At 38.2% G+C, this 59,949-nt stretch overlaps 3 protein-coding genes across 6 annotated transcripts; all 3 read left to right on the top strand.

Annotated features, from left to right (window-relative positions):
* Nucleotides 1-611: 611 nt before the first annotated feature.
* Nucleotides 612-6,957, top strand: xiap (X-linked inhibitor of apoptosis). 2 transcript variants are annotated; one of them, XM_084429541.1, is made up of 7 exons: nucleotides 612-783; nucleotides 2,946-3,727; nucleotides 4,057-4,156; nucleotides 4,979-5,057; nucleotides 5,564-5,600; nucleotides 5,691-5,876; nucleotides 6,159-6,957. In XM_084429541.1, the coding sequence occupies exons 2-7, from the start codon at nucleotides 2,965-2,967 to the stop codon at nucleotides 6,347-6,349; spliced, it is 1,356 nt and encodes a 451-aa protein (XP_084285667.1). In that variant the 5' UTR covers nucleotides 612-783; nucleotides 2,946-2,964; the 3' UTR covers nucleotides 6,350-6,957. The 2 variants fall into 2 exon arrangements, with proteins under 2 accessions (XP_084285667.1, XP_084285668.1); XM_084429542.1 differs by having other exon boundaries at nucleotides 644-783; nucleotides 5,694-5,876.
* A 906-nt stretch (nucleotides 6,958-7,863) lies between these two features.
* stag2b (STAG2 cohesin complex component b) lies at nucleotides 7,864-37,389 on the top strand. 2 transcript variants are annotated; one of them, XM_084431271.1, is made up of 34 exons: nucleotides 7,864-8,054; nucleotides 20,259-20,391; nucleotides 20,504-20,582; nucleotides 21,740-21,883; nucleotides 22,076-22,172; nucleotides 23,028-23,104; nucleotides 23,230-23,434; nucleotides 23,520-23,671; nucleotides 25,355-25,428; nucleotides 25,556-25,679; nucleotides 25,900-25,998; nucleotides 26,192-26,271; nucleotides 27,225-27,332; nucleotides 27,512-27,623; nucleotides 27,935-28,052; nucleotides 28,134-28,237; nucleotides 28,344-28,436; nucleotides 28,521-28,610; nucleotides 28,702-28,905; nucleotides 29,622-29,692; nucleotides 29,945-30,032; nucleotides 30,847-30,927; nucleotides 31,020-31,112; nucleotides 31,190-31,364; nucleotides 31,743-31,882; nucleotides 31,974-32,075; nucleotides 32,159-32,307; nucleotides 32,393-32,521; nucleotides 32,627-32,832; nucleotides 34,639-34,870; nucleotides 35,012-35,125; nucleotides 35,248-35,374; nucleotides 36,847-36,924; nucleotides 37,202-37,389. In XM_084431271.1, exons 2-34 carry the CDS (start codon nucleotides 20,348-20,350, stop codon nucleotides 37,223-37,225), a joined length of 3,813 nt encoding a protein of 1,270 aa, XP_084287397.1. In that variant the 5' UTR covers nucleotides 7,864-8,054; nucleotides 20,259-20,347; the 3' UTR covers nucleotides 37,226-37,389. The 2 variants fall into 2 exon arrangements, with proteins under 2 accessions (XP_084287397.1, XP_084287396.1); XM_084431270.1 differs by lacking the exon at nucleotides 37,202-37,389 and having other exon boundaries at nucleotides 36,847-37,120.
* A 3,894-nt stretch (nucleotides 37,390-41,283) lies between these two features.
* Nucleotides 41,284-58,549, top strand: hmmr (hyaluronan-mediated motility receptor (RHAMM)). Of its 2 annotated transcripts, none has more exons than XM_084430917.1 (20): nucleotides 41,284-41,501; nucleotides 41,989-42,087; nucleotides 42,985-43,061; nucleotides 43,873-43,950; nucleotides 44,068-44,256; nucleotides 45,432-45,518; nucleotides 45,608-45,719; nucleotides 46,254-46,319; nucleotides 46,400-46,473; nucleotides 46,608-46,678; nucleotides 46,765-47,132; nucleotides 47,250-47,398; nucleotides 50,089-50,303; nucleotides 50,383-50,499; nucleotides 51,015-51,173; nucleotides 55,412-55,789; nucleotides 55,905-55,977; nucleotides 56,473-56,649; nucleotides 56,733-56,883; nucleotides 57,971-58,549. In XM_084430917.1, exons 1-20 carry the CDS (start codon nucleotides 41,456-41,458, stop codon nucleotides 57,988-57,990), a joined length of 2,706 nt encoding a protein of 901 aa, XP_084287043.1. In that variant the 5' UTR covers nucleotides 41,284-41,455; the 3' UTR covers nucleotides 57,991-58,549. The 2 variants fall into 2 exon arrangements, with proteins under 2 accessions (XP_084287043.1, XP_084287044.1); XM_084430918.1 differs by having other exon boundaries at nucleotides 41,331-41,501; nucleotides 42,988-43,061.
* Nucleotides 58,550-59,949: the final 1,400 nt, after the last annotated feature.

The following is a 59,949-nucleotide window of genomic DNA, read 5'->3' as shown; positions in this document are numbered from 1 at the left end:
CTTTATGAAACAGAATCCACCGACAATAAGTCTGATTAACCAAAATAAGCCTGGCTTGTATTCTAATCTTGTTTTATGGAACAACCCTCAGCTCAATTACTAATAAACATGGAAGCTTGTTTTCGCCACGGAATAAAAAAATAAAATAAAAAGCAAAAAACGTAATTGCGAATTTTAATCTTACAATGCAGATTTTTACAATTCTGAATTTCCTTACAATAATAAAAAAAAATGTCTCGATAACTCTAAATTGCGAGATATAAAGATATAAACGAGATATAAACTCGCAATTATTTATTTTTTATATATTTTTTTTATTCCGTGGCGGAAACAATCTGTCATCATGTATATATTAGGCTATATGTAGGCGTAATTGCAAAGTGAAAAACGTTGTGGTTGGTTTTCTCGTAACACGATGCAAAAGTCCCTGGAAGTTGATGCAGAGAGCAAAATCAAAAAAGATCACCTCAAAATTCCCACCGTTGCCACCGTCTACTTTCATTTCATGACGTCTAGCTCATGAATATTTAACTTGATCTTTAGACGTCAAGCTTCGCTCCTTTTACAGCCAATCAGCTATACGAACGTCATATTACTGAATTAATATTCATGAGCCAGGTCTCTGTGTTTTACAGTCTATGGTTGTTACCATTAACATATTCCGCCCTCTGCGTATCCTAATATTTATTTAGCTGCTTCGTCCAAGGGCAGAACGGAGTGCAGCTTGCTGTTTTTGAAGTACTGAAGTTGATGACCCCTGAATAACGTGTTTCCCGACCGAAGGTAAGCAGACGTCAAGGTTTATGGCACAGCAGAATGTTAGCTAATGCTAACGCTAGTACGTTGTACTTAATCTTAACAGCCTGATTGTCATTTTAAGGTCAAAGTCCCACTGTGCTCTCTCTCTCTCTCTGATCCGCCCTCCTTTTGAATGTTTTGTCTCTCTTGATCGGGCTGCTGCTGTTGTTCGCAAAAGGAGAAAAGTGAAAGACAAAAGTCACTGAAAATCGTGAACTGTCAAAGCGAAACCGTGTAACCCTGCCTTATGGTGCGCCATGCGGTACACAACGCATGCATATCTTTGATTTTATTGAGTCTTGTTTTATAGGGTCATTGTGTTAAGGTTTAAGACGGTTGTTGTGTTTTGGGAACAGTTTGTTGTTGGTCATTAGCTGGTGCAAGTTCGTAGACTATCCTGGAGCAGCTACCATCTGGTCATACCAGTTAATGGTGGTCTAGCTGGTTTTTGGAATTTTAGTGACCATATATATATATGTTACCATAATATATATATATATATATATATATATATATATATATATATATATATATATATATATATATATATATATGTATGTATGTGTGTGTGTGTGTGTGTCTAATATGGTCACTCACAGGTGTGTGAGTTATGTTATACATTATAAATGTCTAATTATAAATTTCCTCTTTGTGTGAAATTAGCTGGACAGGTTGAGCTGTGTGAAGACTCTTCTCTATAATTACATCATGTAGATTGCATTTATAATATATTGTTATACTACATTGTATTCCAGTGCATAACTTCTTATCTTTTACATTAGATATAGATGTTGTTTCAATTTTTTTTAAGTGTCATTTTCTTGCAGTTTAAAAGCACAGCTATAAAATGGCATTAGCAGAAAAAACATTTCTGCAAGTTTCTTGGAATTTTTGGGCAGGACGTCTTTTGACTCTAGGAGTGGTACGTTATGATGCATAGAAAGGTGTGATCATGTTGCTAATTGTCATACACATACCACGAGGTGATTAGATACCGGCCCAGCCATTCCCCTTGTTAAAAATAAAAATAAAAATAAAAAGTTATATAAGATGTTTGAATCATAATGTACAACTATATGATGTAATGATGATGGCCACGTTATGTCCATGTCACTCAGTGTAGTGTGGCTTGAGGAAGAAGTGAGAAGTGTAATATTTGAAGCCCTACACATGCTAGAGGCGCGGTGCACATGTGACTGACAACGCCTCAGTCTCTTAAAGTGACAGCAACTCTGAATAACTCCCCGTGGTTATGTATTTGAGTTATTAAAAAAATTACTTTAGCTTACTTTTTGCATCCCTAGTACTCCAATCGTATAGGTCAGCTGCAGCTATAGACATCCGTTCAGGATCTGTTAGTGAACTACATGTGGATATGAATCATGCACAAACAATGTACCGGTAGATGCAACACGCAGGCGGTTTCATAAAAGCTATGGAATGTTCTGCTTAGCACATCATGTTCACACTGTCCCAGTGACTCAATTTGATATCGCACAGTTGTCATGGAAATGACACATGACCTCTTTGGCAACAGATAAGTGTTCCTGAAACGCTTATTGCTCAAACTTGCCTTATTGACCTGAGCAAAAACGCATTTATTTAGCATAGTTTAGCATTGTTTAATACTTCACCGTTGTTTTTTCTTCTGTACCTGCTTGTGCTCATGATATACTTACACAATACCGGTTTGGAATAATTAAACTTTTTTTTTTTTTTTTTGGACGAAGTCTCACCAAGGCTACAATTATTTGATTAAATATGTAAATTATTTATTTATTATGATTACTCCAGTCTATTTTCAATGCGCTGCTTAATATGTTGTGCTAAACCATGCTACACTACAATTCAAAAGTTGCCAAAAAAAAACTTTTATTCAACAAAAAGGCATTACATTTATTCATTTAAGCAATTATAATGTAAAAAACAAAACAAAAAAACATTTCAAATAAATGCTGTTACTTGAACTTTCTATTCATCAAATAATAATATTTTAAGTTCATATAACATTTACAATTTTACTGGGTTTACTATATTTTTTGATCAAATAAATGCAGCCTTGCTGTCAAGAAACTTCTTTCAAAAACATTAAACAACTCTATTATTCCAAACTGTTGACTGTATATATTTATTTTTTATGTTGACAGACTTTTTGTTACCGCTACTATGGCACACTCAAGTCAAGATGGCGACTATGAAGCTGATGGTGAAGTTGGATGGTCCTCCATTGGTGATCGTCTGAATTCCTTCCAGAACTTCCCACGTTCTGAAGAAATTTCAGCGGAGCGACTGGCCCGTGCAGGCTTTTATTTCACAGGCGAGGCGGACAAGGTGCGCTGTTTTAGCTGCCATGCGACGGTGGAGGACTGGAACAGAGGGGATACCCCATTGAAGAGACATCAGCAAGCATCTCCCGGCTGCCAGTTCCTTAGCTGTGCTCACGGCTTGAGAACCTCCAACCTCGTCCAGAGCCCTGCTTACGACGAAGTGGCCGAAGCCAGAGAGTTCCTCCTCCGCACGGGATCGGTGGTGGATCAGACCACTGTGCCACACATGAAGAGTGAGGAAGCTCGGCTGAATACTTTCAGTGACTGGCCTGCAGACGCCCCAGTTCAGCCCGATGACCTGGCGGGAGCTGGGATGTATTACTGTGGGACAAGTGACAAAGTGCAGTGCTTCTGTTGTGGGGGGATTCTGGCAGGATGGGAGCAAGGTGACGATGCCTGGAATGAACATGCAAAGCACTACCCAAACTGCTTCTTCATCTTGGGCCATGATGCAGGCAATGTGCCGCTGACAACACCTAGACCCAGGCTGAATGGCCGTATAGCCTCCGTGGAGACTTTTGAGGGACGTCTTGATAGCTTCAATGGCAGACAACACCCCATAGATCCTGAGAGGCTGGCCAGAGCTGGTTTCTACAGCACAGGTAACTTACTGTTATGTTTCTCCATGTAAAAATGCATATTCAGTTCATTTATTAATTAAATCTCTTAAATAGTCTTTAGAAAAATGAGCATTGTTTGATATACTTGGAGAATAGAGTGCTGCTGTGATGTATTTTTGTAGGCCAACTCAATAGCGTCACCCTGGCTCCCTTGACAAAAACCCTTTAGGTTTTTCCTATTGGCTTTTGGATTATTGCAGAAAATAATCTCTGTGACCAACAAAAATGTATGATGTTTGCACATTTTGGTCATCCCTGCAGCACTCTATTTGAACACAATGAACAAACTGTCCTGGTGTTTTGTCATATAGGAGAACAAGACCGTGTGATCTGCTTTAGATGTGGAGGAGGAGTGAAGGACTGGATGCCCGAGGAAGACCCTTGGGAGGAGCATGCCAAGCACTATCCAGGGTGAATTACTTTTTCATATATTGAGACTTTGAGGTATGTTTGCAAAAATGCAAAAAGAGGTATTTAACTTAATGTCCAGGCTGCTCTTTTGCACAAAATTAAAGTAGTTAGTAACTGGTTCTGTCAAGCTCCAAGAGCAACCAGAAAAGTAGGAATGCACCTATATTAAATCTGGCTGAAAATTGTCCTATGGCCGAATAAATATAATATAATAATTCTATACTTTTTTTATAGTAAGTAAATATATTTAATTGATTTTTGGAAAACCATTAAAATATGAAATCAATCATTTAAATGCAAATTTAGGTGTCACAACATTATATAATGTACAGTATGAAAATGGATATCTTTTTTGAGATTAGCTAAAGATTACGTTTTAACAGTGTTATTAAATTGTTAAAATTAACTTTTAGTGTGCATTATATGATGGCTATGGCATAAGTGTATTTAATATCAAGCAAAACCACTAAATTATAATCTCTAATATTGTCTGAATGTTTTACAATTAGGTTCCATTTGTTAACTACAATTAACTACATTGGTTAACATGAGCTAACAATGAACAGTTGTATTTTTATTAACCAACATTAATAATGAGCAATACATTTGTTACATTTATTTACTGATCTTTGTTAATGTCCATTAATGGTGTAACTAGTATGACCTTATTGTAAATGTTACCATCTCTTCTGATATTTTAAATCTAAAAACACATTTGAAAAAATCTATAATCTTTATCTGCATATTTTAGATAAAGATCATGTGAGGTAAACATTGAAGAATGTGTTTTCTAAATGTAAAATTGTTATAATCGACCCCCAGCTGCAGTTTCCTTCTGGCAGAGAAAGGAGGAGAATATGTCAGCAATATACAACTGAGACATCCGAATGGAGTCCATTCAGTGAGTAATCTTTTACACAACCACTTGTCCTTCAGTTGAATGTGTTGAATTGATAGAATTCCTAATGAACGTTCTTTAAAAATACCCTTTGATTCTGCTGTAAATAGTATGCACTGTATATGTAGTCGGTAGCACTTTATTTTACAGTCCTGTTCCACGTGTACACAGTATACTGTGTACTAATTATATCAATTACAATAACTGGGTTATAACTAGGTACTAACCCTGCATTTATCCCTAAACCTAACCTTAACCCATGTAGTTACCTAATATTATAAGTGCTTCCTTGGCTAACTACACTGTAAGTACACAAACTGTAAAATAAAGGGTTACACTTCATTATAAGGTGTCATTGTTACAGTATAATTATACATTTAAGAACTGAGTAATATTAATTAACTACATGTACTTACTATAGTAAATATGTAACAAGAACCGTGTAAAATAAAGTGTTACCAAATAAAGTGTAACCATGTAGTCTTACATATTATTATTTGGACTTACAGAGGCCAAGTCAGAATGGCGTTACAAGTCATGAGCAAGGTAAGGGTTTTTAAGCTCAATTTATGTACAAATCCAATGAATAAGCACTGTCTACACCAGACGTTTATTTGATTTGCACTTTGTCTGCAGCAGCACAGAAAGTCCTGCAGTCAGAGATTGCACAAAAGGCTGTAGATATGGGTTTTGACCCCATCAAAGTGGAGAGCACCATTCTCCAGAAGTTACGTCAGAACAATGAGGGCTATGCTTCAGTGGAGGCTCTTATTCAAGACATCCGCGCACAGGAGAGCGCCAGTGACGTGCCTAAGAAAGTCGGCAAGTGCTTTGTTTTGTATGCAAGGGACTCTATATATATGCTTCACGTTCTTGCATAAGTCTTTAACCTGCAAATACGATGCAACTGTTGAAACATAAAATTGTTTAATCATAGTCTTAAAAATAACATGCCAAACTGTGCAGATTGACAACTTTTGAAAATCATATAATAAAATAAGCAGAGAACCATTAATTGTTGTTGTTATTTATTTATTTATTTTATTCCTCCACTCTATTACTGTTGTTTTAACATTGTGTTTGTTTCTTACATCATTTCTGCAGAGGACCCCATGATGAAACTTGAGAAACTCCAGAGGGAGAAACTCTGTAAAGTCTGCATGGACAGTGACATTAGCATAGTCTTTATTCCCTGTGGACACCTGGTCACTTGTCAACAATGTTCAGAATCCCTGGACAAGTGTCCCATCTGCTGTGCCACCATCACGCAGAAGATAAAGACCTACAATGCCTAAAAGACAAAGAAACCAGCACTCCAATTGAAACGGGCAGAATATAATCATTCCTAAAATTGTACATAGATGTGTCAAATTTGATTCAAGCTGTGTGTGTGTGTGTGTGTGTGTGTGTGTGTGTGTGTGTGTGTGTGTGTGTATATATCTGTAGATGTACTAAACTCTGATAAAATTATATTGTTTTATTTTTTCATTAAGACGTGAAAAGAACACACTGTACATTTTATGTTTGCTTTTGATCAAGGCAGGGACACACTACATAATTTAACATGTAATATATTGCAGGGAAAGACATCTTTATTATATATCTCTTCATACCCTCATATAGCCTAGCTGCTTCACTCAAATACTCAAACTCAGATTGATATTAAACACCATAGTGCCTTTATGTAGACTACTTTTTAATCAACATTTTCATTCTGTTTATTCATTTGGCATAATCATGTAATAAGAAAAATGTATCTTATCTTTGCTCTTTTATTATCAAATAATGATTGTTTAAGAATTTTAATCATGTTCAAGGTTTTTTTTTTCTTCCGATACCTTTCTGTGATCATAATTCTTTTATTATGCTTGGCAATGATAATAAAGTGAAATTCACAACAGAACTTTTTTTTTCTCTGTTTCATCTGTCACTTTTAAAATTGATAAACTGGAAATGTGAGGCTAAAAGCTGTTACGCTCACAGCAGTAGAACACAATTTACTTGATTAGATATCAAAATGTAATTTCCATAGGGATCATCATTTCATCCTGCTTGACAATGAATATAATTCATTTTATACATTTAATTATGTTGCTATATATATCATATAAGTGCTTCTGCAAACTGTAGTGGTCTATAGCTGTAAGATTAGGTTTTTTTAAATGGTTAGAAAACATTCATGTAAATGTATTTGTGCTATGATAGCATGTGCACTATAATACTTTAATTGATGTTAATTTTATTTTTATAATTATGTTTTTGACAAATCTACAGATATATATGAATAGGACAAAGTGTCATTTTAAAATCAAATTCTAGTCCCATAACAATAAAAAAGTTAAAGGGGTAGTAGTTCACCCAAAAATGAAAATGGTCATTACTTACCCTCAAGTTGTTCCAAACTTGTATGAATTTCTTTCTTCTGTTGAACACAAAAGAAGATATTTTGAGGAATGTTGGTAACCAGACAGTTGACGGCACCCACTGACTTCCATAGTAGGAAAAAAAATAAAAATACTATGGAGGTCAATGGGTGCAGTCAAACATTCTTTCAAATATGTTTGTGTTCAACAGAATAAAGAAATTTATACAGGTTTAAAATAACATGAGGGTGAGTAAATGATGACAGAACTTTCGTTTTTGGATGAACTATCCCTTTAATTTCTGACACTAGCGTCTACTGTACTGAGCATTTGCGTTTATATACTGTCTATGAGCATTTGCACCTAAGGGCCTCGACCACTAAAGGGCCTCGAGCTCACTGCAATCTCTCCACTGAGCACCAGGTGGCAGCTCTACACCAGCAGTTTCTCTCTGAATGATCGGAACAACAAACCGAACGGAGCAAGCGGGGTAAGAGCGTGTCCAAAACCGCCTCTGACCGCCACTTTCAAACTACATCCATGAAATAGCCGCGAACGCGCACTTTAAAGCCACTGGAGTCCATCTAGCTCTTCAAGAAGTCCTTATAAACAACCCGGAATCGACCCTGAGGATTGGGTAAGTGGTAAAATGGCGGAGAGATTTATAGAAATTAGTGGCTTTAGGGTTATTTGGATGATGTGTTAGCCGAGCTAGCCTGATAAGCGAGGGACAGGATCCGAAACGAGCCGCCGTGCTTCCGTCGCCGTATTTAATTAATAAAAACCACCTCGCACGGCTCCTTGGGAATTTAAACAAGCGTACTTGGCTTCACGAATGAATGTATTTTACGTATAATGTGGCCTTTCAATGGTAAACAGTTAGCTAGCGGGCTAACCTTACCCTGCACAGTCAGGAACACAAATTGAGAGGCAAGATGGAGGACGAGGACGCGATGTTTTCCCCCCTCTTTCCGATATGAAAAAAAAGCTGATGTCGCAGCTAGTATGCTAATTTCATCACGTTGTCAATATTAAACACACTCGCTGTCCATTTTTATGCGTTTTATGTACGCATGTGGTAGATGCGCGTGCATAATGACTGGAAACGAGCGGAGCCAAAATGGAGAATCCCGAAAACAGCTGTGCTGGATCGACTTCAAGATGGAGATTTCCCCCCTTCTGATCGTGTTTTTAGTCGTTCCGTGAAATTATTGTTCGATTTCGCGACTGTAGTCTACATTTGCGCTCACAAGCTCGTCATTTAACGTTGAAAATAGTGGCGTTGTGCGTAAGACTCTGCGAGTAATGAAGTAATATCGTGGTAAGAAGTACGTTGAGGAGGAGTTTGCGAGCGTCCGCCTGATCTCAGCAGTCAGCACTCAACTTCACATACTAGCTCCATACATTAGTAGATCACATTATTTCTGACTTCTGTAAACCAGTGGGTCTTGACCCAAAACTGGTCTGTCTTCTGTTTTGATAGGGTGCTAGGTTATAAAATAAAATAAGCTAATAGCGCTTATGTACGACAGCAAAATAAATTTGCCGATCAACTTTCAAAAAGGGGAAAGACACTTCCCATATCTTTTGTTGTTGACGTCAGAGGCCGTGTGTCCAATCAAACTTTACGGTATTTTGGCGCAAATTCATCTGTCACTTGGTAAAATGGCTAATACTAATACACTTTATGCAACATGCGTTAAGATGAATAGGAAAACTGACAAAAACATATGCATTGTTGTTTGCGTGCAGGATCTGTGCGGTTTTTTGCTATAACATTCCTATGCTTGATTTTAAGGATGTTGGCTTGGTGTCCTGTATGAAAACCAGTTGTTTTAGATGAGCTATATGCTCGGCATATGCTGAAAAAGAAAGGCGGGGACATATCTAGACTCAATTTTTGTACTGCATTGAGCCCAACTTTACAGTTGTGTATTTGAGATATTTACACAGCTGATTCGTCCACATATTGGTAGCGAACAGGAACCGGAAAGCATGGGATGAAATAATGGTGCAGTATTAGTTTTGGGCTAAGCTGTCACTGTCATCCGTTTGTGTATAAGCACAATGGCTGTGGATGGAAACGTCGTTTGGCGCCACTTTTCCTTCGAATGTATTGTCGATGAGATGATGATGCTATCGCTTTTGAATTCCCGCCTTCTCGACGATCGTTCTGTAAAGACGTGCAGATATGCTGCTTATTGTTACTTGCTGGGTATTACATAACAGTTATCTCACGTTCTCGGCACACGCTTTGCCCTGTATTTGGTACAGAGAGGAACGTCTTATTGGCCACTTTTCTGTGATAATGTACTCGGTTATTGTGCTATTTAAAGCTTATTTAATTCTCACACATAAGTTACATTGGAGTAACTTACTAAAAGTCACTCCTCTTTATCATGCACATATATGACCGAAATCAAAGTGTTGCGGCCATGTAATGATCATAGTATAACGTTACTTGCTCTACTTTCAGAATAATAGATGAACGTACATTAAACAAATAAAATGATCCGTTTGAAATAATGGGCAGTGTCGGAAAATGCGTCATTTTTACAGCGGTTACCGGGTTCCTTCCTTCCCTGATCATGTTTACGTCCACAAATGTTACTGTCGACCTCTGATTGGATGTGGTGAAAAGGAGGGCGGACGTGTTATTTCCTTATTTGGGCACAGAGGTAGACTGAAGCTCTGGCTCTCGGAGATGTTTCCTGTAACGATGGAATCTGGATAGCCAATCAGCAAGCAGCGCGATATGACAGACTCGGCGAGCCACGCCCTCTTGTTGTCATTCTGATCCGCGGGCACATCTGAAGCGCACAGCTCAGAACAGCCTGTGTCACTTTCATGGCACTGTAAAATCTTGACACTTTTGCTATTGTTTTGGTGTACTGGTAATTTTCCTCATGTCATTTTCCTTTTATTTCAACAATGTTGTCTGAAGAATTGAATGCCTTTAGGTAAGGCCAAACCTGCTGAATCTTTTATGAAAATACTTTTTGTTGTGACAATACAGATGCCATCTGCTCTTCACACAAGAGGTGCAGTGAAGTACTCAGTAATGTCTCTAACGTAATACTGTTCTATGATGATTTTCTATAGTTTTTGTGGTATGAATTTAGTTCAGTGTAAGCAGCTGTCATGTTTTTTTCCTTTTTGTCCTCTGAGCAAGGAGAAATGAGAGGTGTAACTCATACTCCTAACTATTTTAGGATATCTGCTACCGGATATTAAATAAATCCTTTTTGACAACTTCATTGTAAATACAGTAGTCAACATTTGAAGTGGATCAAAACCTTTCATCAAAGTTATACATGAATTTTGAATAATAATACCCATTCCTGTCTTAGGACAACTTTAATTAACTTTTTTCATCCACTTCAAATGTTGACTACTGTGTTAATCACGTTTTCTTAAAACAACCAAGAAAGGTTTTTATGTTCAGAATATTTAGATATTTAGAATAGTAATACATTTTCTTGTTGTAATACAAGGAAAAGTAATAGTATGGAGCGCAACAGTCGGGTTCCTGGAAGTAAAAACTCAGTTCAGTTATTCCATAGTAAAATAAATTCTTAATGATAACATAATCCTTTAAAGACAACAATACTGTGTTAGCTACGAGGTTGTTTATCGATGGTATTTGCTTCTGTTGAAGATGTCAGACTGCATTATTTCAACTTAGTTTTAAAATAATCATGTTTAACATTGTAATTCGTGGTGAAAACTAATTACCCATGATGATGTACAGAAAATTCCACCGATCAGAGAATCAAAACAAGCAAAACGCTCCAAAAGATCTAGTTAGCTCTGCCCACACTCTCATGATGCACCACAAATGACATAGGCTAATCCTAATAAAAAATAAATAAAAATTTTCATGTCTTCAAGCCATGCAGTGGATTAGGTAGGCTAGCCGTTTATTTCGAAACGCAATCAACCAAGTGTCCAAAAAAACCTCCAAACAAGTGATTTTACTGAACATAAGAACTACTTACTTGAGTAAACACCATAATAAAAGTACATAGAATAAACAATAAGATCCTGGTTGATGAGTGATGCTCTTCCAGCGCTGTTTCAGCTGTGTGCTTCTATTCTATGGCGCATGGTAGGGCTGGGCGATATGACGAAATATATCGTCTGGACGATAGAAAATGTCTATCGTTTTATATAAGGCTCTATCGTTTACGCCACGATAAGGCGTTTTACGGCAGAATTAACCTCACGGCATGCCCATGCACGCTGCAATACATAAACAAACATGGAGGAAGACGGTAGTAGACGCGGTTCAGACCAGGGTAAGTTAATTCTCAACTAGATGACCAGCCAACCCAACCCGTTAGTAGCTCCACAACAGCGCGCATCTGTGCATTCATTCATTCACACACACACACACACACACACACACACACACAGAGAGAGAGAGAGAGAAACGCGATTCATATTTAAACAGTCTTTTTGCGTGTACAGACACTATTGCGATTAGAACAAAGCAAATATAGAACTGACCTATTCCTCAACCGGATCCGTTGCTCCTCGAAATGAAAACGAGGTGAACCTGAAAGTGAACATATCCAACTGATTGGTGTTCACATGTTTGCGTGGATCGCCTCAGATTATTTGCGTTTGAATAGCGCGCGCTCTCCGTAATTAAGATCAAAGTCAACAGAATATTTTGAATCTCTTTTGCACTTATAAGAAAAAAACCTATCGCGCCGGCGCGATTGTCGAACCCAGGGGGTTAAAAATTGATTTTCGCCAAAAATCCTCTTTGGCTCCGCGGCTGCCATGGTAAACAACGTTAAAGCCTACCGGTGACTGAAGTCTCACGTCACGTGCGAGTCAAGAGCGAAGTGATTGACATGACCATGGACACGACCAGGCTACCGTAGCTATGGCTTGGATTCGTTAGCAAACATTGCCCCCCTGTGGTATTTGCATGTTACTATCACAAGCATAATGTTGTGGCCTGCCCAGAAAAACGTTGGTTCTAATAATTATTTACCTCCGCCAACAGCTAGACCGGCCAATGTTAGAGACCCGGCCGGTAATGGAATACAGGCCAATATTAGAGGATTTACGGTAGACTATTCATGAACTGAATTAACAGAAAAATTGCTATATCGTTATGTATATCGTTATCGGGATATCAAATGAGCTATATCGGGATATGAAATTTTGGCCATATCGCCCAGCCCTAGCGCATGGTAATCAAGACCTGTCAGTCTTGAGTGATAAAACCAATCCAAGCATGCTCCAGCTGTAAAACCTTGTCCGATTGGTCTCTACACACCGGCCATACCCGAGATCCAGTTTCCATAGGTTGAACTTTCAAATAATGTTGGAAACAGCTGCATCATGATCACGATACCGTGATCGTATCCCAGAAGTCATATACCTTTAGCCAAGCAGCATGTCATGTCACTCCGTGATCTACGCATTGTTGTCTTATGGTGTGTTTGGGCTCGTTCGAGACCGCCTGCTCAAAAAAATAATATATGCAGTCTACTATAGGCCTATGTCACGAAAAAACTGAAGACCGGAAGTACGTCTTTTAGTAGGGATACGGCTCTTCCGGTTAGCTTTTTACAATGGCGGAGTCCGATAGATACCGCTGGACCAAATCTCTCCGCAACCTGCCTGAAGTCACATATGACGATGTGGTTCGGATGGTAAATGAAAACTCTCAAGTGGAAAAGCGTGAAAGCTGAGGTATGGCTGTCTACGTCCTGACGCAGAGCAACCCGGTACACTACAATAACAGCGGCGGGCCGTTCGCCAGTAAGGTAAACGTTTCTATGGTAACAGCGAGTTGGACCAATCAGCAGACGTTGCTGCTATGCTTAGGATTGTGGGTAGTGTAGTTTTTTTTCATAAGATCGCGGCTAAAACATGTTTTTCTTAAAACAAGGTTGATTTCATACGAACTTATAGCTTCTACAGGAGCAAAACCTTCGTTTCACAACCTCATAGCACGTGGTCAGTCTACCTCGGATGGTTTAGACATTATGGCTGATAATCTAAATCCTTATTGAGAAATACTGTTGACCGAAAGTTCTGAATCCCTACTCCGCGTTCTGGAAGCAGGAAGTGTGACATAGGCCTATTAGAGGTGCACCGATTGCAATTTTCTCTGCCGATAATTTTCGGCAATTTCCGATATTTTTTGTTTAGTTTTTTTGTGTCTGACCTGCTGATACCGATTTGAACCTAATCCAAACAAAAATCTACTTTTCTTCAATGTAAAATTTTATTTTCATAATATGCAACATAAAAAAACAACAGCACAAATAAATGCAATAGATTAAAGAGAGATATGAAATAAACACGGCTTTAAGTGTTTCGGGTGGATTTAACAGTAGGTTATTATTCCGGTAAGAAATACTACATAAATTCAAGTTAAATGTAAAATAACACTGGATAGTCTTCAGTGTAAAAATTAAATACAGATTAATGTTATTCAGTCGAGAGCAGAGAGTGATTTTCTTTGTCTTTTGTTATTTTATTAACATAACAGACAGCAGCAGGAATGTTAGGCTGCTATCACTATAAGAGTTTATGCACGGATCCAATATACTGTTACACAACTTGCGTTATCTTTCTCAACTATTTACTTTCCATAACTAACTGTGTTTAACTTAATACTCGCCAAGATGGGCATTTTGACTTAATTTTGTGTGTGTATGATTGTTTATGGCAGTAAGCCACTCATTTTGGTTTTTGCAAATCACAAGCTGTTTGAGAGGAGGCTTTATGTGCCCGCCACTTGTACAGATCAGTGGTGCGTGCTTTTGCAGTGAGCGTGAAACCTGCGGGAATTAGTAAAATTATGCGCAATACAAGCACTATTGAACCAGCCGAATGAGACAAGTGAGTGAGAGGAGGTGTGTGTGTGTGTGTGTGTGTGTGTGTTTCACTTCGCCATTCGGAGAGAAGAGAGCGAGAACGCGCAGCTGACATTATTGCCTGTGCCGCTGGCAACAAAACGGACCGGGGCAAGCTTGTGGAAAATCGGCTGATTCCGGTCCCTGGCTGGTCTGTCGGCGCATCACTATCTACTTTGGTTTACTAATGTTATGCAAAGTTACAAACAAAAGCGGTGTGTAAAATCATCATGCATACGGTGTACATGTGCGTCGGTGGCGCTTTTTCATATAAATTCTTGGTATAGGCTAGTTTGGTCTCTAACTGAAACAAATGTGCTTGTTTTCTGCTAGTTGAGAACTTTCAATAATGCATGACACAAGTCTATCTGTTATATACTAGGGGTGGGAATCACAGGGTACGATACAATACACAATACATGGCTCAAGACACCGATAATATCACGATACAGCAATTCTGCGATAATCAATATATTGCTAGACAAGGCTGAGTGCAGGTTTTCTCTTTATTCAAGTGCAAACTGTTAGAAAACAGCACACTTTTTTTTCTGTCTGTAAATTAAATGTAACATTTAAATTATATGGTATAAGCATAAAATGTTTCATTTACTCAAAAAGCTTAAACTTTTCTTTGTGTGTAAACTGAAACAGTTACCTGCTTATCAACTTGTTTTATTTAAACCTGGGAACATCTCAGTGTTTACCAGCTTCCTTAAAATAAACCTGAGAATAGTGTTGTTAAAGGTACCGACTTGGGTATTTTAAAATAAAAAAAATGTGATGATACCACTATTTCCCCCTAGCATTTTTATCACTGTTGAGCGGATTCTTAAACACCTCTGATTGGCCATTGTGCTCACGCATTCAACATGTCTGTAATTGGCTACAATGATCAACGCTTATGCTTCACAGAGCGCTTACACATGTACACAGACACTAGAGCGTTTGAAAGCAGGTTTCTATCAGTGGATATATTAGGGATCTGCTGATAGACACCTGCTTCACGTGTGTATCCGTGTAAGCGCTCGGTGAAGAGTAGGGTTGGGTACCGTTTGGTGTTTTTTTTAATTGTTTTTGTTTTTTTTAATACCGGTGGCAAATTGATACTTTTAAAACGGTGCCTGAACCGATACTTTATAAAAAAAAAAAAAAAAAAAATCTTAAAATTGAATATATAAAAATGTTAGAGTAAATATATAAATATAAGTAGTCTAAATACAAGACAAAAAATGTACATAACAAATTCACAATAAAACCTAAGCCACCTAACCCAAATACAATAATTTAACACTAAATAACACTACAGTACTAATAACAGCAAAGTAGTCTGTTTTCGGTATGTTACAAACCAGCTTTACATTTCAGCAATTCTTTTCACATGTTTTGCCTTCTCTGGCCAAATCCGACACCTCCATGTCCTGCACAAGGTTAGCATTATTTTAGAACGCATCACCTTAAATGCCGTGACGCGAAACCCCTCGTGGAAGAAGAATGCTGTCATGTTTACAACTGTGACAATGAGCTCCTATCAGGATCCACTGAATGCTGGATTTCAAAAGTACGTGAAGTTCGCGGCTCTATTGTTGCAGTAAACCTGCACAATGTTCTTGAATGAATAATTTATTAGGTTTACGCTGGTCTATATGGACATCAACTTTACATTTTCACACTAAACATGATGCGGAACAAATAACGGACTGTGATTGGTTGCTTTATGTCTGTCAGTCAGTCCTTGGCTGATATTTTTATTCTTAAAATACATGTAAGTGAATGTGTTTAGTAATTCACGTGTGCATCCGTGCAAGCGCTCGGTGAAGAGTGTCAATTTACAACGTGTGTCCCCATAAATGGTATAAAAGCCGAAGTGCGTCCTGACTTTGGACTTAAACGTGGTTGGAGCATCTATTAAATGACTTGCACTGCTGTTCGCAATCCCGTTTAAAACCTCTTTTTCTTAGGCTAGTTACCTTATGTTCACGTTTCCTTCATTCGTGTGTTGAGCACCACTCGAGGAGCCATGTAGTAGCGACGCTGGGAGCAGGGAAATCTATTTTAGAGCTCCTTATTTTATTAAATAAAATACAGATATTTGGCGCCAGCGTATCACTTCTCGAATCGCACGGAGAAGGACAGCGATATATTGCCCTCTCGATATTTTTGTCCCACCCCTATGATTATGTACTATGATTTAAAGATCACATTTTCATGTTTTCACACTATGATAAGAGAGCACTTCTAATAGTTCAGCCATTTAAAAAGCATTAAGTGATCATATTCGCCGTATACATATTCAGTGTAAAGCCGCTCGATGGTGTTTTTTGCCCCCAATGGCTCCTTCCAGGCAGCTAACCCTAACCTCAACCTTAAACCTACCCATCCCCTCGCTGCCTGGAAGGCGCCGTTGGGGGCTAAAAACACCAAACACCTGTAAAGCCAAGCTTCTAAGCTTTAAAACGACACCTATTTTGTGTTAGTTAAGCAAGTGGTTAAGCAAGTAACATTATACCTTCGGATTTAAGAGGTTAAGGTTAACGATTAATCAATTAATTGATTGTTAATTTAAACAGCAATCCAATATTGGAGTTTGTGTAATTGACATCCCTATTCCAGAATCAATGCTGCTGAAAAATTGGGTAGGAACTGTTGTGCTCTATTTAACAGAATTCATATTAGTATTTCCTTTAGTTGGAGGTAAAACTTAATGTAACTATAAGCTGACCCCAACGCATCATACCCCAAAACTTTTTTTTTGGCATGAATAAAATGTTCATGTGCTCCTTTCAAGGGCAGGCAGTTGGATATATATATATATATATATATGTGTGTGTGTGTGTGTGTGTATGAAGAGTTCAGATGCAAAAGCCTCTAAGTGCCATCTGAAATTTTCTTCTAGAATGATCATTTTTATCAAGCTCGTCTATTTAAGTTCAGTAATTTCACTTAAATGGCAATGAAAATTACCTATGAATTGTCATTTAAGTGAAATTACTGAACTTAAATATACAAGCTTGATAAAAATGATCATTCTAGAAGAAAATTTCAGATGGCACTTAGAGGCTTTTGCATCTGAACTCTTCATATATATTCACATGACCAAAATGATAGATTAAGGGGGTAGCAGTGCTTCAAGAGATTTATCATTTGTCTGTGAATGATAATGACTGTTCATTTCATGCTTTCTTAAAGGTTCAGTTTAAAGTTGGAATGTGTAGGACGTCTCCTATCCCAGCTGAAGAAGCAAATATATTTAAGCTGTATGTAGGTTCAGTTGCCCTCGAAGTTAAAAAAGTACAGTGGCTTTGAAACATCTCAACCAAAGGTGTGAGTTTACTTTAGGGTGTGACTTTGTTTGTTTGAGCTGTGGCGGATGAACAGGAGTGTGTAGCAAACCTGAGCTCATTCTCATTCTAATGATTTTTGTTCACTGAAATGATCTCATGACCATTTCTCTGATACCCTCTGCCTTTGACTAGCAATAGCAAATCTTATTCTTGGCTGTGATGTAAACCAAAGGCTGTTGGCTATTTACAAGTGTGCCATTCAGTATGTCTCGGCCCAACGTCCCGTTTCAATAGGAAACAGCCATTTCATGAGGTCTTTTAAGGATAATTATGGTAGTCTTTCTTGCTTATGGCTTATTACAGTGTGTTGTGTACAAGAACAGGTGGTTTTGACAAGCATGTTTCACTACAGAGCTGTGATGCCCTTATGGGCTGATATTGTCACTCACATTGCTCTGATATCTCTCTCCTTTGCTGCTGTATCACATAACATGTTTATTGTCATTTTATGTGATAACTAACTAACTGGTTTTAGCAATGTTGTTACAAAACAGTGTGACTCTATTCTGTGTAACATAAAATACATTTTAAAAAATGTCGTTAACCAAACAATTTGAGTCCATTGACTTCCGTTGTATGGACAAAAAACACGAGACATTTTGAAGAATATCCTCTTTTATACAGAATAAAGAAAGTCATACAGGTTTGTTAAAAGGACATTTTTCACTGTAACATCATTGTCAGAAAAGGTGTTCTGTGTCATGTGCTAGTCTGAATCCCTTATGTGGGAAATATGCGTGTTTAAAGCTTGTAAAAATTACAAACTTATGATTTTAAACTGAAGTTGTGATGTTGAAAAAATAATGAAAGGGAAAATATGCTGCTTTATGCATTTTTCTAATTATTATTAGTACTGTGTTATATTTCTTTTTAAAGAGGCGCACAGCAGCCTGTCCTGCAGCTTTCACTCAGTCGTGTTCTTCACACTGTCTGAGAGAGGCTGTCTGAGCGATCAGCTCAGGAGTCACAGATGGTGCTGTATTGCCCCCGTGTGGCTATAATATAACTGCATTTATTCTGCCTAGCTGTAGTGACAGACTGAAGATGTAGACATTGTAAAAGGACCAAACAGTAATTGTTACGAGTGTTTTTGGAGCCTTTTTAATTTTAGCAGACAATTTACATCTGCTCCCTTTCACGTTTAAATGGTGCTTAAAACATTTGAACATTTTGTGTTCTTTTAGGCAAAACTTGTTTGCCCGTATCGGTAATCTTTTACTATTGAGGTTAAACATGTGGCTTGCTGTCTGCAGTGGAGGGGCTTGAGGAAGTGGCTTCAACTCCAGCTCTGAAGAGTTGAAAAATGTTCAAATTTAGGTAAAACGCAGCTCTCCATGCTTCACTTTTTATCCACCTGTCCAATCACAGTGGAGGAGGGGCGGGACAAACACCACACCAAACCAACCAATCGTCACATCCTAATTGTACAACAACGAAGTTAATCTTGTTGGTATAACTGCATTTTTATATTCAGTAATTGCTGATAAACCAAACTATCTGCAAAAGCAGATACTGGCGACACAGATATTCCATATCAAACAACCAAAGCATTTCAGATGGTAAAAAACACTGCGCTTCCAAAGCGTTCTGAAGCGCCCCCAGCTGGGCGTTTTCAGAAGAGCGCCTGGCAATTTCAGCTGGCTAAAACGCTTTGGTGGAATACATTTTGTTTGGCATATGGCCAATTAGTCTCTTTTGCGTTTATGCAATATACTGGAGCCAAACCAGAAAATTCCACAGTGTCCTTGGACACATCATTTATGTAGTTGTAACTCATGGGCGGGGTTTATGCGAATTGTGAATGAGCATCCTATTTACAAATTATTGGAATTAATTAACATACGCACCTTTAACTATCAAATCTAAGATTTGTGAATCCAGATGAGAGTTTTTGAGAAGATCTGTTTTCCACAAATTAAAATCACTAAGGATTTACTTGTATATTTACAAAAGTTTCGTGAATGAGGCCCGATAATTACACGGCTTGACCAATCACAATTCAGTAACAGCTATACACAAGTGTGTCAAAGTTTTTAATTTTGTGATTGGTTTCCACTTCTTTTTTGATGAAACCTTGCAGACAGGATTTTGTGCCAACACTGTACGGTACACAGTGACATTCAGTTCATATTTAAATGCGGCTCCTGTGGCTTGAGAACATGAAAAAACAGAGACGCGATGCAGTTGGTCACTGACGCATATATAAATATAAACCAATAATTAAAAATAATTTCAAAAATAGAGTTGATTTATAATACTGAGCAAGGATTAATAGATTACAGATGTAGGTGTGCTTGTTTAGTCTAAACACATAGACCTTACTAATGTTTTTCTCAAATTTTACTAGAAAAGATTGTAGGATTTTTATCATATGGTAATGTAAACCACTTTGCATAATATTTCCTGTTGGTTTGGTTTTCCCTTTTTTTTTTTTTTGGTATTTGAATGGTATTTATGCAACGTTTGTATTTTTGTAACTCTGTTTTTGCCATGAAGATAGCCTCAGATGCTGACATGGCATTAAAGACTTATTATTATTATTACTACTACTACTACTACTACTACTACTACTACTACTACGACTAATGCTTTTCTCCCAATTTGTCTATGTTTTAGGTTTATGAGACAAAAGTACCCACTGTTGCCCTGTGTGTATAAAGACAAAGCCCTTGACAAGTTGAAGTGGACCAGAAGATGTTAAAGAAATGATAGCCGCACCGGAATTACACACCGAGTTTCATTTCGCTCAGTGAGTACACAAACACACGAGTAACGAATACACATGATGTGTATGCGTGCGCTAACATATTCTCCCTCACTTATGCTATATTTATGCTATATTGATCTGTTTGTGTGAACAGGGACACTGACACCCGATTCTCATCAGACACTGATTTCGATGATCCTGATGGGAGGAATGTCATCATTGGGAAAGGCAAGGTATATGTGGACCCTGACATTTTTGATTATCAAGAATCTTTACAAGATTTAAGGTTCCTTTACTCCTTTTCCACTGAAATAGTTCTGGAGCTAATAATTGGCCAAACTTAAGATTCTGACTTCTAAACTAAATGACGACTTAACCACGTTTCTATGTAACCTGCCAATAAACAAATAGTGCCCTATGATTTTCGCAATGCAGAAAACACGGATGGAATCGTGGGATCCAGTCGTAAAAACAGAATTTACTGTATAATGTGGAATTTCACGGAATTTGTAAAATTTTTGATGAATAAATAAAAAGCAGGTCAGTACACTTAAATCAAATTGTGATATAGACTAATGTCTGTGAATATTAAACCGCAAAAAGACTATTTAAATACGAATCCGCTCTGAGACTCACTTCACGAGCATTTTACGGTTTCATTTGAGAAAAACTATCGTTTTTTTTATATTTATGATAACCTAAAAGTTAGGTTTAACTTGACAGATATATTACTGTTGTACAGTAGAATTTAGATGCGTCTCAATGTAATAATAATAATACTAACATTAATAATAATAAATTATCAAAACTTATCAAACCTAATTTTAACAGTTTAAAGCTCCGTCGTGCAGTATGTTGTTTGACAAAGTTTGCATAATTTCATATTATTAAAAGATCAGTTAAATAATGTTTTATGTTTTCATTTGATTACCAGAAAATATACAAAACAGAATTTGTGTGGGGAAAAATTCATATATATATATATTAATTTTATTAGTAAAACTGATGTTTTTTATGAATTAAATCAATTAGACATGCTTTTTGATTATTAAAATTTAATTAAAACAATTTTTTACGGAATGTTCGAGGAAAAAAAAAGCATATTTCGTAGGGTCCTAAACTTGAAATTGTTGTTAAATTGTATACCTTTCATGATTTAAATTAATTAGACATTCTTTTTATCACTAAAAATGATTTAACAATTAGAATGGAGCCCAAAAAAATCCATCAGTCAAATTATTTAAATGTATAAAATTCATTGCAAACAATTCGCACGTGATATTTGCAATTTAGGAACTGTATTTGCTGTGGACGTCATCCAGTCCTCTAGCTGCTATGAAGAGTTTGATCCAGTTCTTTACAGTTGACCTGTAATGTCACTCTGCTTCAGGCGAAGAAAGGAAAGAAGGGCCCCGGAGAGAAGGGGAAAGGAGCGGGGAAAGGAGCTGGACGCATGAATGGCCACCACCAGGAAAACGGCATGGAAAATGTCATGCTTTTTGAAGTGGTCAGGCTGGGGAAGAGTGCCATGCAGGTCAGTGAGCATATTACCGGATTTTACACTGCCCTCTGTCACGCTCTGGCATTCACATCTTAAATTCCCTCATGTGGGTTTGTGGCTTCTGGAGGGATTTGAGTGTTGGCAGGAGAATATGCAGACAGATGTACCACTGTGTAGTCGAGCAGATTTTGACCTTTGCGAGATTTCTGCTCTCCTGTTTTGCAGTCGGTCGTTGATGACTGGATTGAGTCCTATAAACACGACAGAGACGTCGCACTTCTAGACTTGATCAATTTCTTCATCCAGTGCTCTGGCTGCAAAGGTTTGAATGTCATTTCTCATGTGATCTGGTTTGAGCTCGGAGATGGTAAATGTTGTGTGACAGCAGAATCAGGATAGTTCAGTCATCATTTACTCGCCATCATTTTGTTCTGAACGGCATTACTTTTTTCATGGAACAGAATGTTCTTGCTAATCTCTTCCATATAATGAAAGTGAATGGGCACAGGGGCTATTAAGCTCCAAAAAGGACATAAAACATCATAAAAGTAGTACTATATTCCAAGCTGTATTAAACCGCATGATAAAGACTTGTATGAGGGAAAGACCAAAATGTAAGCCTTGGTCATTAAAAACATGTCCTTGAAAATTTAGTTTGACAGTAATGGGCAGTTCATATAAAGGCCAATATCTATAACATTAACTACAACTATGAAGTTTTAATAATTGTTCTAATTCTATGAAAAACGGTCCACACCACATCTATAACCATAACAAAGAGGAACGATATCAGAACGATTTTTTAATGAACAATAAAAAGATTGACATCCTATCAGAATCATTTCAAGCAGCAGACGACAAAACTGCTGCATTCGCTTGGAATGGAGATGAATATAGTTAGACAGCCAAATCCTGGTTGAATCTAAGCCCTTTCTGTGAAACCGGGTTTTGGTGTGAACATCCTTGAGTTTCATTATGTGGAAAAAAGAAGCTTGGACATTCTGCTAAATATAAGTAATTAATAGTGACCTTTTCTTTTAGCTGTACTTTTTTTTTGCAGTTTTCTTCGTAAAAATTCCAACTTTAAGTCCTGACCTGAGCCAAGTATAAATTTAAGCTCATATAAATTGTTTCATAATGTTATTACCTTTACAAAAAATACTTAACTGTTTTGCAGGTGTTGTCACTGGTGAGATGTTCCGCAACATGCAGAACTCTGAGATCATTAGGAAGATGACAGAAGAGTTTGATGAGGTAAACTTCACTCTCCAACCCTGAACATGACTCTTATCAAAAACTTGTTGCCTCACCCACTACATACTGCGTTTTATGAGTTATTTTGTGCCCACACTAACCATCGAGAGTTGATGTTATTGCAGGACAGCGGCGATTACCCGCTCACAATGGCCGGGCCGCAGTGGAAGAAGTTCAAGTCTAGTTTCTGCGAGTTTATCGGCGTGTTGGTGCGGCAGTGTCAGTACAGCATCATCTATGACGAATACATGATGGACACGGTCATCTCGCTGCTCACTGGCCTCTCAGACTCTCAAGTCCGCGCTTTCAGACACACCAGCACACTGGCAGGTCAGTATCTCTGCTACTCGATCTGAACCTTTTGTTATGATTGGTCCAAACTAGTATCAAGATGCTATGTTTTTCTTCCCCATAGCTATGAAGCTGATGACGGCCCTCGTGAATGTAGCACTGAACCTCAGCATTAACATGGACAACACTCAGCGGCAATACGAAGCAGAGAGGAACAAGATGATTGGCAAGAGGGCCAATGACAGACTAGAGCTTCTGCTTCAGAAACGCAAGGAGGTGAGTGTCCTCCGGAGCCGGGACAGGGATGCTGCACGCATCGAAATAAATTCAGCATGTTGTCATTGTCTTAGAGCAACCATAAAAGCTGAAAGTGAAAAGGGCAGAGCGAGTAAATGAAGCCTTCTGAGGCACAGTAGAACAGGAGATTTGTTTCACTCTTCCCTGTGGAGACTCACTTCCCTTTGCGTGAGGCTGCCAGGTCACTGCAGTGTTTGCTGCTTTCCTTCCCGACACCTACGCCTCTGTTGGCCAACAGCCTTAAAAACACATGACCAACCAAACACTCAGCACATTTCATCCGTACTCTTTCCCTCTACTTTAAGGCTGAGTAAACATGGATAAAGTAATTAAAAAAGGATCCTATTCTAATGAGAACACTGTGTTATTGTGGGCTGTCAGGTTAACTGCAGCTCTGTCAGCACCCGTGGGGTTAGAACTCTCCTGAATGGCCATGAGTATTGAAGCTGTGTTTAACTGGTGCTGTAAATTAACTGGGTTATGTAATAACAGCCCCTGCTGTTATGCCATCTGCGTTTGTGAGTGTGAGGTTTTATTGATGTCTTGATAGTATTGTGTTAAACCACGTGGATACACACAAAACGTGAGTTTTAGTTTAGAGCAATATTCTGGTTTAAGCTCTGTTGACAGCATCTGTGGCATGCTTTCGATTTATATACAGTATGTATAGAAAAACACTTACAGGTGAAGTCATTGGAGAGCAACCATACATCAATCACCCCCATAGATTGTAGTTGCAGATGGTTTGTTTTTACGAACTAAGATTAGAATCAAAATTGATTTCTGTACTAACAGATAGCAGTTAACAAATAGACCTTTTTGACTCTTAGGCCACAAGAATGTTCAAAGATCACCTCCCCAAGGAGGATAGTAGGTTTTTTCTAGTACATCAGCTGTAATGGTAGTACCCCCCCACCCCCAACTTTTTTTAATTTACGGAAACTAGGAGTGTCCATCGATCAAAATGAATACTAAGATAATTATAAATATTAGGTAAATAATTTCATTTTAATTATAATTAATTAAGTTTCAGATTTCCAGAAGTTTTAACAGCTGAATTGATTTCTTCTAGGATCCCACTCTTTTTAACCAATAACTGAATAAGGGTTAACTTTTTTTACTTTTTTTGTCCTCTTTAAAATAAAATAAAAACATTTTCTGCCCACTAATATCTTTCAGAACTTGGCTTTTTTTTATATATATAAAAAATACCCATGCCGTTTTAAATTGGGCTACCTCATATATCCAGGTTTTCCTAGGCCTTGGGTTCTTAAAAAATGTGAATTAAAATATGAAATTCACGTTTAGTTGTTTTGTCTTATCTTGAGGCCCTGTTGAAGGAAGCAGCCTGTTTCTTAAAAGAACATCAGAGATGGATATCAGATTACAATCACATACGGCCATATATAATAAAATCACATATTGGGGAGCCCATAACCCTGAAAAGAGAGAGATGTCAGTGTTATTCCAAATTGCAGAGACTGTGATAAAAAGAAAATGCAAGAGGGAGTCAAGAGAACAGACTGTGATGTTAAAGAAGCTCAAATATAAGATACTATTTATTTCACACACATACACACAAACCTTTGACTAGTAATACAGGTTACTGCCTGTAGCAACGATTGAATGATGAACTTTTTTTTTTCTTTTTTTTCTTTACAGTTACAAGAAAATCAAGATGAAATTGAGAACATGATGAATGCCATTTTCAAGGGAGTCTTTGTTCACCGATATCGGTATGCACACTCATAAGCGTTGATTTTCTTCTAGCACAAACTCTCATCATCAATTACCACTCAGTAATTCTCTGATATGTTCCTGTGGGTGTCTGTGGGCTTAAGTGCTTCTGTTATCCCTCCTCAGTGATGCAATAGCAGAGATCCGGGCAATCTGCATCGAGGAGATCGGCGTGTGGATGAAAATGTACAGTGATGCATTTCTTAACGACAGCTATCTTAAGTATGTGGGCTGGACCATGCACGACAAGGTGGGAATTCAATCATTTTTCTCTCCCTTTTCATTTAATCCCCAAATATAGTGTCAGATGGAGTTAGTCACGACACATTCCTAGAGTTGGAACTAAATTGTGTCTCTCTCTCTCTCTCTCTCTCTCTCTCTCTCTCTCTCTCTCTCTCTCTCTCTCTCTCTCTCTCTCTCTCTCTCTCTCTCTCTCTCTCTCTCTCTCTCTCTCTCTCTCTCTCTCTCAGCAAGGTGAGGTACGTCTGAAGTGTCTCACAGCTCTACAGGGGCTGTACTATAACCGCGAGCTCAATGCCAAACTGGAGCTCTTCACCAGCCGCTTCAAGGTGAGAGAACCATCTGGGGAAGCTTCATCCAAAATAGAGCAAACACAGAAAGGAAAATACTCCTCTCTGAAATTGAGAATTTAAACAAATGATTTTTATGTATCTTTTCAATATTTGCAAATAAAACAATGTGCTTTTTCACTATTGAGTGTTTGAAGTCAGTATGACGGGGTTATCTGTTTGTCTTCATCAGGACCGCATCGTATCTATGACACTGGACAAGGAGTATGATGTTGCAGTGCAAGCTATAAAACTGCTCACGCTGGTGTTACAGTACGTGTAAAACCCTGAATACACTTTCTACTTGTCCACCTTATCTTTCAACGCGGAAGTAAGGTGTTTTTTTGTGAATGTGCGAGACTTCTGATGCATTAGCCGCTGTAAGTAAATAACAAGAATAATATATCAAAGTGTAGTGAACTGTAAAACTGTTTGCGCTACAAACCAGCGTGTTTATAATTAAGACACTACATTAAAATAATATGGTAAGAAATACCAGTTTGCAATATCAAGCAGCATAACAAGCTGTTTTGTACAGTTAAAAATAACTGGAAGCGGACCTGAGTTTCTTTTGATATAAGTTGGTGATTTCAATTAGGGTTAGTGGTTTGTGGTTTAGTGTTACAAAATATTGTCAGAACATTTTAAACATTACATTTAACATGTAAACGTAACATTTGCATAAGTCTTTTATTTTTTGTAATGTTACAAAAGATTTCTACTTTTACTTCTATCTGTTTTGAACTTTCTATAAATCAATGAATCAAAAAAAAAAAAAAAAGCATCACAAAAATTAAGCAGCACAACTGTTTTCCACATTGATGATTAAAAAGGAGATGTTTCTTGAGTAATGATGCTGAAAATTCAGCTTTGCCATCACAGGAATAAATGATATATTAAAATATTGAAAATAATAAACGTTTTTTCAAATTGTAATAATAATTCACAGTATTGCCTTTTTACTCTGTTTTTGATCAATGCATCCTTGACCAATGCATATGAGACTTCTTTAAAATAGAACATCTTACGTACCAACCCCAGACCTTTGAATGGTAGTGTGGTATAATTAACAAACAAATGACACTTATGACCTAGTGCTCTTAATGAAGTGTTCAGTCAAATTATTCACTGAATGAGTGGTTATTGAACCAACATTTGACTGATTTCCTGAAACACTGCTGGCAGAACTAGCTGTGCTCAAATGCTGTTGTTGTTTGGTATTGCAGTAGCAGTGATGAGGTTCTGACTGCAGAAGACTGTGAGAGTGTGTACCACCTTGTGTATTCAGCCCACCGCCCCGTCGCTGTGGCAGCAGGAGAGTTCCTCTTTAAAAAGTGAGTTTTATTCATGGTTCTTTAAGATCTCATGAAGTTGTACATGCAGTAAACCTAGTCTTTGACCTGCTGAAAGTCATACGACAAAACTATATCTAGAGAAAAGACGAGAATGAACGAACGGACGTGGTGGTTAGACAATATTAGATTGAGGTGAACATTTTCATCTTTGTTTGCAGACTGTTCAGTCATCGAGACCCTGAAGATGACAGCATGCCCAAGAGACGAGGCAGACAAAGCATGAATGCCAACCTCATCAAAACCGCTGTCTTTTTCTTCCTGGAGAGTGAGGTGAGGTAACATCAACAACATCTTTGTAAATGATGTGACATTAGTTCTGTTAAAGGGTGCTATTTCTGTGCGACTAATGTCACTTAACAGAATTGCAAAAATTATGACTTTTTAAACAAGTTTCTCAAACTCTCTACACATCATGTTGAGTTTTTCAGTTTTCTTCTATTCTAGACAGTTTAAGTGAAATACAATTCAGTAATGAAGCATGATAGTCTTTCTTATGAGTCTAATATGGCAGCTCTATATAATTATATTCTAATTGCACACACAAACTGAGATTTTATAGCGTGTTATGTTTTGATCCTTAGCTTCACGAGCATGCAGCCTACCTAGTGGACAGTATGTGGGACTGTGCAGCAGAGATCCTGAAGGACTGGGAGTGCATGATCAGTCTGCTGCTGGATGAGCCACTGCCTGGAGAGGAAGGTCTGACTCGGTGACACACCAGCAGAACTTTTACTCACTCCAAAGGGAGTGAGAGATTAATTACCTTTGTGTGTTTTCCAGCTCTGTCGGACAGACAGGAGACAGCTCTGATAGAGATCATGCTGTGCACCATCCGTCAGGCTGCAGAGTGCCATCCTCCTGTGGGCAGGGGCACAGGCAAGAGGGTAAGACCTGATGCCACACGCATCGAGCAGCCCTTGAAGACATATCCCTGCTTTCACACGTTACCTGTTACACGCTGTTCTCAATTCTCACTTGGTCTGGTTTCAGGTTCTGACAGCGAAGGAGAAGAAGACTCAGCTTGATGACCGGACGAGAATGACGGAGCTCTTCGCTATAGCACTGCCAGCTTTACTTGCAAAGGTTAAAGTCCATTAAAAGTCAAAGGCAACATGAAATGGTATTTAAAGAGGCTCAACTGATATATATATTTTTTCTTTCTCACAGTACTCCGTAGATGCAGAGAAAGTGACAAATCTGCTGCAACTGGCCCAGTTTTTTGATCTGGAAATCTACACCACAGGGCGTTTGGAAAAGGTCTGAACCGCATGTCGTTTAAACAGAATAAATGCAGACTGATTGTGTAGAATGTGAATGAAAGCTGTGTTTGTTTGTTTTTTTCTCGCAGCACCTGGATTCATTGTTAAGACAAATCAGAGAGATTGTGGAGAAGCACACGGACACAGATGTGCTTGAGGCTTGCTCCAAAACCTACCACTCCCTGTGCAACGAGGAGTTCACCATCTTTAACCGGGTGGATATCGCCCGTAGCCAGCTCTTGGATGAGCAAGTGGACAAGTTTAACAAGCTTCTGGAGGACTTCCTGCAGGAGGTGAGGACAGCGGGTGGCTCAGGGTGGAGATTCAGGAGCACTTTGATGTTCTGTGTTTGCATAGGAACAAAAGTTTGGATTGAGTATTTGTGCTCTGCTTCTACTGCAACACTGTGTTGCCTGTTTTTCTGGAGGTCTCTTTGGGGATGGTCTGGCCTCCATTTCCAACATGACAATTTAATTAGTGAGGTGCACTAGTTTATTTAGATTTTTTCACTAATTGTTCATATTTTTAGCAGTTGTGCTCTAAAGTGGTGTAGTATGTGTTGCATCTCAAAATGTCTGAGTAATAGTTAGTAAAATCTATATAATTGTTAGATTTTACTCACCAGTGATTGAGTTACAGGCTAAGAATACTTTTAGCACAGATACATTTGACTGTGTGTTGTATATGTATGTGTGTGTGTGTATACTGTATATATAATATGTTAAAATATTTCAAATTCAATTTATAAAAATATCCACATCCAGCTGGAATTTTTTTTTTTGGTGATCACTTCAGCCCTAAGAAATGTAGCTGATCAGAGTTTGGTGCATGTGACATAAAATAGCCTTCAGGGCTTCCTTAAGACAGAGCAATGAACTAGTCAGTTACAGAAACGTATATTTTACACATCCCTAGGCTAGTACTCCATCCAAACCAGTCATTGAGTCCTCTGAATGCAGAAGCTCAGAAAGTTGCAGTCTGTCTCATGAGCAGCTTGTTTCCTTCACAGGGTGAAGACCCAGATGAAGATGATGCTTACCAAGTTCTGTCCACACTGAAGAGGATCACAGCTTTCCATAAGTAAGGCTTTCCTGTATCATCATATAGTGTTTCTCTTTACCAGATTATCACTTATGGCAGGGATTTTTCAAACCTGTCCTGGAGCACCCCCACCTAATTCATATGCAAGACCTGAAATGTCAGATAAGGGAGACATACAAAATGTGCAGTACTGGGGGTGCTGCAGGACAGGTTTGAACACCCCTGCTTAATGGGCAAATGCTGTCATTTATTTACTTTTCTAAACCCCTTTCATCTCTATGTATGTTATAGTGCTCATGATCTCTCAAAATGGGACCTTTTCACCAGCAACTACAAGTTACTGAACACTGGTATTGAAAATGGTGACATGCCTGAGCAGGTATTCATTTTTAGGCTGCATATAGGGTGAATGCAGAACTATTGTAGTAGTGCCTGACTGGGCTAGACTTAAAGGGATAGTTCACCCAAAAATGATACTCGCCTTCAAGTTGTTCCAACCCTGTTTTAGTTTCTTTCTTCTGTTGATCACAAAATAAGATATTTTAAAGAATTTTGGTAATCAGACAGTTGACAGTAGCAATTGACTTCCATGGTAGGAAAAAAAAATACTATAGAAGTCAATGGGTGCATTCTTTAAAATATCTTTTATTTTTTGTTCAACATAAGAAAGAAATTCATACAGGTTTGGAACAACTTGAGGGTAAGTAAAATTATGCAGTTTTTGGGTAAACTATCCCTTTAACTTTTTTTTGTTATTGCATCTATAGTGTAGAATTGTGACTTTATTTTAATTGTGCCTCGTAATATGTAAACTCTTACAATTGAGACTTCATATCTCACAATTGCAACCTTTTCTCTTAATTGCAATTTTATATCACACAATTGAGGTTTCACAAATGTGACAAATTTATGTAAATGTGACTTTTTTTTCCTCACAATTCAAACTGTTTCTCTGAATTGCAACTTGCAATCTCACAGTGTGATTTTATTTCTTATTTTAAACTTTTTCTCACAGTTACCTGTTACATATATATATATATATATATATACTGTTGTTTTTTTTTCTGTTTTTTTTCTTTCTTTTTTAAAATAAATAAACAGGCTTCCATAGAAATACTACCTTGAAATCAGTTGAAACTTTGCTTTTGCCTCATGATTGTCGGTTAACGTTAATGTCTCCCTGGACTTCTCAGATTGTCATTCACGCACTGCAGTGCACACATTACGTCATTCTTTGGAGCTTAGCCAAGGTCTCTGAGGGCACTTCTAAAAAGGTAGCTCCTATTCATATGATGTGTATGCATTCATTCTTCCCGCTTGTGTACTGTGGTTTGTTGGAAGTCAACAATGCATTTGGTCTCTGTAGGAGGACATGTTGATTCTGAGGAAGCAGATGAGGGCGTTTTGTCTAATGTGCCAGCGTTACCTAAGCAGCGTCAACACTGCCGTCAAAGAGCAGGTCTGTATGAAAGGTCACAAGAAGCATTATCCCTCATGCCACAACCAGGCTGTACCTGACAGTATGTTCTCCCTCAGACCTTCACCATCCTCTGTGACCTGCTGCTGATCTTCAGCCATCAGATCATCTCTGGGGGGAGGGAAGCTCTCGAGCCCCTAGTATACACGTCTGAGATGTCCCTGCAGTCAGATCTTCTCAATTTCATCCTGGACCATGTCTTCATTGACCAGGATGAAGACAGCAACAGCACAGGTCTATCACTGCAAATAGCGTAACGACTTTCAGTTAGAGCTAACAGGCTTTGCTGAATGGATTTAGCGCCCCTGGCTGTTTAATGTTAAACGCTTAACACTAAGACAACACAAAGGAAATTGGCTTTAGAAGCGTTTAATTGATTTAAAGATTAGAGACTCTAGCAACACTTAATCCTGCTGTGCACTGAGCTTTAGCTGAAGTAGAATGACTAGTTTAAAATGAGAGTTGTTTGGACAAATCAACTTGCATTCCTTTTTTGTTTTCAGGAGTCAGGTTTTAAAGTGACCACTAGAGGACAGCGGTTTTCCCTGTAGTTTAAGCTGCTCAGTCACATTCATGAGCATTATTTGAAAGTCTGTCTTTATTTTTGATCAGATGGGCAGCAGGATGATGAAGCTGGAAAAATCGAAGCTTTGCACAAGAGGCGGAACCTGCTGGCCGCATACTGCAAACTCATTATCTACAATGTAGTTGAGATAAACACTGGTGCCGATATTTTTAAGCAATACATGAGGGTGAGTCTTTTTGTTTGTTAAATATGCATTTTCAGTTCATGAATTCCCTTTAATGGTCACTAAAACACATTTTTTTCTGTTTCCTGTTCAGTATTACAATGACTATGGTGACATCATCAAGGAAACCATGAGCAAGACGAGACAGATTGACAAAATCCAATGTGCAAAGACGCTCATTCTGAGCTTACAGCAGGTCAGTGGCAATGTTTTGTATCTTCCATCAAACTGGGTTTTGTTTGCCGGTTGTTCACGTCTTTTTCCTTCTGCTTTGTTCAGCTCTTCAATGAGATGCTGTCAGATCTGGGACCCAGCTTCGACCGTTCATCCTCATCTTTCTGTGGCATTAAAGAGCTCGCTCGGCGCTTCTCTCTGACTTTTGGTCTAGATCAGCTCAAGACTAGAGAGGCTATCGCCATGTTACACAAGTAAGAGTCCATTCAGTTCCTCTTGGGTGAGAAAAACCTTTTGTGTGGAGTTACATCACATGTTTATGTTGCTCTCTGTCTAAAGGGACGGTATTGAGTTTGCCTTCAAAGAGTCCAATCCTCAGGGTGAGGGACATCCTCCCCTCAACCTGGCTTTTCTGGACATTCTCAGCGAGTTCTCATCCAAACTCATGCGTCAGGACAAGCGGACTGTGTAAGCAACCATTTATTAACCTCAGCATATGCAGGTGCATAACATTCATTAGCTGTTGGAGCTAATGTTGGCTCTCTCTCTCTCTCTCTCTCTTTTCCCCAAAAGGCACATGTATTTGGAGCGCTTCATGACATTTCAGATGGCCCTGCAGAGAGAAGACTGCTGGCTGCCCCTCATCTCTTACAGAAACTCACTGCAGGCGGGGGGTGATGATGACACTATGTCTGTGGTCAGTGGCATCAGTAGCCGAGGCTCCTCCGTCAGAAGTAAAAAAGCTAAGCCTGCTACCGGCAAGAGGAAATTACCGGAAGGTAAAACAGTTTGAATTCAAGAAATCAGACAAATAATGTATTTAATGTGATTTAATAATCGTATGCAGGACTTATCCAATCATTGAGTCCAATTTAACCCACCCCTGCAAGCTCATGTTCATCTGCCTTCATTTTTGAGTGCACATCTCAACATCCAATCAACAGAAATAATGGTGCGTTCAAATCATGTCGAAAAGATCATATTTTTGAGTTGAACACACATGAACTCCACCACAAAGTAGGGCTGTCGCGATAACCGCAAAATTGTAAAACCGCGCTACTGAGAAGCCAACCGCAGAGGAATGCAAGTAACCGTAGCAACCGCGATATTCGCATGTTTTCTTTTTTCCCTTCTTGTTTGGAACTTTGTGCATGTGTATTGAATGTTAAATAAGTTAATAATGATAACAAGACTGGTGATTTGTGATTATCATGGTGATTTGTACAGAGGCTTCATTGATTTGCACTTAAGACTTAACAGACAGTGAATGAGAGAGATCGACTGAGCGTGTGCGATTACCTGCGTCTGTCTTTGAGGTCAAGTCATATGCGTGAAAAGCTTTCCGTGTCCAAGGAAAGCGAAATATTTGTTGTGTCATCCTCTTAACGTTGGCATCAGCGACAGCGCTGGTCAGCATCCCACAGCGCGAGGAAGCCGCGGGAAAAAAGCAGCGAGTCACGCATTGAATCAATGCCATTTAAGCGTCAGCTTCAGTGTTACCCATGCGACGCATTGCTGGTCAGCTCAGCTTTGAAAAGTGGAGCTTAACAACTTGTTTCATTACTATCTTTTAAAGAATCAGCGTTTTTGAACGTGTTCATTGAATGAACGGTTAAATGATTCACTCAAAGACAGTCCATTGCCGTAACAATGTAATGCGCGCTGATTGACAGCCTTTCAATGCGCAGAGACGCTGTTTAGTTTCGGTTACATTGGTTACTGAAAATGTAGGCTACTTGTTTTTGTGCATGCTGACCACATGGTAAAACCTATTTATATAGCAACAAATAAATATAAATATATCTAAATAAATAAATAAATGGCGATAATACCGCATATTTAGCCACTCAAAATTACCGCAAGGGAAATTCCTTCACCGCGACAGCCCTACCACAAAGGCGTAATTACGAGTGGGAAGTTGGGATTTTATTTAAGCCCTGATGTTTATGAGTTGGGGGCGTGTCGGTGAGAAACGTGGCTCAAGTTTTATGTAGTTAATTAAGGGAAGGTACACCGCCATCTTGCTCTTATGAAATGAACTTGAGCGCACCTGACGTCGTAAACACGACTTCCCAACTCAGAAATACCAACTTCCCAGGAGGACTTGAACGCACCATTAGTCCTTTGCCTACATTTTTTCTTTTTATATTATCCATTACACACTGATATATGTAACAATACGGAAGAAAAGACCTGTTGCTACTTCAGTTTCATCACAACTTTAATGATTGTCCTTCTGCGAAGACGTCAGATGACGCAAACTCTGAATCAGCATGCGCCAATGCTACATTTTATTTAAATGTCATAATCATTTGTTAACAAACAAGTATTCATTACTTCAATGAGCTCATTGTTACTGCCTTAAATTATTACATTGTTTAAATTAATACATTTTTAGCTAACTGTGATTTTGTATATGTACATTTCTGAAATACATAACTGAGACAGTTACCTCTGATAAGAGATCACTCTAGATTGTAATGTGGACTCATGCATTTTCTGTAAAGCTGCTTTGAAACGATGTGTATTGTGAAAAGCGCTATACAAATAAATGTGAATTGAATTGAATTGCTGTCTGTGTGCAGAGGAGAGCAGCAGCAGCAGCAGTGAGGTGTGGATGAACCGTGAGCAGAGCATGCAGATGCCCGTCATGATGCCGTCACCCCACCTCACCTCCACCGTCATGAGAGAACCCAAACGCCTGCGTCCTGAGGAGAGCTACATGGGGGTGTACTCCATGACCCCTGATCAGCAACAGCAGCACACACACCCTCAGACTCCTCAGCCACAGCACCACCAATCACCCATGGACTACAAGTAAGAGCATCGTGACATGGCATCATGTGTCTGTCATGACACTCTCAGTACAGCTATTTTCAGTCATGAAACGTGTTTGCTGCTTAGCGTCTAGTTTGGGATTGAAGGGATATAGTGAGGTGTGCTGATACTGTTTTACAGCACACAAGTCACCTGGATGCTAGCACAGAGACAGCAGCAAGAGGAGGTTGCCAGACAGCAGCAGGAGAGAGCTATGAACTACGCCAAATTAAGGAGCAACCTTCAGCATGCCATGTAAGATAAATCACTCTCAAAATTTAACTTTACACTGCTTTTTTTAAAACACAAGTCCAGCGGTCAAATGCCATTTAAATGCACACAAAAACATTGTGTTGTTGGTTTGCAAATGCTTGCAGTCGTCGAGGAACTGGCCTGATGGAGGATGATGAAGAACCCATTGTGGAAGATGTGATGATGTCATCAGAAGGCCGGATTGAGGATCTCAATGAAGGCATGGACTTTGACACCATGGATATTGATCTGGTAATAAGCTTAAGCTAAATTCCAATTGTATTTATGATTTTGGTCTCTAGGACTAGGTTTTTTGTCTAAATTATTACATAGTAATTGAGGTCGATAAAGATTTTGAATGTTTCTGAAAGAAGTATCTTGCCCAGTCACAGCAGTAATATCGTGAAATAGTATTACTATTTAAAATAACTGTTTTATATTTTATGATGTAAGTTATTCCTGTGATGGTGGCAAAGCTGAATTTCCAGCAGCCATTACTCCACTCTTCAGTGTCACATACATGATCCTTCAGAAATCACAGGGTTTCTGTTGTTCTTAAAGTCTTTAAAAGTCTTAATTCACCCTTCTGCAAATGAAGGCCTTAGAAGGGTCTTAAATCAGAACAGAAAGTCTTAAATTCATATAGTGACATTAAATGTTGCATGTGCTGCATACGAATATAATATTGAATATATTCCTCAGTATTTTTCTATTTTGTTTTCCCATACAATTATCTGAACATCCTAAAATCAAAATACATTTACTTGCATACATGTTTACAAAATGTCAAGTTTTGTTTATGGACTTAAGTTTATGCTTCAAACAAGAACAAATATGTGTCAATGAAGTATTAAAACTAGTTTTTCCTTTGAATTAAGTTGATTTTTTTTAACTAAGCCCACTGGCAGATATTTGTAATCATAGATAAACATAAAATAATTCTGAAAACAGACATCTTATGTCATTTTGTTTCTCCAGTAAATGCATCTTGATTTAAGAATCTTTAGACTATTGCAATCATGGAAAACCAGATAAAAATACTGAGGAAGAACATAGCTTTTTTTGCAGTGTGATCAGAAGGAAAAGGAAAAGTTATTTGCATATTATTGTGGTTGGGAGAAGAGATATTGAAGTAATTAAAATGTAATGGAGATCTTTTTGCAAGTTGTTTTTTCAAACTCTGAAGTGTTTTGCTAATACAACTCATTGTGTTTCTCCCTAGACGTTTACTTATGAAAACATATTAGCGTATTGTGTTCCATTCAGTTTATTCCTTACATTTTCTTTACTTGGTCTTAAAAAGGTTTTGAAAAAAGAAACCTTGAATCATTCTAATATGCTAATTTGGTGCTCAAGAAACAATTCTTATAATTATCAAAAACCATTAAAAACAGTTGTGCTGCTTAATGTTGTTGTTTTTTTTTCACAATTCTTTAATGAATGTTCAAAAGAACAGCGTTTATTTGAACTAGAAATCATTTGTAAGATTATAAATGTCTTTAATGTCACTTGTGGTCAATTTAATGCAAAAAAGTATTAATTTCTTTCAAAACAAAATTGTTACCGAGACCAAACTTTTGAACTTGTTGTTTATGTGTTCAGTGTGTGTATGTGATAGATGTAATACACATTAAATAACTATTAACGTCACATTTAATAGCTAAATAAATGCCGCTTCTTTTTGCACATCTTATCCTTATCGTCTGCTCTTTCGTATCTTGCAGCCCCCATCGAAGAATCGACGAGAGCGTTCGGAACTGAAGCCTGACTTTTTCGACCCCGCCTCCATCATGGATGAGTCTGTAAGAAGCACTCATTTCCTGGGTTATGATGCTTTTCAGCGGTAATGGGGGACTCGTTCACTCCGACACTAAGGACGTGAAAGAGAGATCACCACTAGATGGCACTAGCAGGAGTGATTTCAGATAGTTTGAATTGCCCTTGTGCAAAAAGACAGAGAGGGGGAGAGCATCTCGCTATTATAAATACTAATCAGACCCATCTGGACTGGTGATTTGAATGAAACGTTTGTTTGGTAACTCTAAACACTGACCTGAATTTGAACATTTTCTCTTGTAGGTCCTGGGAGTGCCCATGTTTTAAGATTATAATTGGAGGAGTGTGAAGAGAAGAGACATTTTGTGTGAATTCACATTGATTCTCTAAAGAGAATTAAATTCAATGGAGTGATTGGCATCCAAATCAGCTTGTACCATTGACACTTACTAAAACACAGAAAGGATAAAGGAGCAATTCAAAGTCTCTGCAATCATTGTGTGGGCTTTCCCTGATCGTGCAAACCGTGACCGTAGATACTGAACGCCATGGAATCTCGGACTGTCCTTAGCCATACATGAGTATATGAGATATAAATATATATATAAATATATATATAAAAATATTTCACAGTTGAACGTCATCATGTTTAAAGAAACATATGTGAGATCTCTTAGAGTTGTGGTATTTCTTGAAGCCAGGGGTGAATGCATCTTTTTTAACTTAAAGACAACTTTGTTATGTATAGCCCTTTTGTAATAGTGAGTAATCTGGTGTAAAGTAGTAATTTATAAGCAGGTTTTTGCTCATCATAGTGAGTATTGATATATTTTATTCTTCTTATCTAATATGTGAAATGGAGGAAAAACCTCCAGGTCTTTATATCTAGAATTTAGTTTCCTTTTATTCCACCTTCAAAAATCATGACATAACACAAACCCTAAATCAGAACACTCTGAGCTGATTTATTACTGCCTTTGGTGCATGTGTGAAGTATGGGGCAATTTCAGTGACGTGATCAGTGATTGGTATATGTATGTTAAATACCTCAACCATTCAGTGGCCCTGTTGCTCTCTTTGCCCCGACAAAACTGTTTTTATGTGCCAACTGCTCTAGTAAATCAGGCACTTAGAATCACAGTCAGTCTGTGAAGATGCACAGAAAGGACTTTAATTCTTCCGCAGAGTCACAAGGCTTATCCAAAGATCAGATCTGCTCGCATGTCCCTCTAAAATCAAGCAACGAAGAGGAAATCTCTCCAGTAGTGCCATTGTGTTGTCTCTAATAAAACAGAACTTAGTGTAGTATGTCTGGTGGAGATATTCTTCTCCCTGATTAGAGCTATGTAGACATCTACATTTAAATAAAGTTATATATAAATATATAAATTGGTGCTGATTTTATAATTGTGCTTTTTTTATTTTTAAAACTCCAACTTAGAGTTAAAATGTTTTGAAATGTATAAGAACATGTCTAAACATGGAAGTGTGTAGCCATGCAGCAAGTGAAAGTTTGAGATTTTATTTGATTTTTTCCTCCTTTTTGTGTGTTTGTGTGTATTTGAGTTTTTTTTTTTTTTTTTTTTTTTTTTTTTTCTTCAGTCTTAAGAGGTTTTTTAGGTTTCACCTTTTTCCTAATTGTAAATTAGTTTGGTTGCAATTCATGGACAGAACTATTTTATTCAGCTCTGATTTTGTTTTTCCCCAAAATGAAATATTCAAAGTGTAACAATAACGTCCTATGAGATCCTAAATGTTACAGCATTGCGTTCGGCAGCTCTACACAGCTTAACTAATACATTAATACATGAACTTATATTGCAGACATGTGCATTTTGTCTGGGGTATACTTTTTAATCATTCCATGCCTTGGCCTTAAAATGTCCTTGTTTTAAAAAGGAAAAGTGGTTGTCAAACATAAATCTTCCATGGTGAAACTTCTATGTGAGGTACAATGGATTCCTTTCGTATCAGAAAAGGATCAGTACATTTCTGAAATGGCATGAGTGTAATTATTTAAAAGGTGTGCAGACAGATTTTGAATTTATGAAAGTAAATGCCCTTCGGCTTAAACTGTCTTCTGTTCCTCACCACTACATTCATTGAACTGCTGAATAGATTGTGTAAATATACATGCATTTAAACGTAAAGCTTAATTTTCTAGTGCTTTTTTCTGTTAACATTTTAAACATATTATTATCACTTCTCCCTGTTCAGAGATATAAACTCATACATAACCGTTTCCCTGTCCTCTGTTATCCACTGTAATGTTTCTGATTTGTATCTGTCTGGAGACAGTAAGTTTTTGAATAAAAGTAAACAAATCTTTCTCGTGTATTTGTGTGATTTTACATTATTCTTTTTTTTTGCCCGATGCTTACAAATGAGCAAAGTCACACGCAAATATCCTGTTTGCCACCGTATGTTTTGAAATTCATTCTCTAAGCAGGGGCGTTTCTAGATTTTAAACACATCAGGGGCTGAGCCTGAAACATCAGGGGCTGGGGATGAGTAATAAGATGACATGATTCGATACTGAGAATAATGTATATTGTAGGCCTATATGCAGGGGGGGGGCACTGGTTCAAAAATTCAGCCCTGGCAATGTAAACACACCAGCCCACATTACCACACAGACATGCGCATTCAAATGTGAGGTAGTTAGGGGGGTTTGGGGACATGGTCCCCCGAGAAAATCTGGATTTCTCGGCCCTACATATGATATGTGCATTTTAAGGTGTTTGAAGGCCAAACAATTGGATAACAATAGCTTTAAAAGCATGTCAGTGGGCAGTAGCATAAATTATTTGTCAAGCAGATAACAGATTCTTAAACATGAGAATGAGGATAAATGTTGAAATGAATTATACACACTACAAAATGGAAACGCAGAATGTTTCTGCTTATTGTTGACAATACACAATCACATATTCCAAACAGGAATGGCCTTAAATGAAAAATCTTTCAAGGATTATTTTGCATAGATGTTACATTTCAATTAAACACCAGTGCAATCTTTTTGTGTCCAGAGGCAAATGAGCATTTTATATATTAGCAATAAAGATTGGTTTCAGCAACTTGTTTCTTTCTTGAGGTAATCAATGTTTTTGGCACTAATCAGTTCAATTAAAGTTCAATTGTTTACTCATAAAGACACTTGTCGCCACCTACTGGCTTAATGATGCAAGTTGCGCAAACACAGACAAGCAGAGTGATACAAACGGTGAAAAGGCTGATGCTGGTGAAATATTCGAACACATTCGAGAACCATACAAATATATATATATATATATATATATACACTTATACATTTTATAAATATATATTTATACTTATGAATTTTGCTTATAGTTTCTGTAATTAGCAAAGAACATCTGTGTTAAATAGGAATACATTGTAATAATGTTAATCAAGCTGACTAAATCACATGACTGCGCAGCAGTTCACACTTCACACTCACAATAAAAATACTGATTAGATACTGATTGGGGGGAAAAAATTGGGTTGCTTATATTTAAAAGAATGTCATGAACGATAATTTAGGCTAGATGTATTTTTCACATTTTTGGTCACAATTTTTTTTTTTTTATGACACGAGTCAATTTTGATGACTTTGCAATATTGATAAAATGTTATAATGAAAAATGAGTAGGGCTAAAATGTGTAACATTTATGTAGCCTACAAAGGAATACAAAAGCCCCGACATAGAGTTTTTTATTTCATAGAGCACATTGAAATAAGGCAACTTATGATTTCGAGTGGGTTACATAGGCTATATTGTCCGGTTTCATATTTGTCAGTCAACTTTTCAAAATACATCCAGGGCTTAAGTCCCGGCAAAATCGGCTGACTGTCTCTAAGTATGTTTTTTAATACACATACCTTGTACTTTAGTTAAGAAAGACACTTATACTTACAAAAGTTGACCATTGCATCTATGAATATTTACCACAGTTACTACAGCTGTTAATCCAATAAAAACTTTAGCCATCAGGAGGAGACACAAAAAGGAGACTCACGTCAGAGATAATTTAGCTGTAAGTATCTGACTCTAAATCGCATGCACGTGCAGTTTTTTGTTTGTCTGTTTTTAATGCTTTTTTGAACATTCAGTTTACAGTGAAGAACAATACAATTTTAACACAAGTATTAAAAATTACAGAAATATAAAGAATAGTTAAAGAAAACACTTCACCAACACCACAGCTCAAAACAAAAACAACTAGACTAACTAAAAACAAGAGAATGAAAAGAAAGAAAGGGAGGGCATTACTTAAAAGAAATGCACTCTTTGAATTTCGGGAGAACGCTATGTTACCAGATGTGACGTAAAGCACGATGTCGTTACTGATTGGTTTACATTTGTGTTCGTCGCATATTCTTTAATTTCATTGGTTAATATCGTTTCGCAGGATCTTTTGGGCGGGGTTACCATTTCAAAATTTCAGCGGGTGTAAACGAGTTGTTGTTGACGGACGGAAGTTTTATCTTTAAAGTTTAAACAATTTAAGTACGTTTTTCAACAGTCTTTGGGTTTTCGACCACTCTTATCGGTCATGTCTTTCTCAAGAGCTCCATTAAAGAGATTTAACGAGAATGTTGGTAAGTTGCATACGTCTGTTCCATTATTCTACGATGTGAGTGAAGTTGAATGCAGTTAGCAGCTATGTGCTTTAAATAGTTTAATTATTAATACATATGATTCAGGTTTTAATGAAAGTAAAGTTACCTGGTTAGTTCTCACTTTCATGCTCAGCTTTATAATTTAATACCGTTTTCTTTGTTAAGCGTCTGTTTTCTTGCAGCTGCGATCGATCTATTTTGCCAGCCTATCAAAACAAAGTTTATTTATCAAATGCACAACAGTAACGTACGTCATGAGGCAATAACTGTAAGGCGTGCATTGTTATTTCTAAGCTAAAAATAATAAATAGACATAACAAAATGAAGACTTAAAGATATGAAAATGAATGCTGAATATGTTTGTTCAGCTGTTTGGAATACATGTCAGCTAACGTTACCTCAATGATTATGAGAAGTTTATATTCATAAACTTTGATTATTAATCTTTTGTATTTTGTATCCTTAGGTTGTGCTCCTCCACCTGGTACATATGACGTGAAGTCTGGTGAGCTGAAGGGAGCTGTTTCATTTCATAAAGCAGAGCGCTTCAGAACAGCTTCCAAAAGTGAGAGCAGATTTTCTTGAACCACCATTTAAGATAACATTTTCCATCTGAACCTTAAAGGAATAGTTCACCCAAAAAGGAAAATTCTGTCATCATTTACTCACGCTCATGTCGTTTCAAACCCGTAAGACTTTTGATCATCTTCGGAACACAAATGAAGATCTTTTTGATGAGATCTTTCTGCCTCTCCATAGACAACTATGCAACTACCACTTTGACGCTTCAAAAAGTTCATCAAGAGATCGTAATAGTCCAACATTTTCTGAAAATACACGATCACTCTATATGACTAACAGGTTGAATTTAGCCTTTTTTTTCACATATAAACATTAATTAATGTCACATCAGTTGTGGGAACATCAATTACACATCAGTTGTGGTAAACTGAAGCTCAAGCATGTTCACTTGATGCAAGAACCAATGAGGTTCATTCTTGTGTGTTACGCAGCACGTTTGAGCTTCCGCAAGAGGTTTGTTCTTGCGTGTCAAGCAGGTTCGGTTGAGCCTCTGTTTATGTTTGCTGATCAATGTTTGTAATAAAAGCCTAAATTGAATCTGTTCATCATATAAAGCGATCAAGTCTCTTTGGATAATTTGCACTAAACCGCTCAATTCATATGGATTAGTTTTACGATCTCTTTATGAACTTTTTGAAGCATCAAAAGTGATGGTTGCTTTGCTGTCAAAGGAGGGACAGAAATCTCTTATATTTCATCAAAGATCTTCATTTGTGTTCCAAAGATGAACGATAGTCTTACGGGTTTGGAACGACATGAGGGTGAGTCTGAGTAATTAATGACAGAATTTTCAATTTTGGGTGAACTATCCCTTTAAGAATAAGAAACATTGATTAAAATATTTAAACTTTTTTTTTTCTTTTTTTTTTATGCTGATCAGCAGAGGCACCCCTGCCGTCCCCTTCAAAAGAAGTACCCATGTCTCCAGTTCGGAGGACCATGTCTGTTGATGGTTTGGTAAGATCTGAATTTGTAATTATTTGCTAGTGGTCAACCATACTGAAGTATTAGTTTAATAAAGATGTACACCTTCTATTCCATGCTTTTTCTTATACAGAACAAAAAAGATTTTATCCATATAATGAAAGTCTCTAGTCCAAAACAACATGCACACTCTTGACATTCATTGCATGGACAAATATACAGAGACATTTCTCAAAATATAATTTGTTTCACAGAAGAAAGTCATACAGGTTAAGAAAGAATACAGGTTGGAAACTAGTAAATGAAGACATAATTTTTTTAAATTTTGTCTGAACTATCCTTTTTAGAATGACTGTATTGTAATGTAACTCTTTTGTTCCTGTGTTTGTCTTATTAGACATAGCAAACCTGTATGAATTTCTTTCTTCTGCTGAACACAAAAGAAGATATTTTGAAGAATGTGGATAACCAAACAATTGATGGGCCTCATTGACTTCCATAGTATTTTTTTTTTCTTTTTTTTTTCTCCATACTATGGAAGTCAATGGGGCCGGTCAACTGTCTGGTTACCCACATTCTTCAAAGTATCTTCTTTTGTGTTCAGCAGAAGAAAGAAATTCATACAGGTTTGGAACAACTTGAGGCTGACATTATTTGAAGACTTTTTAAATATCTTAAAAATGTACAACTTTGATTTGGGTGAGCTAATAGGGTCAGTTCCCTTTTTAGAGTTCACCAAAGTGTCTAAAAACAGACAATTTGTCAGTAAATTGAATATCTACCTGTATATCAGTTAATAGTATTTGCTATGCTGTTTTACTATTTGCTTTTTTTCCTCATATAGGCTGATGCATTAAGTTCCAAAAAGGACAAAAATAGTTTCACACTTGAGATGAAACATCAGAGACTTCTGGAGAAAGAGGTAGATTTCAAACCGTTTTGAACATTTCCTGGATGGCCATTTGTTGTTTTGAGGCCTGATCAATTTCTTTGGCCTTTTCTCCTAACCTTGACTGTCACTTCTAATGCTGGAGTATAGATCCGATCTTTGGTGCAGCAGAGAGGAGAGCAGGACCGCAGGCTGCTGACCCTGGAGGAAGAGCTGAAGAAGTTGGAGTCTAAAGTGCTCGTGGCTGTCAGAGAGAAGACTGGCCTTGCTGCCAATGTGGCTTCTCTCGAGAGGCAGCTTGCAGAGTTAAAGAAAGTTAATGAGTTCCTGAAGACCAAGGTGACTAGTCTTTTTGTACCAGGGCGTTGTGCAATCTCCGTTTCTTAAAGGTAGGGTAGGTAATCCTGTTCAGAAACACTTTTTTTTTATACTGGGTGAAATGGTCCTTCCATCCTGATAGTAGTCAATACATTATGTGTTTAGAAAAAGGAATGAAAAAAATCAGACCTCTGTAGCAGCTGCAGGACAGTAAAAACTCTGACCAATCACTGCCATTCGGTGCGAATGTAAAGAACCAATCAGATGCCTTCATGTCTCGTGCCCGCCCCGAGCCCCACTGCGCGCGCTGCCCTGCGTGCACTCATCACATGTCACCGTTCCCGGAAATATTCAGCTCAAAGCACCTGCATATGCAGTCAGCGAAGGCAAACAAGGCAAAAACTACTTCCTCGGACCCTGCCTGCACTCTTGAACGACCTCCTCTGCTTCGCCCTCAACCCCGGACCTGTCCTCGAACCGACGATGCGGTACTTGTCTCCGGACTCGGAGTGTACGTTAGTCTTCATTAGAGTCAACAATGTTTTCATCATGGAAACTCTTACATGCAAAACACCGTATATGTTATGAATCTTACACGAAATTCATCTTCATCACAGTGTAACTGATGGTAATGGAAAAACGTGTATCAATGCAACCTGTTTTTAGTTTTGCCTTATAAATATAGCTCGTTACCGAATGAAACTTTACCATTATCGATATGCTAGCTTGATAGTGAGTACTAAAAGAAATCTTATTTGTTTATATTCATAGTGATAAAGTTAGGTATTTTATTACATGTGATTCTGACATGATGTCACTGTATGTACTGCGCTCCTTCCTCTCCACTCGTCTCAGGTAATAAATGCGTCTTGTTCCAGCCTGAGCGTTTGGCGTCGCGCGTTCATGTGTTTTGGGGGCGTGGCTTTGGAAGGAGCTCAGAAGGGAGGGGGTGGAATGAATGGAAATAATGAGCTCTGTTTATTGCAGATTAAAAGGTCTACAGTCACTCGATTTTTATATTTTCTTTTTCAGAGTACTTACATTTTAATTATGTATTGGTATATAAAGACAGTTTAAACAAATTTGGAGTGTTTTTTTTTTTTTTAGAAAAATGATTACCTACCCTACCTTTAAGTGTTGTTTTGTAGACTGCTTCAAGTTTACTGAGGAATGTCTTGGCACTTTAATTTTCGCAGGTCTCTGCAGATACGACCAAGAAGAAGATCAATGCTCTTTCCATGGAGCTCATTGAGGCCAAAAATAAACTGGATGCCAAAGATAAGGTAAGTTCCCTCAAGTCACTTTATGGAGAGGAGTTTGTGTAACTTCACAAGTTGCTCAGTGTAATTGTGGGCTTGTGCTTTTTGAACAGGAGCTGAGCTTCCTACAGATCAGCTCAGAGGGGAAAGTAAAGGTCTTGGAAACGGATCTGGAGACTGCCAGAACAACTTTTAGAGTTCTTCAGGAAAGGAACCAGGATCTTGGTGAGGATTAATAATGTATATTTGATAATATATATTTTTAGATCAGTCCCATTTTATAGAATCTATCTGACAGATGTTCAGTGCGTCTAAGCATAAGTCAGACCATGTTCAAAACAGAATACTAACATATCTACTATTCAAATAAACAAATAAAGTGAAACGATATTATTTCACAGTGTTTCCAACAGTATTCTGCATATGACCTCACATGACCTCATCACATTGTTCACACAGAAGAACTATCACTGTTGTCACAAAAATATTAAGCACCACAATTGCAGCCTTAGACTTTTCAAAAACATTAAACATTTTACTGACCCCAAACTTTCTAACATTTGTGTTTGTTATTATTTTGTTTAGAAGTAAAATGGTACAGTCAGGCATGTTGGAACCATAAAGTGGCATTTAAGAAGCTTCTGATGGTTTAGAAATGATTTATTGATTCAAATGACTCATTAAAGTTTAGTTGCAAATCACATATCATAAGTGACTACAAGCTAACATTTTTGCTTCTTACTTAACATTGTGTTTTAGAGGATCTTCATCAGGAGACAAGAGCCCAGAATGAGCAGATTGAGAATGAAATGGATAAATTGCACAGTAAGTTTGCATGATAAGAAAAAAAAACAGTTTGTTTTATGGCTACATCTGACTTTTTTTTCTATCTTCTTCAAATGAAGACATAATCCAGGAGCTGAGGGAGGAGATAAAAGCCCTGCAGAGTTACTTGGACTCAGCAAATGAAGAGATTCAGGTATTGGTTTTGGTCAACAGAATTTGACTCTCTTAAGCCAGTTGACATTTACTCACCGCTTGGGTTGAATCATCAGTCTTTGAAGTGCTGCTTGGTTTGAGATAAGCTGTCTGTCTCACTCTCCAATGTCAAAGGATTTGCGGATTAAGCTCCAGGACAAATCCACCATGGAGCGCCGTGTCTCTGATGCTCAAGACAACCTCAGGTTAGAACTCAGTGCATTTTCATATTGTTGCTGTTGTTATGGTATCAGTGTTCACTTCTTCATTCGTCTCTATGCGGCCTGTGCAGTGAAGTGGAACAGAAGCTGGAGAAATGTACCGGTGAGCTGCAGGACTGTCAGGAGGTGCTGAAAGTTAAGGAAGAGGAACTGCGGATTTCTCAGCAGGAGCTGCAGGACTCCCAGAAGGCTCTAGAAGAGAAGGAAAGTGAGCTGGAGCGGCACTTGCAGGATCTACAGGCCTCGCAGACCTCGCTAAAAGAGCTGGAGGAGCAGATGCAGCGAGGAGTTCAGGATCTTGAGGAGTCCCGGAGCATGATTCGCCAGCAGGAGCAGGAACTGGCCCGAGTGAAGGAGATCTTGAGGAGGACCGAGGAAGAGCTGGATCAGCGTGTGGCGCTCATGGGCGAGAGATGCTTGGTGCTGGAGGATGAAAGAGGTGAATGAGCTTTAAAACTAAGCTTGAGTGTTTATGAGATGCACATAATAAATAAGCACATTGTGGGATGAATTTGATCACCCCTCTTAGGATTATTTGTTTGTGATTTGTGTGCAGCCAGGACGCAGGAGGAGGGTCTGCGACGGGTTCAAGAGCTCAAGGCAGAGATCAACGCAATGGAGGAGAGCAGGCAGACTGAGACAGAGGCATTTGAAAAGCTGAAGGAGGAGCACTCTGCACTTACCAAACAACTGGAGGAGGAGAAGGTAATTAAGAGAATGTGTAGGTGGTTTACACCAGTATTAGCTTTCAGAAGACTTTGATAAAACCACTTGATTGATATGGATTACTTTTGACATGACTTTGTACTTGTGTAAAGGTTTTTGTTGCATGGACTTTCAATGGACAAAAATTATGGCAGAATATTAAAATTATCTTCAGAATGAACAGAAGTCTTATAGGTTTGGAACAACATGAGATTGAGGAAAGGATTATTTTTGAAGGGGGGTGAACTATCCTTTTAATGTCATGTCAACTGATGTTACCATACAAACACACAGTACTAAAGTATTCCAGGCAGTCACTAATTTCTTTTATCCATTTAACCAGGTTCACTTTATGCAATTCAACCCCATTTTTGTGAAAGCTTTCACTTAATGCATGCAAGATCACTAATTAAAATAAGTCTTAGGTAGACTATGTAGGATTTCTTTCCCTTTTCCCCCCAATTCACTGCTATACATTTATTGTTTGGACCTTTGCTGTGAAGGATTTAGAAACAGAATCTTTTTTTTTTATTATTAATTTCATTAGCTTGAGTATACAGTGAGGAAAATAAGTATTTGAACACCCTGCTATTTTGCAAGTTCTCCCACTTGGAAATCATGGAGGGGGCTGAAATTGTCATCGTAGGTGCATGTCCACTGTGAGAGACATAATCAAAAAAAAAAAAATCCAGAAATCACAATATATGATTTTTTAACTATTTATTTGTATGATACAGCTGCAAATAAGTATTTGAACACCTGTCTATCAGCTAGAATTCTGACCCTCAAAGACCTGTTAGTCTGCCTTTAAAATGTCCACCTCCACTCCATTTATTATCCTAAAGTAGATGCACCTGTTTGAGGTCGTTAGCTGCATAAAGACACCTGTCCACCCCATACAATCAGTAAGAATCCAACTACTAACATGGCCAAGACCAAAGAGCTGTCCAAAGACACTAGAGACAAAATTGCACACCTCCACAAGGCTGGAAAGTAGAGATGCGCGGTTGACCGCGGATTGGGCGGATGACGTGACGAAAAATAATATTTGAATTAAATTCGGGCGGGTGGCGGGCGGTTGAACCAAACAAATGAAAAATATTATGTATACACCAATCAGCGAATGGCGGGCGGGTGCGGTTTTGAAAATTGGTCAAAAACGTTGGTGCGGATGGATGGCGGACGGATGTTGAGTTTTGTGATGCGGTTGCGGATGAAATAATAGCCCATCCGCGCATCTCTACTGGAAAGGGCTACGGGGAAATTGCCAAGCAGCTTGGTGAAAAAAGGTCCACTGTTGGAGCAATCATTAGAAAATGGAAGAAGCTAAACGTGACTGTCAATCTCCCTCGGACTGGGGCTCCATGCAAGATCTCACCTCGTGGGGTCTCAATGATCCTAAGAAAGGTGAGAAATCAGCCCAGAACTACACGGGAGGAGCTGGTCAATGACCTGAAAAGACATGGGACCACCGTTTCCAAGGTTACTGTTGGTAATACACTAAGACGTCATGGTTTGAAATCATGCATGGCACGGAAGGTTCCCCTGCTTAAACCAGCACATGTCAAGGCCCGTCTTAAGTTTGCCAATGACCATTTGGATGATCCAGAGGAGTCATGGGAGAAAGTCATGTGGTCAGATGAGACCAAAATAGAACTTTTTGGTCATAATTCCACTAAACGTGTTTGGAGGAAGAAGAATGATGAGTACCATCCCAAGAACACCATCCCTACTGTGAAGCATGGGGGTGGTAGCATCATGCTTTGGGGGTGTTTTTCTGCACATGGGACAGGGCGACTGCACTGTATTAAGGAGAGGATGACCGGGGCCATGTATTGCGAGATTTTGGGGAACAACCTCCTTCCCTCAGTTAGAGCATTGAAGATGGGTCGAGGCTGGGTCTTCCAACATGACAATGACCCGAAGCAGACAGCCAGGATAACCAAGGAGTGGCTCTGTAAGAAGCATATCAAGGTTCTGGCGTGGCCTAGCCAGTCTCCAGACCTAAACCCAATAGAGAATCTTTGGAGGGAGCTCAAACTCCGTGTTTCTCAGCGACAGCCCAGAAACCTGACTGATCTAGAGAAGATCTGTGTGGAGGAGTGGGCCAAAATCCCTCCTGCAGTGTGTGCAAACCTGGTGAAAAACTACAGGAAACGTTTGACCTCTGTAATTGCAAACAAAGGCTACTGTACCAAATATTAACATTGATTTTCTCAGGTGTTCAAATACTTATTTGCAGCTGTATCATACAAATAAATAATTAACAAATCATACATTGTGATTTCTGGATTTTTTTTTTTTTTTTTTTTGATTGTCTCTCACAGTGGACATGCACCTACGATGACAATTTCAGACCCCTCCATGATTTCTAAGTGGGAGAACTTGCAAAATAGCAGGGTGTTCAAATACTTATTTTCCTCACTGTGTCTTGGGCCATGACTAGGAAAACAGTTTACTAACATGCCATTTTGTGATTTATTGTGGTACTTCAAGAGGAAAAATCAATCCTGAATAAGTGTGATGTGATTTATACCAGCATGAGTGGGACAATTAAGTGAAGAGTGCAACTTAATAGACTTAACTAGGTTGTACTGTGTCGACCCTCAATCAGGAAGTCAAAGTCTCCTTGATCATCTTTGTGGATTAGGCTAATGTCTCTTAAGATCCTCTAATGTGTGTTGCTGCAGACTCACAGCGGCTCCCTGGCTAGCATGCTTGAGCACCTGAGAGATGAGACCGAGGCAGAGAGGAGACAGCTTGGCGAGGAGCTGGAGGATGCGCTCGAGGAGCTGTCAGAGCTGGAGAAGCAGGAGAAATGCAGTGAGCAGGCCATACAGCACCTCACACAGAAGAACCAGACGCTGGAGCAGGAGCTGAGGAACAATTGTGCTGAGTTAGAAAAGTGAGAACAACTTCTAATGGAGTTGAGATGAATCGCATCTCTGGTAAAAACTGACCAGTGTTGTTGTGTCCTTTGGCAGGAAGTGTGCTGAGATGCAGGCTTTAGAAGAGGCTCATGTGACTGCAATCAAAAAACTAGAAGAGGATCACAACACCTGTCTTGCCAAGTTGGGAGATGTTACTACTGACTTTGAGAGGTATTACTTTAAATACCTTTTCATTTATTTAAAGTCACCATTAAATCAGAATGAACTATTCTTATTTATTTTATTTAACATTGCTTATTATAAATGATTTATTCCTTGCACATCATAACTTTTTATTTTATTTTATTCATGTGCCCTTGTAATCCTTAATCTAAATAACTTCCCCTCTCTCTTGCAACAACATCTATTCTTTTCTCTGATGATGTGTTTACTGATGTGAGGGCAGGACAACTTGTCACTCACATGAAATTGACCGATAGTAACCATTTAATCAATTCCCAAAGACAAAATCAAGTCCCGCTGTACTTTTTTTTTTTTTTTTTTTTTTGCGAGAAGCCATTTCACTCATAAATGTATATGTCACAATACAATAGGGAAGAACTATCATAAAGTGCTGTCTATGGAAGTTTATAATGACCCAGAATTTATTAATTGCCAATGCCCTGTTCAACCATCATCAAATTGTCTTAATCAAAGGTTTTTTTGTGTGTATGTAATTCCATAAGCTCAAGGAGGTCTCTGGGTGAGCAGAAGGCCAAGGCAGAGGCTCAAACCCATCAGCTGCAGGAAGAGATGAACCAACTGAAGCAACAGTTGCAGCAGGACCAGCAGAAACTCATAAGCTACCAGGAAATGCAGTGTAAAGAGCAAGAGGAGTATGCTAGGTCAGTGTCCCGCCTCACAGGTCTGCAGTAATTATCTGCTACACTTCCCATATATGTGCAGCTCCCACATAATTGATAATGTAGTCCAAGAAATAACGTCATTATCACGAAATAAATGAACAGGCTAATCAGGACAGAGGTCTTATATCATCCTGATTGTGATTCTGGAGAGGACATTTTGTGATAATGTCAGTCATTATTAATAAATGGCTTATTTACAAATCAATATTTCGTGATTATTTCTTCAAATTAATTTAAATACTAAATAAAACATTATAAAATGTAAATAAATCAATTATATAAAATAGTGTTGTTATTATTATTTAACCATTTGACACATACGATCACACCGGTGTACAGTGCAGTACGTGATCTAAATTCAAATGTGCTTTCACATGTTGGCGGGAGCAGAGCAAGAGACTGCCACGCTCAACACTTGTCATGCACCACAAATTATTTTTATTATTTTTTTTGTTAAGCTAATATTGCTCTCCAATTACCAAACCATTTAATGGATCACTATTAACTGTTTTTATAAAAAGGAATCATTACCATAAATTTAAAGGAAACTTAAAAAAAAAAAATTCCTTTATAGCTGTAGATTAAAGTGGCAGTACACAATTTCAGTTTTGGTAAGCGTATTGATTCGGGCTGTCAATGTATTTAACCCTTTGATGCGTACAATCACACCGGTGTGATTAGAGCGTTTGGTGCATCACGTGATCAACTGCTAAATTCAAATGTGCTTTCGCGCGTTGGCTAGAGCTGAGCCAGAGACAGACTAAAGCTGTCATACATCACAACTATTCAGTGTTTTCAACCACATAATGTTTATTTTAGGTTTCAGACATTTAAATACACAAAGTACTAGCAAAACAACACATTTATATTTTGTAAAATACACACTGATGTATATGGAAGCAGCAATAACAATCCTGTATAGATATCTATGAAGTATACTCTATTCTTCGCACATTTCACCCAGCCACTTACTTTCATGTATTTGGGGAGAAGTGGGTGAATTTACTTGTTGTAAATCTGACAGATCTGATTCTCTGAATTGCGCTGCGAACTAACAGTGCGGCTCGCCACGCATTATAGATCAACTAACATGATCATTATAAAGGTTTTTAAACGACAAAACACATTCACTTACACGTATTTGAGAATCGGAATATCAGATAGTTGATGACAGCTAACAAGTTTGTAGATATTTTGAAAAACTAAATAAAAGCGATACAGCACTATTGTGGCTACTGTGTCACATGACAAGCATGTTGCGCTGGGGGTCAGCTGCTAGAATATTTAAAATTGCATGTAGTTGAACAAAAAATTTAACCAATTGCTCATACAAGTTTAAATAATTAATTACCACATTAATGTGGAAACAGTATAAAGACAGTATTTTTATATATATATATATATATATATATATATATATATATATATATATATATATATATATATATATATATATATATATATATTAGGGGTGGCACGGTACATGAAAAAACATCCGAACCGTTCGGTTCGCTTGTCTCGGTTCGGTGCGCGTGTGCGTCGCGCGGTTTGCACGGTTCGACGCATGCGCAATGTAGCCTCGTGCCCGTGCTAATACAATGCTAAATCATAAATCAGACATATGTAGAATTACATTACAATGTCCAGCAATCAATTTATATAGTACACTGAGTTTACCTAGACATTTAATGAGATCTACTCCACTATATGTTGGTTTTTTCATGTGAATAAATAGGCTACATAGATCGACTGTTCCACGTAGCCTAATGGTCCAGTGGCAGAACTTGCCAAGCGTATCAAAGGTTCTGAGTTCTAATCTGCGCTCGTATATATTTTTTTCTTTATCAAAACCGATTATGTTTATCAGCGGTTGTATATCAAGCAGGGACCGATTTGTATGAATTTTGTTTTATTATTTAATCGGAACGAGTAGCCTTGTCTCCTCAATGGCTTGAAGCGCGCATCCGAGTGATGAATGTGCGGCCGCTGCGGTGTGTGCGCGAGCCACGAGAACACTGTATCAGCACCACTGATCGACACTGCAACGAGCACTTTGATCACTTGATTAAAAAAACACATTTCAGCGCTAAATTGCTTCTTATTTAACAAACGAATGAAACAAATACTTTGCTAGTTAACTGGAAATGTTTTATTTATTTGTATTGGTACACCCGTGCTGCAAGATCAACCCTGGCAAAAAATGGTGGGGACATGTCCCGCCTATGATGACGAGACACGAGGATAAATTGACAAATAACGGTCCAACACAGCCCACGTAGCTCTACAGATGATGGACCTCCAGGGCCACTGAAAGTTTCCTCAGGGTGACTGCTCACTCATATTACTTCAGAATGGGAAATGAGAAGCTGCGTTTTGCAAACACACCCCATTTATGAAATAAATAAATAAATAATTAGATAATTCAGCTATATATCATATGCTGAAGTAAATTTTTGGAGTGTTAAAGATTAAAAGAAAAAACAACAACATGAACCGTACAGAACCGAAAACCGTGACCCTAAAACCGTGATACGAACCGAACCGTGGGTTTTGTGAACCGTGCCACCCCTAATATATATATATATATATATATATATATATATATATATATATATATATATATATATAATATTTTAAATATTTATATTAAAGGTGCACCATGTAACTTGACACTCTAGTGGTTAATAAATAAAACTGCATGTGTCTTGCGGAAGAACATTGTAGTCGGAGCTACTTCTCTTTGTTTATGTATATGACGAGTCACACAGGTCCCGCTCGGTCTAAAATAGTCTGAATATCAACGCTTATTATAGGTGTTTTTTAGCTGTTAAGCATAAGACAAACAGTTTGGAAGTTGGATTCATGATATACTCCCTCATTATATACATTTTGCATTTTAAATAACTGCATTAATTATTTATAACGGGTTAAACGGCAAATATTAATCTATAACCTAACACATATTTTTAATAGGGCTGTCAAAGTTAGCGCGTTAATAACGCATTAACGCAAAATCATATTAACGGCACTATTTTTTTTAACGCTCGATTAACGCAGCGCGTATTTTCTGTTTGACCCGTGGCCCAAAACCTAGTTGGAGAAATGGAGATACACAGTGTTGCCAACTTAGCGACATTGCAGACCCATTTAGCGATTTTTTTTTTTTTTTTTTTTTTTTTTTTTTTTTTTTTATTATTATTATTATTTTTTTCTTCAACAAAGCGGCCAAACTTTATTTAGTTTCTGAGAATCTACCGGTACCGCCGGTGCTCTCCCAGCACACGCGCGCGCCTCTCTCTCTCTCGCTCTCTCTCTGCGTCTCGCGCTGGAGAGAGGAGCAGCGCTTTAATTCAGTTAAACACAGATATGATGTTGCTTCTCTAATTTTACATGCAAGTATAGCCGAAATCGCAAAACAGATATTGTGTTTATCTTATGTGTATTTGATTTCATCAGACGACGGCTCGATTATCAGGATTTTTGTGCAGATTAACATCTTGGAAGGGAGAGCTGGTTATGTCTTAATGGGTCGCGTTTCAGTCACCATTTCATATTCATTCCGTTGTTTGACAACAGAAACAGTACAATATACCAATGAAAACAGTTTTATTGAGAATTTAGCTTTATCAAAATGGGCACAGAGAGAGACAAACTATAATGTAGCCTAATAATAAATAATAAATGTACATTTAGCATTTTCAGAAGAGCTGCCCTGTCATGCAAAAATCTAAACATGTTTGTGTTAATTGCTCAGTGCAAAGAAAGAGAAGTAATGGGAACCTGGTATTTCTTTGTTCTTTCTATATGTGTCTAATAGACATGAACAAGTTATTTGAAAAACATCTATGACCTTTGAAACATGTCTCGTCTTCATGCTCAATGTTGACTATGGTTTCAATAATAAACATACATTTGCATAAAGCATCCATATTTATCCATGCCCACGTTGATTAGAGTATTACTAACTTGAAAAGTATTAATTAAAGGTACATTTAGAACAAATAAAAAAATGTGCGATTAATCACGAGTTAACTCATGACAATCATGCGATTAATCGATTAAAATTTTTAATCGATTGACAGCCCTAATTTTTAATAATGGCACCAAGTTTAGGCTGTAAACACTGTTCTCACACCATCAGAGGTCTGTAAATATCATACTTCAGCTGTCATACTTTAGAATACTTTGAAAAGTAAATGTAGACTACTGTGTTACAGGATGCTTTTAGAAGTTCAGACAAAGCTGGCTCAGAGAGAGAAAGAGTTGAAGCGAGCTGCAGAGACTCATAGTGAGGAGCTGAGATGCCTGCAGGTGGAAGTGGAGCAGGAGAGAGAGCGGGCTCAGGCTCAGCTGGAGAGAGAACAGAAGAGGAGGCAGTCAGTGGAGGGCCGTTCTGCAGAAGCCAGCAGGCTGCGGGGCCTCGTGGGCGAGCTAGAAAACCAGGTTTCTGAGCTGCGCGGGCAGGTGCTGGAGGAAAAAGACTCTTCTCAACGTCATGCTGTGGAGTGGCAGCAGGAGAGACGACAGCTATGCAGACAGATGGAGGAGGAAAGACAAGACTTTCACAAACAACTCGCAGAGGCTCAGCTGCAGAGGTGAGAAAGTTAGGATGCACTCAACAGGTCTCAAGTCCATCATAGTGTCCTCATGTAGTCAGTCTCCGTGTGTATTGCGTTGTTTAATCCCCGTATTGTCATTTGTTCACCTCAGCACGTGTGATTCTGAGACACAACACTGGAGAAACTTGTATGAAGAGCTCTATGCTAAAGTTAAACCATTTCAGGTAAGCAAACAAATTAAGAATTTTTTTTCTTGTATTCGTGCATATTCTTTATTTGTATTAGTTTTGGTTACTCTTTATTTTAAGGTGATGTAGCTTCATTGTACTTACTCAAATAAGTACTGAGTAATATTAATTGACTACATTTAATTACTATAGAGTTACGTTTAGGGTTTGGTTTATGGTTAGTTACTTGCAATTATGCATCATTTTCTGTTATTACTATTACTAAAATTACTAAGTGTTGCCTTAGTTTTATTTGGCTGCTGTGCCTTCTAAGATGCCTTTGCGAACAAACTTCACATGGGAAATGGGTAACAGCACTTTGCAATATTCACGAATGTGCTGGTAAAGTCACTGAAATTATTATTATAATTTTTTTATTTTTTTTTAAATAGTGGCAAAAGAGTAGAGACAACTCTTAGGTTTAATATATGCTCTTAGGTTTAAGATGTGCTAGATGAGTTCTCTCATTTGTCCTCTTATTCTGGTCATCAGGAACAGCTGGACCGCTTTGCAGCGGAGAGGAATGCGTTGTTGAATGAGAAAGGATCCACGCAGGCGGAGTTGAACAAGTTAGCCGATGCCTATGCTAATCTGTTGGGCCATCAAAACCAGCGACAGAAGATCAAACACATGGTCAAACTCAAAGAGGAGAACTTGGAGCTCAAAAATGTAAGGCATTATTCATAAGGCAGTTGTCATTGTTTGATTTGAAGGTTTTGGTGCGTAGCTGACCGTGTCCATGTGTTCTGTAGGAAATGTCCAAGTTAAGGGCACAAGTGGGGAAACAGAAGCAAGAGCTGGATCGACTCAAGTCCAGCCAGGTGCCAAAGAGGTTCGACCCCAGCAAGGCTTTCAAACATGAGCTCAAAGAAAACCAGCAGCCCAGCTCAGCTCTTACACAAGGTGAATTATGAAAAAAACCTGGATAGGGTTTGACCTTACTTAAATTGGAACATAAAGTAGCTACTAGCTAGTTTGTAACTAACTTAATATAAACTTTTCTTCAGGACTACCTTAAAATGAATACGTGATGTAACAGGTAACCAGTAAAGATCATGGAGAAGGGGATTTGTGAGCACTAGTGAGCGTCTAGTCCAGGGCTGCGTTTCCCAAAAGCATCGTAAGCCTAAGTTGATCGGAGAGCAATTGCCACCAATGGTCTCTACGATCAACTTAGGCTTCCGATGCTTTTGGGAAACGCAGCCCAGGTAAGCACTCTCGCAGCTGTATTTTTACATACTATAGCCTTGTAATGGTTGGTTTTTTTGTGTGTTTTTTTTTTGGGTTAGCCAATTAACAAAGCATTGCAGTACTCCAAATCAGAAGTTAGTAGTGCATAAATTAGGGTTTCTGCATCAGCCAGATTGTGGAGACGTGCCATATAACGCAGGTGATAAGAGTTTTTTACAACTGAAGCAATATGAGAAACAAAGGAAAGAGAGGAATCAAATAAAACATCAACATCACATACAGGGGAGGAGGGTTTAAAAAAACAACAACATCAATGTCAAAAGACAGGTCCATTCTATTTAGAGGTACAGTGGAGCTGATCAGCATTATTTAATTTTTGCTGTCATTTAGTTTAAGAAAATTCAAGGACATCCAGTGTTTGCCTGACTCACTGCATGTATTAGAGAAATCAGAGATGAAATATCAGAGGAGGTGGTAAGATAGATTTGGACGCCATCAGCATAACAATGAAAACGAAGTCCATACTTGCGGATCACCAAGTGGCTGCATGTAGATGATAAAAAGTAACGGACCAAGAACTGAGCCCTGTGGGACACCCGCTGTGTCAGTGGAATTGTGCTGGACTTCTACTCTGCATGGTGATGTAGAACTTTCTATCAGTGAGATGAGAAATAAACCAGGAAAGAGCAGAACCACTGATTCTTATATTAGAAAGACTGGAAATATGAATATCATGACAATAGACTAACTTGTATGTTCTTTTTATTACACATTTCAAATCTAATTCTGCTTTTTCCAGGCAACAACAAATTTCGTTAAACTATCACTAATGGACTTTTGTGGAATATCCCTGGCCTATGGATGACTGTGAACGAGGATAGTTCAGCACCCAAACATCCTGACTGCCTCTTCGGAGTCTGACAATGTAGATCTTATTTATGTATGTTTTATTTTTGTGTGTGAATTTAATACAGTGGCATTAACATTGTTACTGTCACTCAATATCTATATATATTTGACAGCCCCCTTTTTTAGATGTTGCTCTTGACTAATTTGACTACAATGGTGAAAATGTTTATATGGTACTCAGGATTTTCTGTTATCTGATTTTGTTCATCACAGGGTGTGCTATTATCTTTAAAAAGTTCATTGTTTGCCCACTCTTTAAGTGTCCAACGAGTCTTGTTCAGTTGATTTCTTCTTTTTTTTAGAGTAAATTTTAGTTCTTACAATATTATTTTATAATTTTAATAATGGTTTTTTTCTGCCATAAAGCTTAATGTCAAAACTATAGATGTCTTTAAATTTTAATGTTCTTATTTGAAAAGAGCAATGTCAGTGAAAACTTTACTTAATAAAATACTTGCTTTTCTCTCTCTTTGCTCTGTCATTGTGATATTTATGCCATAATTTTAACACTAGAAGGACATTGTATTACACTATCATGCATTTCTCATCAGTTTGAGAGATTAAAATCATGGCTGTTCCAGCAGAGGGCGCTAGAACACAAGGCAAACCAGAACATGTTTCTGTCATGTAATACTGCTTTTGGAAGAACCTTCGTCATTTCTTCTACAAGCTTCCATTTACAATGACAAGCAATCAAGCATGCTGTTCTTGCATATACTGATAATTTATTTACATCTTCAACCTTGACATAGCATTTATGCTTGTTCAGCTGCAGTAGTCTTTGAGGTGGTAGATGGTGCAGGGCCTGTGGCAGCACCGTTCCACAATTCCTCTCTTCCTCTTCATCACCTTCTCTTTTAATGGAGCGACCTCATCTGCCAAATTTGAGAGCAAGACTGGGAGAAGAGGTGGATGCTATTAATTCAACAATTTTTACACAAAAGCATAATAGGTCTTCTTTAATGAGTGTTACTGTTTGAGCATGAAAAAGGTCTGAAAAGCTACAAAGCACAACATTCTCAGTACTGTTTCTGACTCCCTTGATTATAGTCTTTGAGTTTTCTCATGGGAACGTACACGTCACAATATTCATAATTTAAATAATTCCTTGAATGGGCAAAAAGGGGGCGAGAGCTAGTGTGTAGAAACTCAAGGTTATGGTAAGGAGGCCATATTATTTGAAACGCCTCTCGGGCATGGAAGTAATGCTCCTATCTTTTTGCTTTTTGAATGGGGAAACAAAAATTTCCAAAACTGTTCGCCAAGCTTACGATTAGAAATCTGACAACAACTGTCTCTTAAATTTTATTTCTTAATGCTCGAATCATGACAGAAAACCCCCCCCCATTTTTTTCAGGCTGGATCAAGCTAATGCGCATGCGCAGTGGAAGCGCGCGTCTGACTGACTCCCGGAGGCGATATTTTTTTCCCCAGGATGGGAGGGGAAGACTCATGAATATTCATTAGGGAAGTCATCCCTGATTGGTCTGATGACCTACCCCTAACCCCACCCCTAAACCTAACCGTCACTGGGGGTCTGATGACCTACCCCAACCCTGCCCCTAAACCTACCCGTCACTGGGGTTAAGACCAATCAGGGATGACTTCCCTAATGAATATTCATGAGTCTTCCCCTACCATCCTGGGAAAAAAAATATCGCCTCCCGGAGCTCCAAATGCCGTGCACATAGACATGTCTATGGTGCACACCGTCAAGCGAAATGGGGCCTTGAGCACCCAACGCGCGCGAGTGACGCATCTTGTGTAATTCTATTGTCTATGTTCATAGTGACCGGAACTAAACAGAGCGTTATTGACAATGTAAAATGTGTAAAAAATAAATAAAAATTATTCTAGTTGACCCCAAAA

Source organism: Rutilus rutilus (assembly GCF_951802725.1).
Source record: "Rutilus rutilus genome assembly, chromosome: 14".
Taxonomy (NCBI): domain Eukaryota; kingdom Metazoa; phylum Chordata; class Actinopteri; order Cypriniformes; family Leuciscidae; genus Rutilus; species Rutilus rutilus.
Note: the sequence above shows the minus strand (reverse complement) of the source record. Positions and strands in the feature narration are given on the sequence as shown.

What these genes read in the sequence shown, in the direction of transcription:
- xiap (XM_084429541.1), top strand. Translation starts at nt 2,965, where the DNA reads ATGGCACACTCAAGTCAAGATGGCGACTATGAAGCTGATGGTGAAGTT. An exon ending in CATGCCAAGCACTATCCAGG is followed by an intron (nt 4,157 to 4,978) that starts GTGAATTACTTT and finishes ATCGACCCCCAG; the next exon opens with CTGCAGTTTCCTTCTGGCAG. An exon ending in TGACGTGCCTAAGAAAGTCG is followed by an intron (nt 5,877 to 6,158) that starts GCAAGTGCTTTG and finishes TCATTTCTGCAG; the next exon opens with AGGACCCCATGATGAAACTT.
- hmmr (XM_084430917.1), top strand. Translation starts at nt 41,456, where the DNA reads ATGTCTTTCTCAAGAGCTCCATTAAAGAGATTTAACGAGAATGTTG. An exon ending in ATGAGTTCCTGAAGACCAAG is followed by an intron (nt 44,257 to 45,431) that starts GTGACTAGTCTT and finishes TAATTTTCGCAG; the next exon opens with GTCTCTGCAGATACGACCAA. An exon ending in CAGCTCAGCTCTTACACAAG is followed by an intron (nt 56,884 to 57,970) that starts GTGAATTATGAA and finishes TGCTTTTTCCAG; the next exon opens with GCAACAACAAATTTCGTTAA.
- stag2b (XM_084431270.1), top strand. Translation starts at nt 20,348, where the DNA reads ATGATAGCCGCACCGGAATTACACACCGAGTTTCATTTCGCTCA. An exon ending in CTGCTCACGCTGGTGTTACA is followed by an intron (nt 26,272 to 27,224) that starts GTACGTGTAAAA and finishes TTGGTATTGCAG; the next exon opens with TAGCAGTGATGAGGTTCTGA. An exon ending in ACACTGCCGTCAAAGAGCAG is followed by an intron (nt 31,113 to 31,189) that starts GTCTGTATGAAA and finishes GTTCTCCCTCAG; the next exon opens with ACCTTCACCATCCTCTGTGA.